This window comes from Cornus florida, unplaced genomic scaffold (genome assembly GCF_030987335.1).
Source record: "Cornus florida cultivar Cherokee Brave unplaced genomic scaffold, ASM3098733v1 CherokeeBrave_3.0.0_Hap2_Chr05, whole genome shotgun sequence".
NCBI lineage: Eukaryota > Viridiplantae > Streptophyta > Magnoliopsida > Cornales > Cornaceae > Cornus > Cornus florida.
The window spans coordinates 12,008,203-12,080,291 of record NW_026775575.1 but is presented as its reverse complement, the minus strand read 5'-3'; the positions used below and the strand labels follow the sequence as shown (position 1 = coordinate 12,080,291).

At 35.9% G+C, this 72,089-nt stretch overlaps 1 protein-coding gene across 5 annotated transcripts; it reads right to left on the bottom strand.

The window, feature by feature from the left end:
- Positions 1–17,690: 17,690 nt before the first annotated feature.
- LOC132306109 (uncharacterized) lies at positions 17,691–54,446 on the bottom strand. Of its 5 annotated transcripts, none has more exons than XM_059803346.1 (9): positions 54,230–54,446; positions 52,733–53,697; positions 31,839–31,957; positions 28,409–29,311; positions 28,037–28,325; positions 27,066–27,231; positions 26,754–26,859; positions 18,289–18,513; positions 17,691–18,193 (listed from the first exon to the last, which is right to left on the bottom strand). In XM_059803346.1, the coding sequence occupies exons 2-8, from the start codon at positions 53,540–53,542 to the stop codon at positions 18,393–18,395; spliced, it is 2,514 nt and encodes an 837-aa protein (XP_059659329.1). In that variant the 5' UTR covers positions 53,543–53,697; positions 54,230–54,446; the 3' UTR covers positions 17,691–18,193; positions 18,289–18,392. The 5 variants fall into 5 exon arrangements, with proteins under 5 accessions (XP_059659329.1, XP_059659330.1, XP_059659331.1 ...); XM_059803347.1 differs by having other exon boundaries at positions 17,691–18,168; XM_059803348.1 differs by having other exon boundaries at positions 18,392–18,513.
- Positions 54,447–72,089: the final 17,643 nt, after the last annotated feature.

Here is a 72,089-nt window from a genome sequence, read left to right as displayed (position 1 = left end):
CTTCAACCTTGCATTCTCAAAGTGTTGTTTCAAATTCTTGCTTTGAAAGGGCATGGAAGCCCAAAGGTTGTGATTGCATAGACAAAGGATCAAAAGTTTCTTATAGGCTTAATCCAACAAGTTCTTCAAAGAACCATTTGTTGGGTGGAGTTCAAAGCATCTGTCACCTCAACAAGGAGGGGATGCATTACAAGATCTTTGATCTGGGCTAAAAGAACCCAATGTCTTGCTAGAGACGTTAAAGACTAGCAAAAACATTTCGTAGGGTGTCAAAACCCTATTCCTCCCTCATTTCTATCTTAAATTTCATTTCTTGTGAAGTCTAGATACTTGTTTTTGGTTTTCATATGCATTGCAAGGAACTTTGGTGAGGATTGCATGAGCTTTCATGTCATTATTGAGCATTCTGAATAGTTCGATCGATCTCAAACCTGAGTTCGATCGATCGAACTCCATTCTGCATCCAACACTTAGAAAAATTTTCGACCTGCAGAAACCTACATCCAAATCACCTCTATGTCCCATCGTTCGAACTTATTCTTAGATCGATTAGGAGACCTTCGATTGATCAAACTTCAAAGTTCGATCGATCTCATGATTCAACACTTAGAAAAATTTTGAGCTTGTATCAACCTGCATATTTTTGCTCTGTGTCTCATCGATTGAAACATTCCAAGATTGATCTGAAGTTCTTCGATCGATCTAACTTCCAAGTTTGATCGATCTTCAAGTTCCAACACTTAGCCAAATTTTTGAACCATAAACCTGCATATTTTTGCCAAATTTTTGAACCATAAACCTGCATATTTTTGCCCTCTGTTTGATCGATCGAACTCTTGTTCCGATCGATCTCAGTTCTCCATTTCATTGTTTGACTTTGTTTTGACTTTTTCAATTTTCAAAAATCCAAAAATATTTTCATTTTTATTTTACTTTATTTTTTTTATTTCATTTCATTTTATTTTATTTCTCAAAAATATTTCAAAAATACAAAAAGATTTTGTTTTATTTTATTTATTTTTCAAAAAAAAAAAACAAAAACAAAAACAAAAATCCAAAAATAGTTTATTCTATTTTATTTTATTTTACAATTTTTAATTTTAATTCTAATTCTTAATTTTAGTTTTGCATTTTTCAAAAATTTCAAAAATCCAAAAATACTTTGAGGAGAGTTCATCAAAGTTCGATCGATCTCAGTTGAAGTTCGATCGATCGAAGTCTGTCGGGAATGTTTTTAAAATAGACCTGGAGGATCTCAAGATCGATCATTAGATCGATCCAACCCTCCAAACCCTTGCTTCCCTCATCGCCGCCACATCCACTCTCTATCTTCCTCATCTCTGGTGATATCTCCGGCGAGATCCAAGCTACACTCTCTCCCTCATCTCGGATTTCTCATCCAATCATCGCATCCACTTCTCTCCCTTCGATTTGAGGTAAAATCTGAGATCTCATTTATGATTTAAGCTTCGATATGATGATTACATGCTTTATATGTTACATTCGTGCTTTATACATGATTGAATCTCCATTTTTGAAGCTACAAAGCATTGAGTTTACATGTTTATATATATTTGTATATGCCTCGTATATATATATATATGTGTGTGTGTGTGTGTGTGTGTGTGTTTGATCTATTTTTGGGAGCATGGGCCATGATTGGGTGATGATATTTGTTGATATGTTGTGTTGATGGGCCCACGAACACGTTCGTGTGGGCCCCGTGCTTCCAAAGTTACAGATCTGTGACTGTTTATATTCATCGCACAGTTTGATCGATCGAACTTGTATCTCAGATCGATCTTAAGAGATCGATCGAACTCATGTCTCAGATCGATCGAAGTTGTGAGATCGATCTCACTTATTTTCAATCGATCCAACTTTTGTGATCGATCTCACTTCTTTTTCTGATCGATCAAATTTCACAGATCTCACACACACACTTCATTCTTCATATCTTATGTTCTTGTTATCTCATATATGCCCAATGCCTGTGATATTCCACATTGAATACATTTCATACTTATATTGCTTAGCATGCTTCACATCCTGCCACTTGCATAAATACATGTCATTTATGTTTTGTCTATCTTATCTGACATGCATGTTTCTATATTGTGCTTAAAATTTCTTAGTCTGGCACTAACTCCCATTGCAAGTTTTTCTTTTTCTTTTTGCAGGCCATGGTTAAGCCGTTGCCAGCAGGCAACACGGGCCTCAATGCCATATCAGACCACGGACAGAGGAGCCAGCAGATCCCTCTCATGCACAGCAGGAGCTAGCACAGGCTACCCCACCTCAGTCACCATCTCACGAGGCTGAGGCTGAGGCTGAGGCTGATCATATTCCATCCACCTCTGCAGGTCTACCTGCATTTACACCATCACCATCTCCACCACGTGCTGGATCTGAGCATTCACCCGTACCATCTCCACCACGCCAGCCAGATCAGGAGCGTGATATGCCCGTTCCTAGATATGCGCATATGGCGGTTGACCATGAGTCAGTGTTCGACACATCCTTTTTCTCCAGATCGGTGCTGACCCGGTACCACGATATCATTCAGAGGGGCCTGGCAGCTATTCTTGCCCCAGTCACAGAGCCAGTCTACCTGCGGCTGGTACAGTTGTTCTACTAGAACCTCCAACCATCCTCGTGTACCACAGCAGAGCTGGTTACTACTATAGATGGCCATCAGATCACTATCACAGTGGACTCGCTAGCCCGGTCTTGCCACTGCCCACACCGCTGTCCTCCAGAGCTTCAGGAGACATATCCGAGGCTATACAGGTTTTCTTATGCCGATATGGCAGTCTTTCTTACAGGTCACCATGCTGCTGGCGAGACCTTCGCCACCCGCACATTCCTTCCAGATGACCTATGGTTTTCAATTCCGTGCTCTTCCGGAACATCTATATAGCAGGGCACAAGATTCAGAGGAGGGGAGATTATTTGACAGCCCTCTACGCCTTCTACACAGGCCACTGGGTATCTATTCCCGCGCTCATCTAGAGCGTGATGAGGAAGCTATTTGATAAGTACATTAGCAAGGAGACGCCCGGACGGGCTAAGTCTTTCCCATTCAGCCACCTTATCACCCAGATTCTTATCTACCAGTGCTACCCTATTCATCCTTGGGAGCACCCCAAGAGAGGTTCCTGTCACTTTCTGAAGAAGGACTGGACTAAGACCTACAACGCCATTATTACTAGACTGCAGGACCACGCAGCAGTGGCTGCAGAGGAGATAAAGGCTAAGGAGGAGGCAGAGGCAGCAGCAGCAGATCCCGCAGCGGACGACGCACCAGTCGATCCAACTGCCGAGCATATAGATATTAATTTAGAGCGCCCTGCAGACAACACAAAGCAGTACTCTCCAACTGGGTCGCCTATTCACGAGCAGGAGCAGACTCAGGAGCTTTCTTCTGATTCATCTATACCTAAGGCTCCATATCTGACCCCCGGCTTTGGAGTACGCTTGCAGACTCTTGAGGATACTGTTGTTACCATACGCACTGATCTTACAGCCCACAGAGCTGATTTTGCTGCCTTCTGCACGGATGTCGCAACTATGTTCCAAGATCTATCTAGAGATATCCGCAGAGCCCAACCTGCCCGTCCTACCTCATCCTCCTGAGTTCTCAGTTCCTTCTATCTCATGATCCCTCTCTACTATTGATACTTTATTTTTGTCACTATACAGTACTATTATTTTTGCAGCTAGTCTGTTGGCTTTGATATTTCTGTTGTACCTTACTTTATCTGTTTTATATATATCTGTTTTTGTTATGGATATCATATATTATATTCTCATACCTGTATGTTTGACTCCATCAGGTGCATCACAATGACTTCAGTGAGAGAGTACTTCCCGATTTTTAGGACCACCCTTATATCTCTCTTCCTATTTTATTTCATTATCCCATTTACACTTGCATGTCCACTGTGCACTAATTATCTCATTTTGTTATCTGATGAGTTTATCCAAGTGCCAATTTCCAGGACCACAATTCATCCCAAGTTTGGGGGGGCTATGCCACCTACTTTGGATACTTCAGTCCCGATCATTCTTGCTTAGTTGCACTGGTATACTCTTTCCTTTGTTCTCTTGCACATTGAGGACATTGTGCCATTTAAGTTTAGGGGGAATGGTGCTTTGCAGCGTTAGCTTTAAATTTCAAAATTTGAGCATGACTTTTGTATTTGAGGGATATTTCTATAATTGGTCCATATCTGGCTATGATTTTGATCTTTTAAGGACTATATTGCTTAAAATTTAAAAATTGCTGGACTTGAGAGTCCAATACTCCTTGTATGCCTTATGGAAGCCATTTATGAGTAAATTTTTCAAAAGATTGATATTTTGCTTGCATTTGTGGTCCACATCATCTTGATTTTGTGATTGTTTTGAGATTCATTCTAGGATTCTACGCTAGCACAGGCACACACTAGCATTCATTTGTGGGGTACATGCTTTGTTGATTATTGAATTGGTCATATCCCAATTGAGCTAGTAGTGCATTGAAAGCTTTCATTCTTGATAAAGGTGGATAACAACCCCTTTTCACTAAGTAGCGGGGATTCTAGCCTCATCAAGCACTGAACTTCTCGCGTCGAATGGTGGAGGGCCCAAACTCTAGGTCAATAATTGAATACAAAAAAAAAAAAAAAGTTGCAAAAGCAATAAAAATAAAAATAAAATAAAAAGTAAGGACTTCTCCCAAAAGGTGAGAAGTGGGAAATGATTAGATGGTTGTTGTCTTGATTTGTAGCCTAGTTGATTTGAGCTTGTAAGTCTATAGGGGTATGTGAATGCCTATTGCCCTAAAGCCGTCTGGTTTGGGAGTCATTGACCTAACGCTCGACCTTCATGAATCGCTAGAAAGCTTAATAGATCAACACATTGCACCATGCTTCCATCTTTGATCCTAAAAAAAAATAATAAATAAATAAAAAAGAATAAGCGCGCCTAAAACAATAAAGCTTTAATAAAAGGTCTACTTTTTGTCTTGATGATCGGTACTAGATTTGTGTGCTAGTTTGAGGGTAAGGATATGATCATTTCTCTAGTTGGCTAAGATAGCAACACATTTGATACCGGTCCACTCAAAAAGGAATCTAGAGTTGTTTTGATTTGCATGATCATTTTCTTGATGTGTGGAAGACCATACTTGCTTGCTTGATGTTGAGATTTTGGGAGATTGCTTAAAAATGTTTGAAAAATTGCATACTTGAGGTAGTTTTCTCCCAATGCTTGTTTGAAATATTGGTGCCTCTTTTGAAAGAATGAGCTTAATGTTTGTGGGTATCATTTCTAGAAACCCTCACGAGACTTCACCCGTCCACTAGGGGTAACCTAGGGGTTTAAAAGGCTTGTCGCATATGCTAAGTGCAATCGTGTTCCCTACGAAAGTGGCGTTATCCATTTATTGTCTTCTAGATTCATACTTGTACTGTTCATTTCATTCCTTTACTTTCTAGTTCATTGCTAGGGACTAGCAATATTTAAGTTTGGGGGTGTGATAAGCGCTGAAACGTCCGTATTTAAACCCCTTAAGCTTAAGCATTCTAGTACCTTTATCTATATTACTCTACCATTTTAGATTGATTTCAAATTATTTCCATTTTCAGGCACTTATCCCAAAAATAAGCTAACTCAGCCAAATAAGACCTTAATTGAAGCAATTCTGGGATTAAACAAATAAAGGAGCAAAGTAGAGAAAGAAGGAAGCAAATGAAGCCAAAGGTGGGAAGTAGCAAAGTTCGATCGATCCAACTTCAAGGTTCGATCGATCGAACACTGATCGATCTCAGTATTTCAAGATAGATCCAAGCCTTGACCCAAAGCAGAAAGTCCAAAGTTTGATCGATCCAACACCACCTTTCGATCGATCGAACACTTTTGTCCTTATCCAAATGATTGATCCTATCTACAGTTGTACCACCCACTAACCACTTTTGTCCTTTTCCCAAAAATATCTCGGATTTGTCTTTTCCCAAAAAGCTCAACCAGTTAGATCGATCCAGCCTCAGTTCAATGGATCTCAGCAAGTTCGATCGATCCAAGTCCAAGGTTCGATCGATCGAACTTCCTCCAGTGCGAAAAAGTTAAAAAGCCAGCTTATTCAATCCGTCCTCTATCCAATCATTAGAGAATATTCTTTGCACGACCCTAGCTCATTCGGTGTGTCACTTGACCTACCTATAAAAGGAATATGATGCACTTTTTGAGAGGAAAAAGATTTTAGCATTTGGTAGATACAACTTTAGAGGCTATTCTTAGTGTAGAAGAAAAGAGGAGAAGGCTAGAGACACCATTGGAGTTCTTCATCAACAAGGAGCAGATTTCAACCATGGAGTTAGCCCTTGAGGGTTGGAGCAACATCACCATGAGTGGCTAGACATCCTCTTGGGGCTAGAGTTATCCCCAAGCGTGCTTTCTTTTATCTTAATCTTGTGTATTATTGAGGGATTAGTGTTGTAATTGATGTTTTGACACTTTAATTTATATAAATCTTGATTGTTCAATGATTTATGTGGTTAAATGCTTCCAATTGATCATTTCATTATATCCATATGTCTATGTATGTTAGAATAGATGCTCATGTGCTTGTCTCCAGATTTTGTGTTATTGAGGCATGTCTATGTGTATTGATGCTATAGATTTAGAGATTGTCAAAACATAGTGCTTAATAGAATGCTCTTGTGATTTTCTTGATGGTTCATACTTATTCCTTGATGGATTGTGCCTCTGCCCTAGTTTATTTTCATGCTAGTAGTGTAGATGTAGTGTAGTTGTAGTGTAATGTTAAATGGGAAGACAATCCATGCTTGTTATTTGATGATCCAAGCTTTTGAATGCAAGTAGCATATGTTTCTAACCTTGTGTTGTATTTGGATTGTGAGCTTAATGAAAGGATTAATGACTTGTTTTGATCTATTGTGCCTTTCACATGTTGTTTAGACAATATATGCTTCATTACTTAGATATATTGTGCCTTTCACATGATATTTAGACAATACATGTTTAACTAGTCATCCTTGCTTGTTGAATTAACCAAACACACACACACCAATATTGCAACACACCATTTTCCCTCATTAATCACTTGTCAATGGTATAGGAATGCATTGCTTGGTGGTGATCTCTAAACCGCAAGACTCTTCTCTCTCTTACTTACTCTTAATTGCATTCTTTTGTTATTACTTAATTCAATTTAGTTGCTCTCTAATCAACCAACCAACCAATTGTTTGATCACTCGACCTACTAGCCCTAATAGCGATTTCACAACCTTGTCCGACCCTCACAATCCCTTGGGACGATCCCTACTCACCCTTGCTATATTTATAGTGAAAGGTAGTAGTGGCTTTTATAAATATAAAACTCTTGGCCCTTGCCTTAAATTTCACACTCTCAAACTTGGTGGTGGTCCGACCTCCGTCCATCACTTGTTGCATATGCTAAATGCAATCGTGTTCCCTACGAAAGTGGCATTATCCATTTATTACTTTCTAGTTCATAGTTGTATAGTTGTTCATTTCAGTCCTTTACTTCATAGTTCATTGCTGGGGACTAGCAATATTTAAGTTTGGGGGTGTGATGAGTGCTGAAAAGTGTGCATTTAAACCCCTTAAGCTTAGGTATTTTAGAACCTTTATCTATCTTTTTTTCCCGTCTTAGACTAATTTCATGTTATTGCCCTTTTTAGGTACTTATCCCAAAAATAAGTTAATTCAGCCAAATAAGAGCTTAAAAGAAGCAATCTCAAGCTGAATGGAAGAAAGAAGCAAAGCGGAAGCAAAGTGTGGAAAAAGGGCAAGTTCGATCGATCTCAACATTCCTTCGATCGATCAGAGTAGCATCGATCTGGCCTCATCAAGATGGATTCAAGCAATTGTTCTTATCCAAAAGATCTCACCATCTTTGATCGATCCAACCTTTCTCAGATTGATCGAAATTATTCGATCTTATCCACACCTACCACCCCACCTACCACTCTTGTCTCTTTCCCAAAATATCTCAAAGATTTGTCTTTATTCAAAAAGACGCAGCCAAGGATGATCGATCTCTGTAGCATTCGATGGATCTCACCAATGTTCGATCGATCTCAACACAGCTCGATCAATTGAACCTCCTCAAGTCTGAAATAAAACTAATTCCAGCTCATTAAAAGTTGGCGCATGGTGCAATCATTACAAGGACTTTAGTGCACGAATCCAGACCATTGGGTGTGACACTTGAGCCTCCTATATAAGGATTTTGAGCTATTTTTACATATATCTTCATATTCATCATAACTTACATATCTCATATCTTGGAGAGGAGACTAAAGACTAGAAAGCTTTTACACATCTTTGGGAGTTCTTCCATTCTTCTAGGTTTTTCATCAAGAAGGAGGTCATTCCTACAATGGAGATAGCCCTTGAGGGTTGGATGACTACTTCAATGAATGGCTAAACATCTACTTGGGGCTAGAGTAGCCCCTAAGTTTGCTTCCTAAACTTAGTGCTTTGTATATTTTTGGGGATTTACTTGTAACAAATGTTTTGATCTTGGATTTATATATATATCTTGTGGTTTCTACTTGATGTGTATGGATTAATGTTTTCAATTGATTATCTATTTCTAACTATATGTCTGTGTATGCTAGAATGGATGATTCATGTGCTTTTCTCTAGATTTAATGGAATTTATGCATGTCTATGTGTATGGATGAAGTTAATCTAGTGATGATCAAAACATAGTGCTTAATTGAACACTCTTGTAATTTATTTGATGGTTCACACGTGTTTTTGATGTGTTGTGCCACACCATTAGCTTACTTAGTTTAATTTCCATGTCTTTAGTGTAGTTGTAGTATAGTTGCTTTAGATTCATAGATAGGTGGACAATCTATTCTTGTTCCTTGGTGTTCCATACTTATGAATGCAAAGGGTGTATGCTTCTAGATAGTTGTGTATGCATAAATTGTGATTTCATTAAATGGATTTTGGTCTCATTTGATAGGTTGTGCTTTCCATTTGAATTGGCTAGACAATCCATACTTATTTGCCATCCATGCTTAGTTTCAATTAATGACACACACACACACACAAGTTACAATTCAATTTCTCCATTGATATACAATTGCTAGTGTCTAGTGAAGTCAAGCTTAGTGGTGAGCTTTAGTACCCCAAGTCCTCTCTTCTATATCTTTTTCCCTACTTTCTAAATTGTTACCTTTTACTTGTTTTAATTTCAATTGCATTGTAGTTTAATCAACCAAACAAACCAACCTTTTGATCATTCGACCTACTAACCCTAAACATTGTTTCCATTGCAAACACTCCCACAATCCCTTGGAACGATCCCTACTCACCCTAGCTATATTTTTAGTTAGAGGTAGTAGTGGCTTTTATAAATTTAAAACTTGGCCACATTGCATACTCACATTCTTAGTACATTTTTAAACGTTGGTCACGGGCGACACCACCATTCCCTAAAGCCATGCATAAACCTTATATAGAGTTAAGAAAGTCCTAATCCCTCAGAAAATATGAAAAATTTCATGCATAGGACTAGGAAAGAAGTTGGGATCAAAAAGGAAGCATTCAGGAAGAAGGAAACTAAAAACCTGATACTGCCAGGACTACTTGAACCGGTTCAGAGGGGCTGAACCGGTTCGAGATGACCAGAGGATTTTTGAAATTCCTCTCTTTGATTCTTGAACTGGTTCAGCCCCCTTTAACCGGTTCAAGATGGCAGTCTTGAAAAATTCCCTACTCTGCTGAAGTTGAACCTGTTTAATAAATCTTGAACTAGTTCAAGATGGACAGAATGTAAAATCTTGTTTTAAACCTTTCAAAACCCTTCCTAAATGTTCTCACTACCTCTCAAAACTTCTTAGAGCATTGTTCTCATCATCTCGAAGTGTAGTATAACATGAACACTTAAACTTCTTCAAATCTGCATCCGATCTTTAATCTTCAAAATTTTGAACCGAAAAATTACAACTCGATCGGACTTATTTTGACAACGAAATTAGCTAATTACAAAAATATATATCTCACATGTGGTGCATCTACATGAATTCCTTGAACACCAATGAGGTGTTTCATTGTTCTTCATTTGTCTGCTAGTATGGCATTGTATCTACAACAACTATGAGAACGCAAAGATTATAGCCTATAAAATAAATGCTAGAACAAACTCCTTGTTGTTGTCGGACCTTCCATCTATAGTGTCTTCAAAATGGAGCCAAAAATTCACCAGAGAAAAGAGGAAAAATCAAGAAACTATCTTGGGCTTATCCGGTGTTTTCTTATGGTGATCCAGTTCAGTGTACTTCAAGCAAAGGTTGGGCATTGCCCAACCCCTTTTTACAAAAAAATTAAAAAAATGGGTTGGGCCTTTTTTTTATTAATTTTATAAACTGGGTTGGGCTGGGCTGCCTGTCCCCTTTTACTTTTTTGCCAAGTCAATTTAGACCTGGCACAGATCACAGAAATGTTCTAGTGATCACTGGAACAATACTGTTCTAATAATTGCTAGAACACTCTCTTTCGACGCAGGGTGATGCCCGGCATCCTGGTGATCGCTAGATATATTCTGGTGACAGCAGTCGCTATCCAGCACCATCCTGAAGGACTATTCTGATAAGAACATGATGAATGCTCAAATGTGACGCATTTTAGCACCTAAGTTAGGGTATTTTAGTCCATTCATCTATCTTTATTTTCCCGTTTTAGTACTTATTTGTGTTTTTGTCTATTTTAGGTCAATAAGGTTCAAACAGGCTAGAAATGGTCCATTACAGTCTTTTAGGAGTCAAGCAAAAGTTCCGAGAAGATTCCAGAAAAATCTGAAAAAAGGTAAAAAAATGTTAAATTTTTGGATGGATCGAGAATTTTTCGATTGATCAAAAATACGCTGGTAGCGAGTTGTTTTATTCCCGTGTGCCCGAATTCTACCTACCACATAGCTGCGGGATTAGATATTTTAAAGGCTTGTTTTCTGACTTTTTCCCTACTCCAAGACTTTGTATTTAAAGGGAATTGAACCATTTTGTAATATATCTTTTGTCTTCAATTTTATTTTAATTTTACATTGTAATAGCAATCTTCTCTCTCTAGAAAAGTTAGAGATTAGGGTTAGAAGAAAAGAGAAGAGTGGAGGCACTAAGAACATATCTCAAAATCTATACACACTCTCTCTCTAGAATTCAACAAAGAAGAAGAGGAAGAAGATGGAGCTATGTTTGGGGATTGCCCTTGAGAATTCCAAGATCACATCCATCTCCTCCATGATTGGCTAGATTTCTCCTTGGGGCTTGGATGAGCCCTAAGTTTGTAATCTAAACCTCTATCTCTTTCATACTTTTTGGGGAATAATATCTTGTAATTAGTATTTTAACATTGTGAATTTAATGAATCTTGGGTTCTCCTTTGATTTTTATGGATTAATTATTTCTATTGATTCTCTATGTGATTACATGTTGTCTTATGTGTGATTATTTGGAAATTGATCTCTACACTAATTTTTTCTACATTAATTGCATGTCTATGTGTGGTTGATTGAGATTTTAGTGATGGCTAGACATGGTTTTTATTAGATGAGTTTGATAATTAGTTTGATGGATTATGCTTATGCTTGATGGGTTGTTCTACAATTTAATTCTTGCTTGTAGGTAAGTAGACAATCTTTACTTGATTTGATATTCCATGGCTTATTATTGCAAATTCCATGATTCTCTAGATTGATGTGTGTTACAATTGTGACTAGTTTGATGGGTCATGCTTAAAATTGATGGGTTGTGCTACACTTAGCTTATTTGTCGGTTAGGTAGACAATTCATTATTGAATTTGATGGTCCATGCTTAATATTGCAATTGGTATTTGCATTTTATTCACAAGAAGGTTTTCCCCAAATTAGTTGAAAGTGTATAGTTTGGTGAACGAGCTTGGTGGCGATTCCAATGCACCCCAAGACCTCACTTCTCAACTCTTAAATTCCTATCTCAACTTAGTTTTATGTTACTTGCATTTTAATTAATTGTTTTCTAGAGTAATCAACCAACCCAACTCTCTCTCTTTTGCAATCAATTGATACATTAGAGTCAAAATTAAATTCCAACATGTATAATCTCTGTAGACGATCCCTACTCGCTATACTTCATTAGTTATAGTAGTGGTTTTATACTTTATTAGTTGTAGGAGTGGTTTTATAAATGTAAATTTGAGTTTTAAAGCCTTCCTAAACCACAATCAGATTTTGACCTTGTGAAACGACCTCTCGCATTACAAAATTCGTTTTCTAAACACATAGAAAGGTACATTTTCCTTTTTCTCCCACTTACCCATTCAGACTTCCTTGAACCTCCATGTTAGAATTGCATGTTGAATCTCAAAAAATCTAAGTCTCATCCATATCTTGCATCCATCCATAAACACATTCATGGCATAAAAATAATTGTACACATATCCTAAACATGTTTTCCATAATTATAGATCCATGAATGACGATAATAACGCTACACATAAATAAGAACTGCTCTAATCACAGGCGGATTAAAGGGGAGGCTTGTGTAGGCTTGAGCACCCCAAAAAAATAAATAAATAAATAAAAATTAGTATGGCGAAATTTAGCCCAATCTCAAAACAAAACAAATTATTAGTAGTATTAGCCCCCTAAATATTAGGCCATCCAAACAAACTCAAGATCTAAGTCACATTTTTAAAATAAAGGCGTAACCAAACATACCCAAGCCAAACAACCTCTAAACAAGTCCTAAAGCCTAACTACAGAGCCAGAGCACAAATCAGAGAGCTTCCTCCAATATATCTAAATTCCTAGTCTTCTACATGACCTAGACTCTCTCCCTCTAACCCTATTTCAGTATTTCCTCTAAAAATTTTCATCTTTCGATCCCCATTCTTCGTTAGCCTACCCCCCCCCCCCCCCCCCCCCCTAAAAAAAAAATGACAATTCCTGGATTCACCCTTGGCTCTAATACCATTGCTAGAAAACTATATTTAAAAAAATTTCTTTTATTAGAAGCATGAAAATATCCTGCGTTTGCAAGAAGAGACAACATCATATATTAGCTTTATAATGAATTATATATATATATATAAGGTTCTCAGAGCCTTATACCTCAAAGATTTGATAAATCTCAAAAACATCGATCTTTAATGATGGAGATGCAGAAACTCTAAACACTAAGCCCAATCCCTTCTTCTCCCAATTTCCCTTTTGAGTTTTCTGCTTTTTGGAATCAAACTTATGTCCCTACATGAAAACAAATTTGGCTCTGTTTAGGGAATGGATGAGAATTTTAGCAACCAGAGATAGCTCAGTGAGGAGAGAGTGTGTATCTTATATACGCCAATGCATATTGATTTATGTAGCCTAAAAATCAAATATAGTTTTATCAGATAGGCTCACATATCTATCCTTCTGAATTTTGAAATTCAAACAAAAATAAAAGAATGGATAACCAGGGCTAGGAATGAGGATCCATTAGGCCATTCCTTCTTGGCTCTAATGAGCTAACAATTAAACCGGTCAATCTCCATTGACCCAATTCAATTAGTTTATTAACTATTCTTAACTCCACTAAATAAGAATAGTTGAACTCCAATTAGAAACCGCTAATTCAATTTGCATAATGACCTCTCTATGTTTAATTAGTTATCGGATAAATAAATGTTATCAATCCGACTACTTAATTAATCCATTTATTTTGACTCCTTGATTATTTTCTATTTGATCACGTAAATCGATTAATTTGATAAAATAATGTATTTAATAAATATATATATATATAGGAACGAATTTTATCGAAAAACACACATAAGCCTCTGAATTTGCCTATGATTAAACTAATCAAGTCAAAATATATATAATAGTAGAAATGCAACTATTAAGAGTATATTTCCAAGTTATTAGTTAATAATTACTCAAAGTATCGGATATTAGATCCTAGGGCCTACCGAATAAATCAAAGCAATTATTAATTAATACAAGAATTTATACCTCTTTCATGCTTGAGAGTAATGACGATAAGGAACAATTGTTATGAATTATTGATAAAGAGTCAATCATTTATCACCGATAATAAACCATTTATGATAACGCAATTGCAGTAATTTATGTATTCCATACATGAACCAATTCATGTAAATATAAATCATATACGTTATAAAGTGGACAACCTCGATTCAACTTCCGAACCGACCAATACATAGAATTCACCAATTATATATATAAATATATATAGACAACGCATTTAAATAAATCATAAATAATATAAAATATAATAAATTTCAATTACAATTCCAAAAAGTCCAAAAACTACTATAGTTTGCCAAAAGATCCAATTCATCTCCTCTTGGTTCATTGTTTGGGGTGACACTCTAGCAGTGGACTCGATTATGGGGGGAGAAGATCATTTATTTTAAAGTTTTGCTAATACTTCCATAGGGAAAGGCCCCAAGTCTAGGTTCTATTACAGCCATTTTAACTCAAATTTAGGGCAAAAGTGGAACTAGAGAGTGCATAGTGAGCGTATGTCTTTCTTCTTCTTCTTTTTTTTTTAGGACATCTAGACAGGCATGAACAAGGAACCATTGATAAAACAACAGAACACTAGTAGCACCATAAAAACAATAGCCTTCCAAAACACGACTAACACCCAGCAAGGTTAACAAAAACCTAAGGCTTTAACAGGTGTCAGGAAGTCTAAATTGGCTAGCCCCCATGATAAAGGCCTTAGGAACCCACAACTCAACGAAAGGACCTAGTCACAAAAGAAACAACAATTATTGGCCCAACTAGAAGAGGATGGGCTATCCTTGAAAGAACTCGATGGATAAATTGAAAACCCGTCATTATATGCATGAGACATTAATACGCCGTGGCCGATATAGTCATGTCCATTCTGCATCCTCAACTACATAAGGAAAACATATTCCAGAAACGTATGAAAGATTCGTTGCATGGCAGCAATGCCATAAGCACCAAACCCAATGGTTGACTTTAACACCCTCGTTTGACACAAAATATTATAGCACAGATCTCGAGGTCGTCGAGTAGTCACCGGAGTCGAAAACAGAAAGTATAACCAGTATTCTGGCTAGTATCCTTCAGCGATATCATCAACAAACAACATCAAACCTATTTTGATAATGGCTAACCCCCAAAATCCTTGCAACACCATAAACCCTTTTTTGACCAGCGTGACAAAACTTTCCGACAATACCAAGCCATGACCCATAGTCGAAGGTGGCCGGAATACACGCATCGCTGACCATAGCAAAAGAATAGTTCATGACCGAAAGACATGCTATAGAGTCCCGAGCGATTCGCCAAAGCCCTAAATTTATTCCCAATTTTAATGGCTGAAACACTCGCAAATAGCACGACGGTATGATACTATGTCAAGGCCACATCAAGATCCAAATCAGATATATGAAAACACCACTAGAAAGCGAAATACCAGGCATTAAGCATGAATCCACTAGAGAAATAAAAACGACACCACCCAACCAGACCCCATAGGCCATGACTACCACTGGAACCACCGCGTTTACCATGAATTGATCAATGGAAATCCAAGACAACAACGCGACTAGAGAGAAACCAAAACAATACATAAAGAAAGTCATAAATAAAACAGAAATAAAGAAGACCATCACAATACTTAGATCAAAGGAGAAGATCGGCTTATAATGGCCATTTTGTTGGCCACCGGTCAGCACACTCGAACCAACACCCCGCCGGCAACATGAAACCATCCTAGCCAACCACCCACAGAGAAGACTGACTGAAGAATTTAGGGAAATCATCCAGCGTAACACAACATCATGGAAAAAACACCAACTCTGATGAATAGTGAAAGGAGCAGAACCTCTACAGGGAGAGGGGAGCGTGGATATATGAAATCCAACATGTTGGTGTTGCACAGGTTGCATATGTTTTTCATGTTCTTGGTATGACCATTGTAGGGTGGTAGTTAGACTGTTTGCTGTGAGTCGTACGCAGCAGAATATTTAGAAAGTTTTGATTATTTTAAAAACAGATTTTGTGTTTTTCTAACTTTCTTTATTTTAGTAATTAATAAATTAATATCATGCAGTATAAAATAAAGTAAAGTAAAGTTATAGATGACACCAGGATTTTAGCGAGGAAACCCCAATTAATAAAATACGTCAACTGTTTACGTGGAAAAAATCTCGTGTACTATGCAATTCAAAGTAAACCGATCAACTATGCTTGAAACAAAGTACACTGAACTTTGACTATAGCTCACACCCTACCGTTCTACCAAACACCAATTGCTGACAATCCTCTGGCTTTACGACTCCCCGTCCAATATCAACTTGACCTCAAGCTTATGCTTGATCTTTATAGAAGAGTAGCAGGCAGATTAGACAAAACTCCTCGAATGCTCCAACTCTTTCAAAGTATGATTGTTTTTACTTCTATTCTTCAACTTCTGGATTTGATGTAGAAATAGATCTGCTTTTGTCTTATCGATGTAGATACAACTGTATGATCACGATCAGGATTTGAACACCACAACTCTAAACTCACTATATGTTTATGTGTATATGTTCTAGAAAGACAAACAGAAAATTTTCTAAGATTTTTGAGAGAAAAATCTTCTTAAGGCTTTTTAAGAATAATGAACTGATAAAGCAAAAGCCGTTTATAAACCTATGTGTATGACAAGGTTTATATAGAGTTTAGAATGTCCTAGTCCCTCTGAAAATATGAAAAAATTCGTGCATAGGACTTGGTACAATTCTAGACCAACTAGAAAAGATATTAGGAAAAGGATACTGAAAACTGTATTGTGAACATGACTCCTTGAACCGGTTCAAAGGGGTTGAACCGGTTTAAGATTAGCAGTTGGATTTTCGAATCCAAACTTGAAGCCTTGAACCGGTTCAGAGGGGCTGAACCAGTTCAAGTTGGCCAAAACTAAAATTTTGGTTCATTCAGCCTAAAAACATTCTAGGGTAAGTTCTAAAAAATATGGAAAGTGTAGAATGTGTCATACCCTGTTCAGAATCCTTCCTAATGTGTTATTCTTATCTTTTTTCGAATGATCTCAATTGTAGTAACTTTGAACAACCTTTCCAATTCTGTAGTCACCGTCGATCTTGCTAACTTGCATTACAAGTAACTGGAATTACAACTCAACATGGACTTATTTTGTTTATGATAATTGCCAAATATAAAATAATATCTCACATTTGCTTCGCTGTTGCTACAAGCCTTTTTCTCTCTTTCGTTTTGTTTAGTAGGAATATGCTTTGTAATGTTGTTTTGCATTTATTCAGGGAATTTTTTTCATCCTTTTTATTTTCTTTACTCAGACTACTCATCAATGGTATGCTCCTTTAGAAGATTCTATTCTTTCCCGTTTTGGAGAAAAAATAAATAAAAAATTTGGTCTCATGGCCTCTCGAGCCTATGCATAAAAAATTCACATTTTCATTGCTTGGCCACTAAAGTCTAGAAAGCAATTCTTCAAAAACAACATAAATTATATTTCCAAACCCTCACTTCCAATCATTTTTGTAACAGGTTACTGGATCTAAAACTTTGGATTTATTTGATTTTTTTTTTTTTTTTTTTTGTTTGTTTGAGAAGGAGAGATCATACATATGGACTAGTAGGGGCTAAACTTCAAGAGAAGAGAACTGTCATAACAAAACCGCTTAATATTTAAAATTTTACAATTAAAGAAGCACAAATTTCACTGTTAAAGGTTGATGGGAAAATGACATAAATATCACTCAAATCTGATTCATTCAGTCAACTTCAGACTATAATATATAATTTAAAGTTTCCCACAAGAGAGAAGAACACCAAAGCAGAAGCGATTCCGGCAAAACTTTTACCCACAATACCAGTCAATTCAGGCTTCAGAGTTAAATAAATATCACAAAGACATACATACCCAGCAAACTACTATTTAATAACCACAGCAATTTGATGAGCAAGTTGAGCTGCTTGGAGGAACCATTCCCAGTGAGCCTAAAAGTGGTTAGAGAAAGCTCAACACTGTATAGTCAGTTAAATTTGATCTGGGATTTGCCTGGGATCAGAGACATTGGCCAGCACTGAAGAGAAGAAACTCAAGAAATTGGGAGAAGTCCACACAGCAATTTATTTGGTTCTGAACAACAAATCATGTATGCCATCTGTTATTCAAATCATACATTCAATATACATAGATGTAATGGCAAACTAAACTATATATAATATATATATATACAAACGCATATATAAAAATTACCTCGAGAGATTATGGGAGTAAGAACCAATGGAATTCTATATTTTGTTATTCGAACTTGTTTCAATTTTTTTTTTTTTTTTTTTTTTTTTTTTTTTTGCTCTACCTTATTGTTGAATAGAATAAGCTCGGATCACTTCAACTATAGGTGCCCGACACATTGGACACTTCCCTCTACCTTGGACCAGTTTATCTGCACATTTTGAGCATGTGCACATGTGCCCACATCTGTATCAAAAGAACAGAGAAAAAGGAATATAATGTAAGGTTCTATACAACAGCAGCTGCAGTGAATGTGGTTTAAACATGTACTTTGGGCAGAACCACATAAGGGGGAATGGTGGCATGCTACAATCCCCGCTAAAAAAAAAAAAAAATTCTACCAAATTCCTATTTTATGGAGTTATTTTTTATATAAAATAGGAAAAGAAAACTTGACCCTTTCCATTAAAGATCTATCTGTACATGGGAGTTATTTTTATGGAGTTATTTTTTATATAAAATAGGAAAAGAAAACTTGACCCTTTCCATTAAAGATATGCTAAAGTTCAGGTGACACCGCGAGAATTTCACAAAAGTTTGTAGATAAGTATGGTAGAGACAGGAAGAACACAAAGAAGATGGAAACAATTTTATGGACTCAAGTTCCCGTAAATTGTAATCTTTATCCTCTTTAATTCTTCTACATCTATGGTGATTTCTCTATCATCGTGGATGTAAACAAGGTTTCACCGAACCACAATAAATACTGTTCTTTGAGTGCTTGTTTATAAGTTCATTATTATTCGCAATTGGATCTTGATATGGGCACATGCCCGCACAGAAACTAGCTTCCAATTCCAAAAAAATAGAATTAAATTTTATTAACAATTGAATACTTAGATCTGCCATTCAAATAGGAATTTCATTCAAGAAATCTAATTATTACTGGACCTAATTGAAAGTTGGTGGAGGTTTAGTCTATTAAAGATACAACTTGGATTAATTTTAATAATTTTTTTTTACATACTCTAAATTATAATAGTAATTTATATGTTATAATTATGGAAAAAAAAAAAAAAAAATTTATATGTAAGGGGGAGCAGGAAAAGTGGAGGAAAGAAGTGTGAAATATGGCATAGGAAACACCATTGGTGATATGAACTCGAATTTGAAATGTATTAAGAAACTTCGACAAATGTATGAGGCACTCAAAAATTAAATATTAATTTCTGTATTTACATATTTTGAAAAGGGACCTGTTAGGCTAATAGGTAGGAATTATGTCGGCAAATTTGTATAACAAAGTTGTAGTCAGTAATTTTTTATTTTTTTATTTATAACTTAGTTTAGAAATTTTCAGAAATTAGAGTCAGTTGATTACCTCCAAAGTTGAATAAGAAAATCAAAATTTGTTAGAATATTATTATAGGAGCCTATACTTAAATTACTCCTTGACAGAATATTGTTACGAGACTTGTCGCCATATTTGTATTTGACTTTCTCTATAATTCCTTTATTATAAAATACTTGTATTTTCTATTCTCTAGCTACAAGTCTTTCTCTTTTCACCTATAAATAGAGGTGATCATTACAAAAAATCAAGAGAGTATAAAAAAGATATGTAGCCCTTTGGGATTTTGTGTGTCGTGGATGTAAGCCCTAGTGGCTCAACCACGTGTATTTCCTTATGTTCTTCATTTTCTATTTCTCTCTTCAATTTTGACAAAGGGTATTCCAATAATCCTTTAAAACGGTAATTCAACACAGTGATGCACTGACCAAAAATTAATATTCATGAATGTATAATTAGGGGTTCTATAACTTTCATGGTTTTAATCATATTAAAAAAGGGCAAACCCAGTGCACGAGGCTCCTACATTGCAGAGTCTGGGGAGGGTCAGACGTATGCAACCACCTTACCTCCGCATGGGGAGGTTGTTTCCGTGTTTTGAATTCGTGGCCTCCAAGTCATAATGGAGCAACCTTACTGTCCCACCAAGGATTGCCCTAAATCTTTCAAATCATGTATAGAATGAGTTTTTAAAAACTTCTTGTTTGAAATTTTGAACTGTAGTAGACTTTGATTGATAAAAGATGTGATCAAAGGCTTCTGGAGTATCATCGATCCAGAAGCAGTTTCCAAGTTGGTTTTGAACTTTACTTCCCCTATTCTCTCTATACTTCCATGTGATCAGATAGTTCAACACAACCATTCAATCTATCATCATAGATTGATCATAGATTGAAGCCTGGACGATTAGTGGCTGAGACTGAAATCACTAGAGGCTGGACGACTAGTGGCTGAGACCGAAATTACTAGAGAAGCAGATTCGTGAGGAGCAGATAGATGGTTTGAAGACATTCAGGATAAGAACTTCTTGATTGAAAATTTGAACTGTAGCAGACTTTAATTGATCAAAGAGGTGATCAAAGGCTTCTGGAGTATCATCTCAATTGATTGATAGATCAATCAAGCTTTTTGGAAAAGCAGTTTCCAAGTTGGTTTTGAACTTTACCTCCCCTATTTTCTCTATACTTCTATGTTGATTATATATATACATATGTGATATTAGGGCAAGAAAAAATAAATAAAGGGTTAAATGGTTTGACACCCCCTCAGGTTTGGATTTATTGCCCCATATTAAACCTCAGCTATTTTTGCTCTCACGCCCCCTATGAAAAGTAAGAAAACAGTGTTTTTACTATAATACCCTTACCTTTATTTAACTTTAAACTTGTGTAACAGATAAAATGTGAAATGACAATATTACCTTCTCAGTTCTCTCTCTCCCCTCTCCCTGAATTGCTATCCCTATTCACTGTATTTCTCTCTATCCAAAAAAAAAAATAGGTAGAGGACGAAGGGGCAATGGTGGTGGTCATGTTGGCACGCCGGAATACACAACTGTGATGTTGGTTGTGCGATGGATATGGTGGTGATGCCACCGGAATGTCGGAATCAATGGACCAGAGACCCAGTTTACAGTACCACTAACACAACATTGGTTGGATGAGAAGACAGGTTTTGATGAAGTTATGATGGAATTGTATCTCTGAAAAGCTTGCCAATAACTATGGTGACGCACACAACTGAGTTCAGTGGATCTGTGCTCGCTGCTGGGAAAGAGTTAACTCACTGACGACTCGGCACTGGTCGCAATGAAAAGATCTGGGTCTGGTGACATCCTCCTCAACTATGTAGAGAACAACTAGTCGGAGCACCGTCGTCGGCGATGAGACCGCCGATCCCTAACAAGATTTGCCACGTCATGAGGCAAGGGAAGAGGGAGGGCTATTTCTTAATTCCCCATATATATATGTCAATTTTTTGGGGGTAAACCAGCTCTTGTTTGGTTGCCGAGAAACGGAAGGAAAATAAAATGGAATTTTTTTTTTTTTTATTTGGAAAATAAAATGGATTTAAAAAAAAAAAAAAAAAAAATTCTATATCATGTTTTTTTTTTTGGCAAACTAACCTCTGTTTCATGTCTTTTATTTTATTTTTATTTTTTTTTTGGTAAATTCTATAGGAATGACTTTGCAGAAATAATGATGGCCATAGCTTCTATTTTTTTTTTTTTTTTACTCCTAGTGTTTGTGGTATGGTGGCGGTGGTTGGGGTAACCATGGTTTGTTTTCTGCTCTTCCAGTGGTACTGTGGTTGTGGTGGTGTTTGGGTTCACCATGGAAGAATTGTTAGGGTTATTTTGGTCCATTAAATTGACATTATATCTACATAAAACTATGGAGGGTAATTTAGGCATTATATTTTATCAATTTGAAAGAAAGGGGTGTCACAACAAGATAAACCAAACCTCATGAGGGTGTATTAGAAAATTGGCTGAGGTTTAATATGAGAGCAATAAGCAATAAACTGAAACCTCAAGGGGGTGTGAGAGCATTTAACCCATGAATAAATAAATAAACTGAACAGAGATATACCGAGAATAGGGAGAGAGAATATAAACTAGGGAATATATAACTACGAAATTTTTTGGATAAAAACTTCTTGTTTGAAAATTTGAACTGTAGCAGACTTTGATTGATCAAAGATGTGTTTGAAGGCTCCTGGAGTATCATTGATTGATTGATTGACAGATCAATCAAGCTTTTTGGAAAAGCAATTTCCAAGTTGGTTTTGAACTTTACCTCCCCTATTCTTTATTTTTCTTTTGCATTCATCATTCTAGTATTGGTGAATTCAACACAGCCATTCAATCTTATCATAGATTGAAGCCTGGACGACTAGTGGCTGAGACTAAAATCACTAGTAGCTGGACAACTAGTGGCTGAGACCGAAATTACTAGAAAAGCAGATTCGTGAGGACCAGATGTTGTTGACGAGCGGATAGATGGCTTGAAGACATTCAGGAGAAATAGGATGAAATGAAAGCATGGAGGCCTTCCATTTGCCCATGATTTAACCCCGTATCCAGAGGAATTGTCCAATCCTCTCCGTGTGCTTCATCATTCACTAAATGCCCAAGTTTGGTGTCATCTATATTAGCAAGTAACAAGGGAATTTTTTGGGTAAAGTCTGTTAACCTAGATTATACTCTCTTTCTCACGTAGTTGATTTTGGTTTGCCTGAAGCCTAGGTCCAGTAGTTTTTTTCCCTTAGGTTTCTTCCACCAAAAAATAAATCTCTGCCTTCCATTGCTTTATTTTTCATCTGGCTTATAATTACTATGTGTTAGGAAAAAAATTAAAAGATTGAAGAGAGAAATTAAGAAAGAAACAACACAAGGATATACGTGATTCGGCCACTACGGCCAACATCCTCGGCGCAGAAAGCCCAAAGGGCTACATCATTTTTATTATATTCTCTCTTAGTTTGTTTACAATGACCACCTCTATTTATAGGTGAAAGAATACAAGTGATAAAAAAAGAAAATACATTGATGGAGGATTCATAAAATCAATCCCATAAATCACTCATATCAATATTCTATCAAGGCTTGAATCATTCCTATAATCTCTCAACCTCAGAAGTTGGTACAAGTAGATTTTAACTCCAGTGTCCTACTTGAACAAAATACGAAGTTGTCGTGAGTCCGGTGAGTAGATCCGGATATCCAAGACGAATTTGAGACAAGTAGATCCGAGACGAGTTCTTCCTGAGTTCGGAAACGAGAGAGAAAGAGAGATATCATTGTGTCTAGGTAAGCCTACATTGTGGATATATATATGCATGGTGGGTAGTAGTGATCAGTTGAACAATATGTCTGATTCACTCAACGGATGGAAACTTTGACCCCTAATTCCAAAGCCTTCTTCTAATGCCAGTCCCAAAGAAACTACACAATCTGCAATATCAACCCCTTATATTGCAGTTGCAACTACAGAGCCAATCTTTTTGCATTAAATCTTCAACTATGTATATGTCATTTTCTCTCTCTTATTCTCCTATTTCAACTGAATTTCTTTCATATATTTTTTGTTCATCTTTTCTTTTCTTTTTTTCTCATATGTTTGTTGTTGCTATAGCTTCTACAACTAACTGTTCAAAGATATGATTACGCGTTGGCCAATTACAGTGTCAAAACAAGTCCGATCGAGTTGTAATTTTGAGTCTCGATGTCGGAAGTGGAAAAACAAAAGCAAGCATAATTCGATTCACTGAGAACATCATATAGAACCGGTATGTTGAGTGAGGACACGTTGCACCAGAGTTTGGCTTTAACTTCATGTACGTAAGGAAGGCCGATCAATTGTACTACAAAGGGGACAAAATGTTCGCGGAGCACGTGTTCTTTGAGCAACCCTTCTGGAAGGATTGAGCAGTAAGCCTGAAGTCTGCAGCAATTAGACGAAGAGTTGCAAGTATAAGCCTGAGACGACTGGAGTGGGTGTGAGATTTTTTTTTTTTTCTTAGTTGGTACTCACACACACATGCCTCCACTGAGGCTTGAACCTCTAACCTCCCTTTGAGAAGTAGGGGTCTGGTACCGCTAGGCCACTGGCGTATTGGTAGTGGGTGTGAGATTGAGTCACAGTCTCTTGTACTTGCTTCGAGATAGTGGATTCTTTAGCTCGAGACGGCTCCATGGTTTTTTCCCCGATTGGATTTCCACACTAAAAGCAAGCATACTTTGATTCATTGAGAACATCATATAGAACCGGTATGTTGAGTGAGGACGCGTTACACCAGAGTTTGGGTTCAACTTCATGTTCGTAAGGAAGGCCGATCAATTGTGTACTACAACAAAGGGGACAAATTGTTCGCAGAGCAGTCATGTTCTTCGAGCAACCGTTTTGCAAGGATTGAGGAGTAAGCTTGAAGTCTGCAGCAATTAGACGAAGAGTTGCAAGTATAAGCCTGAGATGAGTGGAGGGGTGTGAGATTGAGTCACAGTGTCTTGTACTTTGCTTCAAGATAGTGGATTCTTTAGCTCGAGACGGCTCCATAGTTTTTTCCCCGATTGGATTTCCACACTAAAATCATGGTGCATCTCTTACTTTATTGCACTTCATTTATTGCTTTGTGTGTTTGGTTTAATTTTAATTTGGAAAAAATTAAATTAATCTGAAAATTAGAAAAATGTGCGAGTTAAACTTTTTTACCCCCCCCCCCCCCCCCCTTCCCTTCTCTTTTCTAGGTTAATATTTTGAAAATAACTTTCACAACCATTCCGTATAGTGCACTGCACAAACTCGAATAAGTCTCTAAATTCCATGCCTTCAAATTTCTTTCTCGACTTCAATTCAAGTGCATTAAGTGCCAATTTACATATTTAATTTTAGGAAAAGTAACATTACACTTATGCCTTGCTCTTCTGTATCTCAAACTTGAAATAAGGGTCTCAATGAACTTAAAAACTGGACAATCGGCTATAAAAACTTCAGATTTTGACCTATAAAATTGTGCATGGAACATTTCTTCCAATTATTGCCAAGTATGGCTGGAACAGTTAAAGAGTTAAGAAAAAATATCATTTCTCAACCATGGTATGTTGTGGCCCGAATTTGGTGTAGGTCGCATCGCGACCAATCAAGGCCACACAAAGCTTTGGGGGTTCGGGGTGCTTAAGGTTTGGAGGGGAATGGATTGAGACATTGAAAATCACAGAGAGTGAGAGTGAGAGCTAGGGTTTGGGGGCTGAAACTTGTAATCTCCTATTTTTCGCATAGCGAAAACTTTTACCGGATCTCCACCGTGGATGTAGGCTTTGCCAAACCACACTAAATCTTTGTGTTCTTTGTAATTTGTTGTGTTTGTCGTAACAAACTGGTACCAGAGTATTCAATTCGAAGCAAGGATGGCGTCCAAGTTGTTGGAAATTGAGAAGTTCACTATTATGTAGGAGGAAGAGTTAGATCCAACCCTAAATCAATTTTCCTGCAGGCTGTTGGAATATAATCGGATTTGAATTTATATGGTCAAATCTGCACATTATCAGACCATTCAGAACCCTAGTTGAAATGTTATTCAATTCAATTTAAAAAATTATATATTTTTCACTTTTCGTTTTCTATCAGTAAGTAACTCGTGATTCCAACCGTATTTGAGCCGACTAAGATCTTATTATCATGCACCTATTGGTGTCCCATTAGGGACTTGAACTCTCAACCTTCCATTTTGAAAGAGGAAATTATCACTTGTGCTATGCCCTAGTGGTCACTCAAATCTGAATGAGAAATCCAATCACAGTTGGACGTGGCATTTGAAGGTAGACTAGATTTGATCCAATAAACATTCAAATTAGATTGATTAATTAAATTTTTTTATATTATGTATTATGATATTAATTGATATTTTAAAACCACAGTTGACAGAAAGGCAACTTGAAGTGCGAACAACAACAGGAATTGAAATGTGGAATGAAGTTCAAAATATAGGGGGAAACAAGAAACTGTTGATGCAATAAAATTGAATTTGAACGTATTAAGAAACTTTGACAAAACCAATATAAGACACTCAGATATTTGTATACAAATTCAATATTTATGTGAGTACAAATAATTTTAAAAGGTTAAAGAAAAGTCTTATATGTATGAGATTTCAGGGGCATAGAAAATTTATGAGATTTGTTTCTTTAGGTTTTCCCAATTTTCCTATTATTCTCGACAAGTTCCCTAAGAATTACCTCAGATTTTCAGACACATTGTTGAAACATTTGCAACCTGGTTTCTCAAAGTGTTACTTCAATAAAACAATTTCCTCACTCAAACCAAGTCTTGCAATTACACTCAAATCCCTAATTTTATATCTGCCTCAAATTAGAATCGGAGTAAATTTTTTGGATCCAAACTCAGCCGTTGGTATATAATTGAATTTGAATTCAGAGATCTGAACCGAATCAGACCCAATCAAAACCCTAGTTGAAATTTTGATGAATTCTAATTAATATATATATATATATATATATATATATATATCAATAAGAAATTCCACCTTCAAAGATAAATTTCAGGTTCCACCCTTGAAACATGCATGCTCTGTTCTATATCAATCGTGAAGTTGGGCAGGTTTTGTTGAATTTTACCTGTACAGTAAAGAATCTATATTGCTACCGCAACATATACAGCAAATCCCTTTTCTCACATGATCCCATTTGGATCCATCCATTAACAAATTGTCCGCAACCTCCTCTGCAATAGATAAAAGGCACCTTTAGAGGTCAACTCATGAATGGAGTGGTAAACCAATGCAACCACACTCAAGAGCAGAGCAGCAAAAGTTGCATACCCTAGTTCAAGAAACATTCCCTCAAACAAGAAACGAACATCCAGAAACAGGAAAACAAGAAAACAGGAAGAGAAGCAAATGAGTATTTGCATCAAGATTGTAAACAAACCTGCTGAACCTGCTGACCTATTCAGAGCTGCAGATACCTCTTGCCGTACGGAGCGCTGCAACTCAAGTTGCATATTCATGCAGGCTTCGAGCATCCTCTGCATGTTGTTCATTCGCTGCTGAAGCCTAGCCATATCAATTCTCAAATTGTTGATGATCTCCCACTCCTGCTCCATATCAGCAACAACGTTGTCTTAAGCTAAGAACAACAGAAATGGATATTCTAACAAGTGACATATCAGATGTTTTGAGCTAAAGCGGTAACCACCCAATCATACAGCGAAAGGCAAAAAAGATATAAATATCTAAATAGAGTTGTTCAAAAGAAACTTCGACCAAAGTATACATCAACTAGGTAGTTTCCCTTTTAGAAGTTCCATTAAATGTATAGCCCTGATCAAAATCTTGCAACACACAAAGAGAAGCATTTTACTGTCCGAAATTTCAACTATACACACATACATATGTTTCCAATTAAAGTAACATTCAAATGACGTATAAAAATAATAAATAAATAAGATAATTCCATGGTAGGTATTAGATGGAAAAAACAGAAAATTTAATGCATCAATGATCAAGTTTCAGTGTAAATAATCAGTTCCACCCAATCATACAGGGAAAGGCAAAAAAGGATATAAATGTCTAAATAGAGTTGTTCAAAAGAAACTTCGACCAAAGTATACATCAACTAGGTAGTTCTCCTTTAGAACTTCCATTGAATGTGTGGCCCTGATCAAAATCTTGCAACACGGAAAGAGAAGCATCTTATTGTCCGAAATTTCAACTACACGTACATACATATGTTTCCAATTAATGCAACATTCAAATGATATATAAAAATAATAAATAAATAAGATAATTCCATGGTAGGTATTAGATGAAAAAAACAGAAAATTTTAATTTAATGCAGCAATGATCAAGTTTCAGTGTAAATAATCAGTTCCAGTTTTCAACGAGGAAAGAAGAACGCACAATTCCTGAGCATGGATGCAAGTCATCACGTGGCCAATTAACATCCTGCAATTCCTGGTCCCAAAGTGGGGTCACTGGTGCTGAAGGGAGAACAAGTGGACTGTTGTCAACAGCATCTGAGTGACCCTCATTCTGATCTCCATCCTGCCCCTCCTGATCGTGCTCTAGGGTTGGAGAGGACAATGTTTCCCAGTCACTGGAAGCATGACCTTGCCTTTCCACATAGGACTGTATCAGTTGGTCTAGACTTTCACGAAAACCACTTTGAAGAAGATTAGAGACACTTCTCCTACAACAAAAGTGGAATTTCCCTTAAATTTTCATCATTTTTGAAAGGCATGCCAAAGGATCCTTAGTGATCAGATCACTTACCTGCTTGAAAGTTCTCTAAGTTCCAGACTGTATTCATTATCATCATCCAGGAAATAAAATGAAGTAGCCCTTCCAACTGAAGCAGTTCCGCCACCAGAAGGCCCTTCTGATGTGTTACCATTCTCATGCCACACTTCATGGGATTCTTGCAGATGACTGTGTTCTCCACCTTCGTTTTCTGATGTTACTTGATACCATTGATTAGCAGTAACTTCTCGCCAATTTTCTTCCATGCCTTCTCCAGTACTATTTCTCCATTCATTGAATTCGACATTGTCCAACTGTTGCCAGTCACTTTCCTCATTATCAGTACCTGATTCTTGCCACTCATCTATTTGAGCAGAAGTGTCCTGCCAAATCGTGTTCTCAACTGAGATGCCATGGTAAATATCAGTATGATTTGATGACCCATGGGCATCACTTTCCTCACTAAGCTCATACTGTTCCTGAAATACTTCAACAGCTTCTGATGGATGGAATTGCTCTTCACCTTCATTTCCTGAGGTTTCTAGTAACCATTCATCAGCAGTACTTCCCTGCCAACTTCGGCCCACATCTCCCAAATCATCTATCCTTTCACAGAGCTCAAAATTGGATGGCAGTTGTTCGTCTCCTTCGTCATTTTCTAGAACTTGTTCCTGCCAGTCTTCTTCAACTTGAGTAACAGATCCTTGCCAATTTAGATCTTCACCTATGCTGCCATCCAAGACATCTGCACACAACACATTGACGTTTCTTTCGCCATTACTAGGCTCAGCATGTTCAAGGTCATCACATGAACTGTTTGCTTTAATTTGTTCATTTCTGTAACCGTTAATGCCATTGTTGGATGAGGAATCGGACTGGATACTGCCAGCTGGACCATGAACAAAATTGTCTGATCCAGAGAGAAACCCTTCCCTGCTTTAAAAAATTGTTACAATCATGTGAAGAAGTCAACAGATAGATAATTTAATGTCACTGTAATTTAGGATGATTATATGCGCAACTACAGACAAAAATCCATTGCCAAAATGTCAAAATTACTTCATAGATCTAATATAACAACTCAATAACGAATACATCCAACACAGTGAAAGCATAAAAATCACAATAATCATATGCACAGAATAGCAATCATTGTTACTGCAGCTCATTCCTTATCAAATTCAATGAGAAATTGCCATTCTCCTGGCTCTGTTACAAATATTCAGTTCTTCAGCATAGATGGAAAAATAAAATGAGTCAGTAGCCCCACCAACTCTAATAACCTCTTCTGGATGTAAAAACTCATTTCTAGGTATTTCAGTCCTACCAATCTTGATCTCATCGCTACAACCAATAGAACTAGAAGTTAACAACCAATAAACTATGGTTCACCAAAACCTAGAAGGCATGATTGATGTAGTAAATAGTGTCTTGGAAAGTGTCTAGTCAAAGTTTAGAGTAGTAATAGTGGAATTGGAAAGTGAAGATGTTAAAGGAATATTGAAAATAGTAGTATTAAAGGATCTTCACTGAAATTTGGTTCGAAAATTTTATAAATCCAGTGTGATTCACAAAGTAGGTCAATGAGGGGTGATTTCAACACGCTTTGTGGGCGCAAAGTGAAGATGTTAAAGGAATATTAAAAATGGTAGTATTAAAGGATCTTCGCTGAAATTTGGTTCGAGAATTTTATAAATCCAGTGTGATTCACAAAGAAGGTCAATGAGGGGTGATTTCACCATGCTTTGTGGGCACAAAGCCTTGGTCACATTTATACTTGTGTTGTACAAGACAACTTATCGTTGTAATGTCACTTTATGCATTTTTTGTTTGCTTTGTTAAGGGTTTGCTCCCCTTTGAGCGCCTCTGTTAATACACATTTACTTATCCAAAAAAAAAAAAAAAATACTTGTGTTGTACAAGTAAAGGAAAATGGATTAACTCATTGCTTAGAGTTAAAGCAATGGATGTAGAATAAATATGCATGGGAAGATATGTATTAACACATAAATATGCATGTAAAATATAAATCCTAACATGTTAAATGATATGAATGCATGATCACAGACCCTACATTGGTTAATGCACAATTGGAAACAGAAAAAATACAATATAGAAGAAAGAGAGGAGAAATGCGTAAAAGGCCTGAATGAGATCAACATTCATTCACAACTCTAGAATTTATAGATAAAAAGAGCACATGCTCATATTACAAGAAAGAAAATTAAATCAAATCACAGCATTATGGCTAGACATATGCGTGAATAAAGTCAAACTCCATGATTTGTGGCTATCAAATCTCTGCTAATATGGTAAGTCATTCCATAAATCGTGGCTATCATATATGCTAACAGAAACCTTTTCTTTAACTGTCTTTCTGCTTTGATCAATAACCTACTTCAATAGATCGAACTCCCTTACGCTAGCATAACTAGGTTTTCTGATTCAAAAACAGTTCTATGCATTCTAAACCTAACATGTTAAATGATATGAATGCATGATCATGGACCATACATTGGTGAATGCACAATTTGAGAGTTGAATTTACCTTTATACACTAGTTGAAACTCTTGAAATCTCCGTTGCACCTTTGGATATAGGTAAACACAAACTGTGTGTATGGGTGTGGGTATGTGTGGGTGTGGTTGAACATTGTCAACTAAGCCCTATTGAGGGTTTAAGTCTCCATTAGGGTATATAGTATGGTTGTGGGTATGTGTGTATTGTCTGCCTGCCAAAACAAAATGGTTTCTTGTTATTGTGATTCTGGTTTCTACAGTTCAATGTCCTGTTAACGCATCTTTGCTATCAGATGCCAATCTCATGTATGTGTTTACGTTACATAACAGGTAGTACATATCAGGTTATAACATCTTAGTCAACAATTTGTAAAATGAGGTGTGGTTGAACATTGTCAACTAAGCCCTATTTAAGTCTCCGTTAGGGTAAATAGTATGGATGTGGGTATGTGTGTACGTCTACCTGCCAAAACAAAATGGTTTCTTGTTATTGTGATTCTGGTTTCTACAGTTCAATGTCCTGTAAACGCATCTTTGCTATCAGATGCCAATCTCATGTATACACTGTGTTTACGTTACATAACAGGTAGTACATATCAGGTTATAACATCTTAGTCAACAATTTGTAAAATGAACTACCGTGCACATAATAGTTTGTTTGTGCTCTTTTTAAAAGTCAATAAAATATCTTACTATTATCAATGACAGAACTAAACCCATATGTTGAAGAATACTGTAAAGCTATATAATTTGTGAAAGGTTATCTCGTAGTTGCCCTAAAATCTATTGAATTTACATGAAAAATAATTTTCAGATGAAAAAAATGATCAAATGCAAACCAAATACCTAGTAAAAAGAAAAAAGTACCAAGAAAAAAAAAAAAAAAATTACTTATGAAGAAAGAATATATACTTATCATAAATGTAGCTCAAAAAACTAAATACCTTAAATCAGATACAGTATGTCTTTGTCTCAGTAAACCCAATTCATTTGCCGCCATAGAAGTGGGTCTTTCGTCAAGGATCAATCTTTCCTTTCGCAAGAATCTACCCCTGAGTAATGACTGCAGAACAATAGCAATATCAACGCAGAGTAATGATACTTGGGCCTATTTCTTAGGGCTAATAGTCTGACCTATTTAATTCCTACCATCAGATGTCTTAAAGTTCCCCTACCAGAGAGCTGCTTTAATGCATCAGATGGTTATAAATGATTCGGTGAGACTATTGGTCATGACTATTCACTTTCAAAATCATTTTCCATCAATGCAGGATGAACTTTTCTATTCTTTATTGCAGAAACAAAAACTAGTTGAATAGCCACCAAGAGCATGGCTATTAATATTTAGTAAAAAAAAAAATATGACACCGGATGTATATTTCTGTTGAGAGGAAAAGGCCATGATAAAATGTTTTCAGCCATGACACTTAAAGTAATTATTTTCTAGATTATGAAATAACCCCATTACAATCAATTATCAATAAGCAAATGAAAATGCATTTTGTAGGTTATCAATAAACAAATAAAAAAGTATTTGTCAGCTTTTCTAGAGAGAGAGAGAGAGAGAGAGCAAAATGATAGCAAAATTGAGAAAGGGGGTCCAATTCCAACATGATCCCACAAAAATAAGCAACTATGACAATATCAATGTATCCAAGGGCACTGAAAGACTTCGCACACATGACGATTTTTTATTTATTTAACATTGTAGTTTGCATTCATCAAGCAAACATAATCTATATATATATCCAAGGATCAACCTATGCAGGCAAAGGAAACATGAAAGTCTTGCGCTACAAGACTTTCAAACATCCTTTTGCAGCAAGTCTTGTAGCATACTATTCAATGAGGCCTTGTCCTAATTGTTGTCTTGTCATTTGGATCACATAGATTGAAAGGGAGCTCACTGGGACACTTCCGAATCAAATAATTCCTACCTTTTTCAATCCATTTGGCATACATGATCAGATTGTTACGTCCATAGGACTAGGTTGACAAATTTCGTAGAACAAAACAAGTAGAATGTAATTTTTGTTTTACTTTTAGTTAGTTTGACTTACAATAGTTCAGATTTAAGTGAGAATTACCTCCGGGATTAAGACAAACTTCAACAAAGATTTAATTTGTCAAATTCATCAATGAAAGGGTAAAAAGGTAAAATTCACACTTCGGTGCAACATCTACAATTAGGTTCATGCATTGCACATTCATGGTTCATGATTTCAAAGTTTTTATAAACTTATTTTGAATCCAAAAATATGATTTTATAATGCATGATTTTTAAATCAAAGATAAAGTTTTTTTAAAGTGCTGAAAACCTTCAGAATGAGTGCATTGGAGTGTTCACGATAGATCGTGAAATGTGGAGATCGATCTCTATATACTGATTTTAGTTCTGAGCATTCTGGAGTAATGGCGATTAATGAAATTGCCAGTGTTGATTATCACAACATCCATCGTGGGAACTCCAGTAAGCAAAGTTTTGCTTACGATTGAATAATGATCGATCGTAGGTGTTAATCGACCGTAATTAAGTGACGTTTGATTGTGGCTAGCAAACTTAGAGTTCTAACAGAATTTAACTACTTGAGTTTTGAGCTAATTTACATACTCCTAGGAATTGTCTAAAAATACTAATGTTCTAAAAAAACTCTAGAGAGACATACAGAAAAAAGAGAGAATAGAACTTATATCATTTATTCATATTTTTTGAGAGCTCTTATTCTTTTATTTGTTTTTACACAAGATAAAAAACCTCATGTTCATTATATAATTTATATTTTGCTGAGTGTTTTTCTTGCAAGTAAAAGTGCACCAGATTTTTTTTTTTAACATTCATCATACAACGCAATCTACTAGATTCTCATTTGGACAGGTAATCTACTAGTGGCTGAAGATCAATCAGTAAGAGGCAGGTTCGAGTGTATTGAACGCTGTTGACAGATCAATTGATGACCTGATCTTCGAGTGTACTGAAGATTTATTGTTAGGTGTGTCTAGAGATAAATTAAGAGTTCAAGTGTATTGATCGTACATCTCTTTCTCTATAGTAGATTAATTTGCCGCACTATGTCCCGTGGTATTTTAACCCTAATTTGGGGTTTTTCCACCAACAGACCTGTGACCTAACGGTACAAGGCTCCTACTTCCCAAAGGGAGGTAAGGGGTTTGAACCTCAATGGAGGTAGTGGGTGTGGGTCCCAGCTAGGAAAAAAAAAATTGGGGTTTTTCCATGTTACATCTGGTGTGCACTTTTCTATTAATGTATTATTGTTTTTCAGTGTTTATTGTGTCTTTTCAGTGTTTATTGATTGCTTTTTCAGTGTTTATTTATTCATTGTGCATCTCTTTCTCTATAGTGGATTAATTTGCTCACTAAGTTTCGTGGTTTTCTAACCCTGCTTTGGGGTTTTTCCATGTTACATCTGGTGTGCACTCCTATTGCTGTATTATTACGTTTACTGTATTTATTGATATATGCACGCATATCTTTATTTGTCTAAAAAACAATATTACCAGATTAACGGTCAATTCTAATTGAATTTTAAATTGCTAAAAAGTTCCATAAGACCTATTCACCGCTCCTCCTCTAGATCTAGGTGATCAGAACGATCCTTGCACATTGTACTTTCGATAGTTATTGTACTGTCTGAGTCAAATCCCATCACATATGACATTAGGTGGGCCAAGAATAAATTGGTACTCGTGCTTTTTTTCATGAAAATCTTGTCTTTTTAATGAAGTGTCTCTATTTCATGGTAATGGCTTGTTAACTTCAATAAAATGAAAAAATAAAATATTATGATGGTTCTGCACTTGAACCTTGCCTAACTAAGAACCAATCCAACCCCAAATTGCTAGATCAATTTATTTATGTGATGTTGTGGCTCGATTTTGTTTCGGCCTGTTGCATGTGAATTGTAACTTTCTATGACCTTTTTTTCGCATGCGGGTTGTGGGCCATGTTTAGAACTCTCTTGTAACCCAGTATATAAGGGCGTTTAGGGCTTGGAGTGGCTAACGAGAGAATGTTGAAAATCATAGGAAAGAGAGTGCGAGTGATAGTGAGAGCTAGGAAAGAGAGTGCGATTGAAAATCACAGGATTTTCGCATAGTGAAATCTTCGCTAGATTTTCACCATGGACATAGGCTCAACTTGTGTCGATCCACGTAAATCTTTGCATTCTTTGTGTGTGGCGTGTTCACTTTTCTGTCGTGATTATTGTCTTGTTCTTGGTTTGTTGCGTTTGTCCTAACAATCTCTATAGACAAAAATACACCTCAACTAGGTTTGATGATGGTAGACTCTAGCCAGCTGAAATATAGGTTGAACTGACCATGTTGAAGTCATTTCAATAATGTTGAAAGTTTCCAACTTTTGCAGCAGCTATGAAGTGAATTACGAAAGTGTATTTTTATTAAATGTAGTATAATGGGAAGAAAAAAGCAAAGTCATTTGGATAACATTGGGTTACTTTCCCACTATGACAAAAAAAAAATATATTCACTCCATAGCACCAATCTAGGTTTGTAAAGTGAACCAAACTATTCAAGCTTGTTTCTAGTTCGGCGTAGAAAATTTTGTCAGGCTCACTTGAAATTGTACTTTAGAGGTATTCAATCTTATGTTGTGTGAACTGTAACTTTTTATGACCCGTTTTTCGCATGCGGGTTTGTGGACCCTATTTAGAACTCTCTTTTAGCCCCGTATATAAGGGCGCTTAGGGTGGGTAACGAGAGAACATTGAAAATCACAAGAAAGAGAGTGAGATTGAGAGTGAGAGCTAGGGTTAGGAGACTGAAACTTGTAATCTCCTGATTTTTGCATGGTGAAATTTTCACTAGTCGAACCACGTAAATCTTTACATTCTTTGTATGTGGCGTGTTTACTTTTTTGTCGTGATTCTTGTTTTGTTCTTCGTTTGTTGCATTTGTCCTAACAATTTCTATAGACAAAAATACACCTCAACTACGTTTGATGATAGCAGGCTTCAACTAGATATAATCTAATTGGTTGTATTTCTAGGCTAAAGAAAAGATGAAAATATACCAAAAGATTTATGTTCTCATTCACTTCTTTAAGTTAAGTCTTCTTCTGTATCATTAGTAATAAAAGTTGGTTGTATTTGAAAATTTGGTATTATCTACCAACAAGAGATTGAACACGAAACTACTTTCTTTTTTACTTAATAGGAACTTACATTTCTTATTCAATGAAGTGCCTACTAAAGAACTTTGCTAGATATATTCAATAAACCAAGCTATTCAAGCTTATTTCTAGTTCGGCATAGAAAAGTTTGCCAAGCTCAATTGAAATTGTACTTTAGAGCTGTTCAATCCAATGTTGAAGCTTTAACTAGATATATTTTAATTGGTTGTTTTTCTAGGCTAAAGAAAAGATGAAAATATAAGAAAAGAAGAAGTTTTGGGTTTTAGCGTCTTCAAACCGAGAGCCGAGAGCTATATTTATATACAAGAATAGGGTGCAAAGAAAGGAAACAAATTAAAGAAAAACAGAAAATATGCCAAAATCTACATGATCCCATGATTATAGGGATCTTATCTATAAACCAAGCTATTCAAGCTTATTTCTAATTCGGCATAGAAAAAGTTTGCCAACCTCACTTGAAATTGTACTTTAGGGCTGTTCAATCCAATGTTGAAGCTTCAACTAGATATATTTAATTAGTTGTTTTTCTAGGCTAAAGAAAAGATGAAAATATAACAAAAGAAGAAGTTTTGGTTTTTAGCATCTTAGCCAAGAGCTATATTTATATACAAGAATAGGGTACAAAGAAAGGAAACCAAATCAAAGAAAAAATAGGAAATATGCCAAAATCTACGTGATGATCCCATGATTATGGGGATCTTATCTACGTGATCCCATGATTAGGGGGATCTTATCTACGTGATCCCATGATAATAGGGATTTTATATAAAATATCTAATAAAAGGCTGAAAACAGCTAATAAAAATAATAATAATAATAATACAAATATTTCAACACTACCCCTCAAGCTGGAGTGAAGATATTAATCAAGCCCAGCTTGGTAATCGAGTAATGAAGTAAAGATGGACCAACGAATTTGGTAAACACATCTGCCGACTGATTAGAGGACCGAACAAAGCACGGCTTGATAATCCCCGAACGAACCTTCTCTCTGATAAAATGAATGTCCACCTTTATATGTTTAATCCTCTCGTGAAGAACATAATCTGAAGCAAGCATGATGGCTAACTTATTATCACAAAACAAGTGTGAAGACTATTTTTCACTTAGCCCTAGTTCCTCTAAGAAAGATCGAAGCCAGAGAATCTCACAAGTACCCTGGGCCATGGCACGATACTCAGCCTCTGTTGGAGATCTCGAAACTATAGGTTGCTTCTTACTTTTCCAGGATATAAGATGATCTCTATAGAAAGTACACAAGCCAGATGTGGAACGTCTGTCAGTCTTGGACCAAGCATAGTCTATATTACTGAAATAAGATAACTCAACCTACTAGAAGAATAAAATAATCTAAGTCCAGGACAGGACTTAAGATATCGAAGAATATGATATACCGCATCCATATAAGATGTATGAGGAGCATGCATAAACTGACTCACAACACTAACAGCAAAAGCCAAATCAGGACGGGTGTTGGTAAGATAAATCAATCTTCTTACCAAGCACTGATACTGTGAGGGATCAGAAAGGAGACTCCAGACTCAGCCGAGATCTTCATATTAGGATCAATAGGAGTGGAAGCAGGTTTACACCCAAGCATACCCGTGTCTCGAAGAAGATCCAAGACATACTTCCTCTGCGATAAAGAGATACCCTGCTTAGATCTAGCAATCTCAATTCCCAAGAAATATCTAAGTTGCCCAAGGTCTTTCACATCAAAAGCTTTAGCCAATTGAAGCTTTACTTGAGCAATCCCAAGGATGTCATTGACATCAACCAGTGGAGGAACAGTGGATAAAGCATATATGGTTAGAATGGCATCTAACAAACTCCATAGATAGAATTTAACGTAGCGGAAACAATAAAGAACAGGGTTAAACCCTTGAACTCACAAAGAACACACTCACAAAAGAGAAATTGAAATTATATTGATAATGGTGATGTCTGTAGACTTACATCTCTTGCCGTTATATAGGTAAGTCAAAATATAAAAAAAAAAAAAAAAGAAAGTATGCGTGAAATAATATTAAAGGGGAAATTTGAGATTTGATGGAGTAGAATCCTCCTTAAATCTTGCAATGGAGAATAATATCTTCTATTGCTGGCAACTACACCAAATCTCCTTTTGACTTTTCCTTATTTATTTATTTATTTCCTTCTATTCTCCTTACCTTTTCAGCCTCCCTATTTTGCGATGATTCTTTTGACTTTTCCTTATTTATTTATTTCCATCTATTCTCCTTACCTTTTCAGCCTCCCTGATTTGCGATGATTCTTTTGACTTTTCCTTATTTATTTATTTCCTTCTATTCTCCTTACCTTTTCAGCCTCCTTGATTTAGGATGATCCTGTATATTCAGATAATCGTGAGCGAGCTGTTCTACATCAGTCTCCCCTGCGTAAAAAGAACTCATCCCGAGTTACCCGAATCTGGCGGATAATATTCATGTATGTCAGCCCCATTGAAGGTAGAAGAAATGGCCATGTCAGTAGGTAAATCAATCACATAGGCGTTGTTGATTTTCTTTAGAATCTGGTACGGACCATATTCCTTGGCTTGTTGTATGTTCCCACTGGAAACCTCTCTTTTCTTAGATACACCATAACCAGGTCCCCCCTTCTTCAAATACTCTTTTCCTTTGTCTCTTGTCAACTGTTGCCTTGTATTTGGCGTAAGTTTCCTCTAGATGTTTCTTAACACTCTCCTGAATGGTCTTAATGTGCTCAGCCATTTTCTCTGCAACAACACTCTTCACCGGTAACTTCGGTGATACCAAATCCAAAGCAACTTTTGGAGGACAACAATACACAACTGCAAACGGGGATTTGCCAGTGGACTTGTTAACCATGCAATTGTAAGCAAATTCTACCTGGGCAAGAGCAAGATCCCACTGTTTTGGTTTCTTTCCTGAAATACAACGAATTAGATTTCCAAGAGTCCTATTCACCACCTCTATTTGGCCATGCAATTGTAAGCAAATTCTGCCTGGGCAAGAGCGAGATCCCATTGTTTTGGTTTCTTTCCTAAAATACAGCGAATTAGATTTCCAAGAGTCATATTCACCACCTCTGTTTGGCCATCAGTCTGGGGGTAACTGGTGCTACTGAAATTAAGAGAGGTATCGAATCTCTTCCATAAAGTCCGCCAAAAGTGAGATAAAAACATGGTGTCACGATCTGAGGTAATGAACTGTGGCACCCCATCTAAACGAACCACCTCCTTAAAGAATAAATTGGCCATTTGGACTACATCGTTCGTCTTCTTGCATGCAATAAAATGGAACATCTTGGAGAATCGATCGACCACCACAAAAACAGAGTCTGCTCCTCGCTGCGTCCTTGGCAACCCTAGAACAAATTCCACGGATAAATCCTCCCATGGAGCATCTGGAATAGGCAGCGGTGTTTAAAGACCAGTATTCTGAGATTGGCCTTTATTAGTTTGGCAGATTGAGCACCGCCGCACATGGTTCTCCACGTCACGCTTGAGTTGTGGCCAATAATACCGTTCTTCTACCAACTCTCGCGTCTTATCACGCCCCAAATGTCCTCCTAATCCTCCTCCATGCAATTCACGAACCACTTGCTCCCGTAAAGAGCTCCATGGAATACACAACTAATTGCCATTAAAGAGAAATCCTTCTTGCATGTGCAACCCTTTAAAAGATTGGCTCGTTTTATATGCTGCCCAAGCTTGGCCAAAATCTTCGTCAACCTCATATAACTCCTTCAGGCATTCGAACCCTGTGATTTCAGCCCTCATAGTTACTAAGAAAGCTGCTCTCCCACTTAGTGCATCTGCAACTTTGTTCTGTTGGCCTGACTTGTGTTTTAGCGAGAAGGTGAATCGTTGGATATAAGCCGCCCATCGTGCATGCATCCAATTGACACTGTTTTGATTGTTAATGGATTTCAGTGCTTGGTGATCTGTAAACAGCACGAACTCTAACTGGATAAGATAATGCTCCCGTGTATGCAAAGCTTGCACCACCGCATAGAATTCCAACTCATAGGTAGTCCACTTCTTGCGTGCTTCACTCAGCTTCTCACTGTAAAACGCTACTGGCCTTCCTTCTTGTGATAGAACTGCTCCGATTCCTACTATTGAGGCATCACAATCTACCTGAAATAGCATCTCAAAATCTGGAAGGACTAAGATTGGGGCTGTTGACATTTTTTCCTTGATTAAGGCAAAACTTATCTCAGATTCCCCTCCCCATTGGAATTTTCCTTTCTTCATGTATTCTGTGATGGGAGCCATAATACTACTGAAGTTCTTGATGAACCTTCGGTAGAATGTGGCTAAGCCATGGAAACTGCGTACTTCTCCCACATTCTTCGGCATAGGCAACTCCCGAATGGCCCTCACCTTCTCCTCATCTACCCGAATGCCATCACTACAAACCACATAGCCGAGGAATACTAGGCTTGGGGGTCACAAAGCTACACTTCTTCAGATTAATGAACAGTTTATTCTTCTACAAAGCTGTTAATACCTCTCTCTCGTGCAAAAGGTGTTCTGCCTCTGTTTGACTATAAACCAAAATATCGTTAAAATAAACAACTACAAATCGACCAATAAATGGTTTGAGTACCTGATTCATCAACTGCATGAAAGTACTTGGCGCGTTGGATAATCCGAATGGCATGACTAACCACTCATACAGTCCTTTTTTTGTTTTGAACGCCGTTTTCCACTCATCCCCAGGGTGGATTCTGATTTGATGGTATCTCTTAAGGTCCACTTTGGTGAAGACTTTCGATCCCACCAACATATCCAGCATATCATCCAACCGTGGAATGGGAAATCTGTACTTGACAGTGATTCTGTTAATTGCGCGACTATCAACGCACATTCTCCAGCTGCCATCTTTCTTCGGTACTAGTAAGGCCGGAACAGCACATATCCAGCATATCATCCAACCGTGGAATGGGAAATCTGTACTTGACAGTGATTCTGTTAATTGCGCGACTATCAACGCACATTCTCCAGCTGCCATCTTTCTTCGGTACTAGCAAGGCCGGAACAGCACATAGGCTCATGCTCTCCTGAATCAACCCTTTCCTTAGTAATTCTTCCACTTGCTCTTGTAAGATCTGACTCTCGTTGGGACTCATTCGATAATGTGGTAGATTTGGCAGGCTCGGCCCGGGCACCAAGTCAATGTGGTGCTGAATGTCCCTCATGGGAGGGAGGCCATCAGGTAAGTCTTCCAGCACCAACTCACTAAACTCCTGCAATAATGGCCGCACTATTGCTAGTACTATAAAAGGAGGTTGTTTAACTACTTCCCCTTGCACATAATAGCAAAGATTTCAGGGGCAGTTGTTACTTCGCCCGTAAATTCCTCACTGTTGATCAACATAACTGAATTTCCTTTGGGAAATTCGGCTTCTTTCATCGGACCCAAAACAATCTTCTGACCATTCTTATATAGAATATACGCGTTGTCTCTACAACGATGAGTGGCATCAACATCAAATTGCCATGGTCTGCCCAATATCATATGGCATGCATCCATGTCGGCATCACAATGCACCTCCTCTGCATATGTTTTCCCAATTAAGAATGGAACGGTGCAGGTTTCAGTTACTCGCGTTTCTAAGCCTTTCTTGATCCATCCAATTCTGTATGCATGGATATGTTTCTCTATTTTAAGCCCCAATTTTCGAACCATTGTTAAGGAAACAATGTTCTCACTACTGCCGCTATCAATAATGTCACATACCTTATGGTTAACAGTGCAACGTGTACAGGACACATTATGACGCTGCGGGTGCTCCTCCTTCTTTGGCGTGAACATCAACCTCCTCACAACTAAAGAGTGGGACAACAACTCGCCATTGTCTCCTTCAGTCATCTCTTCTTCTTCAAAGGTAAGGAACTCACCTTCCTCACCCTCACCTTCCTAATGCTCGACCAGATTTACTGTCGATCACTTGGGCCAATTGTTGGATTTATGGCTAAGTTCTCCACATCGAAAACACTTGCCCATACTTGGGTGTGCATAGGGATTTTCTCTCGCAGCTAGGGCTCCCCTCCCAGCAGGTCCTATGGGTGCTACGGGTTTGGCCTTTGTTGGACCATCTCCAATGCCTCGCCATGTCATTGGAATAGGGGCTACCGTGGTTTGTTTACCCATGTCATTGGAATAGGGGCTACCGTGGTTTGTTTACCCATGTCATGTGTAGGACGTTGGATATTATATGAACCACGAGACCGATTCTTTGACTTCTCCAGTAACAATTCTGCTCTCTCTGCCGCCGTGACAATCTCAAACAGTTTGAATAACGGTTGCAGCGCCACTTTCTCTTTAATATCCCATCGTAACCTGCCTTTGAAACGGGCCACCATGCTAAATTCGGGTTCCACCAGGTTGTTACGGGATGACAACCGATAAAATTCTTCAGCATATTCAAAAATCGTTCTACTTCCCTGCGTGCAGGACTGATATTTCTGATAAAGAACCTATTCGTAATCAGGGGGTAAATCGAGCTTTCATCAACTTCTTCATCTTAACCCACGTACGTAGCGGATCCTTACCCTCACGTGCACGGGTAGTTTACACTTGATCCCACCATGCTGATGCGCCGTCTTTCAACTTATAGGCCACGAGTTTGACTTGCTTCTCCTCCTGGGTTTTCATATAGTCAAAGAAACATTCAACTTCACTAATCCAGTCCAAGAATTCTTCAATACGAAGATGACCTTGAAAGGTGGGTAGGTCAATCTTCATACGAAAATCCCTGGAATCATCAATTTCCCATCGACCTCGATTATCTCCAAACACCTGTACGGCTCGGTGGTTACCAAAACTGACATTTTCCTCATAGGCTGATTGCCTATTCGGTGGGGTTGGGTTGCAATTACCAGCAGGACATCCATGATCACCATAGTTGGGCAGCCTGTTGTTCTCGCGGTTAAGTTCTACCATTGTCAATCTCGCCAATATTTGACGCATAGTTTCATGCATATCAAGCAAGGTTCGATTAACGTTGGTCTGGAACTCAGTAAACTTAGCCCTCAAAAGAGCTACTCCATCACGATCACCGTCGCTAGAGGCGTTGCTTCCATCTCATGAACCGACAATCAAAAACAAAGGCGAATCTTGGATTCGGAACCTTGCTCTAATACCAACTAACGTAGCAGAAACGATAAAGAACGGGGTTAAACCCTTGAACTCACAAAGAACACACTCACAAGAGAGAAATTGAAATTATATTGATAATGATGATGTCTGTAGACTTACATCTCTTGCCTTTATATAGGCAAATCAAAAATAAAATAAAAAAAGAAAGTATGCGTGAAATAATATTAAAGGGGAAATTTGAGATTTGATGGAGTAGAATCCTCCTTAAATCTTGCAATGGAGAATAATATCTACTATTGCTGGCAACTACACCAAATCTCCTTTTGACTTTTCCTTATTTATTTATTTATTTCCTTATATTCTCCTTACCTTTTCAGCCTCCCTGATTTGCGATGATTCTTTTGACTTTTCCTTATTTATTTATTTCCTTCTACTCTCCTTACCTTTTCAGACTCCCTAATTTGGGATGATCCTGTATGTTTAGATAATCGCGAGCGAGCTGTTCTACATCAGAATTACATCACTGAAACGGCAGAACCAAGTTCTGGAAGATTGTTTTAACCCATACAAAGACTTTTGCAATCGACAAACCTTTCCAACATACTCCCCTCAGCCCAAAAACTAGGCAGAGGATCCATATAAATAGTCTCAAGAAGATCACCGTAAAGGAAAATATTCTTCACATCAAGCTGATGAAGAGGCCAATTGTGAGAGGCAGCCAGGGAGACAAGCAAATGAACTGAGGTCAAGAGCGAAGGTATCATTAAAGTCTTTACCAGGAATCTGAGTAAACCCTTTAGCCACCAAACGGGCCTTATACCGATTAATAGAGCCATCGGCCAGATATTTAACATTGAATACCCATTTGCAACCAATAGTCTTTTCACCAGAAGGGAGAGATACAAGCTCCAATATTTCATTTTGCTGCAAAGCATCCATTTCTACCACCATAGCAGACATCCAATTGGGATTTCGGAGAGCCTCAGAGACATTTCTGGTGGAAATGGAATCAAATTTGCCTAGAAAGGCTTGATAAGACCTTGAAAGACCATCATAAGAGATATACTGCGAAATAGGATGATCAGTACTACAAGTGAATCCAAATCGAGCAGGGGGGTTTGCAGTACCGAGTGGGATACCGAGACTCAGGAACAGGATCAGGGAAATGTAAAGGAGAGAGAGGAGATGTACCTGAACCTATATCTGAGGAGGATGAAGGCAGTGGAGGTGGGGCACAATGGCGGCGAGAATAGACCTGCAAAAGGGGTGAGGAAACCACAAGAGAAGACTCTTCTTGAAAAATAATAAGAGGAAGAGCAAGAGGAGAAACCTCTTGATCGGAAGTAGAATTTTCCTCCAAGATAGTGTTAGAACCATAAAAAGGGGTATGCTCATGAAAGGTGACATCAAGAGAGTGAAGGCAGTGGAGGTAGGGCACAATGGCGGCGAGAATAGACCTGCAAAGGGGGTGAGGAAACCACAAGAGAAGACTCTTCTTGAAAAATAATAAGAGGACGAGCAAGAGGAGAAACCTCTTGATCAGAAGCAGAATTTTCCTCCAAGATAGTGTTAGAACCATAAAAAGGGGTATGCTCATGAAAGGTGACATCAAGAGAGTGATACATATGTTTGTGTACATGATCATAACACCGGTAACCTTTTTGATATTGAAGAGTATCCTAAAAAGATACATTTAATAGCCTTGCCATCAAGTTTAGTACGAGAAGGTTTACGATTCTGAACAAAACATGTACATCCAAACACTCGAGGCATGATGTAAAAAAGAGTATTATCAGGCTGAAGCACTTGTAAGGGGGCCTTACCATTTAATACTCTGCTAGGGGTACGATTAATGAGAAAAGTAGCTGTAAGAACCGCCATGTGCCAGTATCACTTTGGCACATTTATACCACTTAAAAGACATCGAACAACTGACATTGGTTGACGATTTTTACGCTCTGCCACACCATTGTGTTCAGAGGTACAATTTAATACTATACTAGGGGTACGATTAATGAGAAAAGTAGCTGTAAGAACCGCCATGTGCCGGTATGACTTTAGCACTTTCATACCACTTAAAAGACTTTAGCACATTCATACCACTTAAAAAGACATCGAACAACTGACATTAGTTGGCAGTTTTTATGCTCTGCCACACCATTCTGTTCAGGGGTATATGGACAAGTAAGTTGATAAAGAATACCCTATTGGTTAAGTTGAGACCAAAACTCATTGGAAACATATTCACGACCATTGTCAGACCTAATATTCCTAACAACAGTTTTATATTGAGTTTTGATCATTTGGAGGAATTGAGTGAACAAGGGAAAAACTTCAGATTTCTTTTTAAGTAAATATACCTATGTGCAGCGGGAATAATCATCAATGAATATGACATAATAACGATGCCCCGAAAAAGCAGTAATAGGAGAATGACCCCACACATCAGAATGTATGAGATCAAACATACTAGGTGGACGATGCATATGAGAAATAGAACTAGTTCTAGTATGTTTAGAATGCTCACAAATCTCACATTGAAACTTATTATCCCCTTACAAGCCGTTATTAATGAAGGGAAAAGCAGACATAAATATTGAAAGTTTACATGCCCAAGGCGAGCATGCCATAAATTTAAAGTCTGAAAAGAAAAGTCATAAGATGTAGAAACTGAAAGAACAGAGGCTTAGGCTTGAAGCAAGTGGAGGAGGTGTTGGTGGAGGATCCCTAAAGTAGTAGAGACCATCGTGCTCATATCCCCTGCCAAAAATCCTCTTCGAACGCAAGTCCTATAAAACATAGTAATGAGGAAAGAAAATCACTGCACAGTTTAATGATTTGGCAAGTTTGCTAACAGATAGAAGATTAAATGCAAAGTTAGGAACATGAAGAACAGATGGCAAAATAATATTAGGGGATAGATGAACATCTCCTTTACTAGGAATAATGGTGGTTGACCCATCGGCTAAACTAACAGCCTGATTAACATGGGTAACGAGAGTAGAAAATAATGACAACTCACCAGTCATGTGATCATTGGCTCCGAAATCCAGAACCCAAGTAAGTCTTCCTATTTTAACATGAAAAGCAGAAGGAGTACCTGTAACTATAGTAGCCATGGGAATAGAAGAACCAACCCTGGTAGATAAAGCTCTAAACTGCTCCTGAAGCTGACCAATCTAGGACTGTAACTGATTAAAGTCCTGAAAAGATGGTCTAGGAGGAGTTGAAGCAGGAGGGACAATAATCTGTGGAGTAGTATACCCACCAATAGTACCGGCTACTGTGGCAGTGTGGCCACCACTAGAAGGACGATTGCAAGAAAATTTCTACTTCCGCTTGGGATAAAACTTAAAGCAATGATCATTTACATGATCCGTGGCTCCACAATGTTGACAAATAACCTTTCCCTCTGAAAGTCTAGAATTAGCAGCAAGAGCCATCTAATCACTTGGAGTCCCTGGTAAACCTACTCGCTGAGAGATCTGACGTCTATGCTTCTCATGGTCAACACTAGCGAAGGCAAAATATAAATCAGGCATAGGAGAGGTGTTTATGATCTGAGTTCTAAGAGCATCATACTTAGATCATAAACCCATCAAAAACTGGTAGGTATGCTGGCGGTCCAGTCTCTTAACCAAAAGACAAGAGTTGCAGCTTCTCCAGAAAAATCGGAGAGAGTTTCATACTGTGTTTAATTCTTCCCACCTAGACTGGAGGTACCCAAATTACTCTGATACTGACAGCTTGAGTGTCTCCTGAGATGCATGAGCAATCTCCAGATAGAGTTCAAAGATACGAGCGTCATTGTGGGAATAGGCATACATCTTGTTAAGGGCTTGCCACAGACGAAAAACGGAAGTGTGAAACGTGAACATGTTATAGATATGCTCCTCCATTGAGTTGAAGATCCAACCCAGAATGGTGCACCTGTCCATGTCCCATGCAATATATTTAGTATCCGTCTTTTTCGGTTCCTTGACTAGACCCAAAAGCCAACCAATTTTCCCTTTCCCTCCAATATAGAGTTGAAGAGAACAAGACCAAGATACGAAGTTGCGCCCATTCAAGAGCACACTAGTAACCTACTATGCCGGAGTATGATGCGTCAAAGATAGAGTATGATGGACCGAGGATAAAGTGTCCTTTTGGCCACTAGAATCAATCATAGTACCAAAATAAAGCTGGTCCACACGTCAAAGCAGGAGGAAAGAGAAAAAAACAAGGCCGGAAAAATCGGCACTTTCCTCCAAATATGCTGCCGAACAGACACCGGCAGCCCATAAAGAAAAAAAAAAAACAGCAGAAAGACCCTTAGGTCATAAAAAACCTAAGGGAATTTTCCTAAAAAAGGAGTAAAAAACAGAGGGTTACCCGAGGGAGAGAGAAGGTGATGGCGTTGGGGAGGAAGATGGGGAGGCGAAGGTTTTTGTTTTGCTCTGATACCAAAAAGAAGTAGTTTTGGGTTTTAGCGTCTTCAAACCGAGAGCCAAGAACTATATTTATATACAAGAATAGGGCACAAAGAAAGAAAACCAAATCAAAGAAAAATGGGAAATACGCCAAAATCTACGTGATCTCATGATTATGGGGATCTTATCTATATAATCCCATGTTTACGGAGATCTTATCTACGTGGTCCCATGATAATAGGGATCTTACATAAAACACCTAATAAAAGGCTGAAAACAGCTAATAAAAATAAAAATAATAATAATACAGATAGTTCAACAATAACAAAAGATTTTTGCTCTCGTTCACTTCTTTTAGTTAAGTCTTCTTTTATAACATTAGTAAAAAGAGTTTGCTTTGAAAATTTTGTATTCTCTGCCAACAAGAGATTGAACAAAAAGACCACCTTTTTTTTTTACCTAACATGAACTTACATTTCTTATTCAAAGAAGTGCCTACTAAAGTACTTTGCTAGATATATTCAATAAAGCAAGCTAGGCCTGAAAGCTAAAAAAATAAATATGAAAAAACAAAGAAGAAAGAAATGTTTTTTTATAGCAGACCACGAATTATTAAATAGGCCTTAACTTTAAACATTGTAACGGAAGCCTGGGACTATTATCTTAAAGAAATATAGAATACGCATTAAACATAAACTAACAAATGTCCAATCTTACATGTAAACTAACAAATGTTCAATACCCCAAAGGGTTGGCCTAGTTGGAAAAGACTTTGGCCCTGGTGCCTTATGAATCATCATGTCTTAGGATCGATTCCTACTAGGTGCAAACAATACCTTGGACGGGCGTGTGTGAGTCCCAACTAGGAAAAAAAAATGCTCAATCTTACATGTAGTTTATCTAATTTATTGTACGATTCTACCTAAAAACTGTAAAAATAAGTATGCAACAATGCCACTAGACTATAACTTATCATAAACAAAAAAATCATTTTAACTATGACCAATTCTGATGGTTCCATGGGGATATATACAAATATCCCATATTACACATCTTACATTGAATTTATTTAATTTATTATAGCATTCTAGTTAACCAGCCCAAGTTAATTCTACATCGATCCCATAAAGTTTATCTAATTTATTGTACGATTCTACCTAAAAACTGTAAAAATAAGTATGCAACAATCCCACTAGACTATAACTTATCAAAAACAAAAAAAACCATTTTAACTATGATCAATTCTGATGGTTCCATGGGGATATATACAAATATCCCATATTACACATCTTACATTGAATTTATTTAATTTATTATGGCATTCTAGTTAACCAGCCCAAGTTAATTATACATCGATCCCATAAAACTATCACTTGACACAAGCAAAACCATTTCACGAACCTATCCTGATGGATCCAAAAGTATATTGTGAGGACCAAGTTTATTTTTTTCCTTTTTACCGTTTTCGTTTTGCGTGCCTTGTTTATTTTTATGTGTGGGGATCCGTTCCATGGGGTTCTAGGATTCCTTTTAGCCATTTCTTCGAGTCTTAGACTCTTAGAAAAGCCATTAGTGTCATTGTAGTCGCTTCGGGTTAGTGGGCCCGAGAAGTCCCCGCGTGGGCCGGGGTTGAGTTTCATGTTCAAGAATTTCTTTGACATCATTTACATTCTTTATTATTTCATGGTGGCACTTAGTTTATTTTCACGTGGCTTATAATTGTTTGTACATGTGTTTTACTAGTGAGGCGACATAGTAGTCATTTAGTGAATGTAGCGGAGAGTGGGACCCAATCCCCACTATCACTTGATTATCATATATATAAGGAGTGGGGGGGACAAAGGGATCATTCTTCCTTTGTTTTGCTGCCAGCCGATACCTCTTCCCCCTCAATTCTTCTTCTTCTTTTCTCCTTCCTCCATAGATCCACAAAATTGAGCTCACATTTCACCGTCATCCTTTGGGAATTTGGATGTGTTCTAGTTGACAAACTTGAACATCACCTCAAGGGCTGCATTCCGATGGTTTTAAAATCCAATTTGGTGCACTTTCACATTTGGGGAATTTGGGTTTTTCATCCATATTGAGGTAGGGGTGTCTAACTAATGAGTTCCTTTAACTATGCAAGTGATTGTGTGTTTTTCCCTTGTTTTAGCATGCTATTGTAAGTAGGGGTGTCTAACTAATGCGTTCCTTTGACTATGCAAGTGATTGTGTGTGTTTCCCTTGTTTTAGCGTGCTATTGTAATTATATCTTGTGTGTTGGAGAATATTATTATAAGAACCCTTAAATTACTCCTTGACTCGGATCTTCGGGTTAACTCGTCTTAGAATCTCGAATTCATATTTAGTTTCAAGTTGGACACTTGAGTTAAAATCTCAGTATACCAACTTAAGAGGGGGTGTTGGAGAATATTATTATAGGAACCCTTAAATTACTCATTGACAGAATATCAATATGAGAATATCATATGAGTGATTTGCTTATGATAGAATATTGACTGGAGTGATATATGGGATTGATGTTAAGAATCCTCTATCAATGTATTTTCAATATTTATCACTTGTATTCTTTACCTATAAATAGAGGTGATCATTGTATACAAAGAATAAGAGAGAATATAACAAAAGTGACATAGCCCCTTTGGGCTTTGTGTGTTGTGTTCTTCATTTTTAATTTCTCTCTTCAACTTTTTTACATCTTTCAACATTGTGCAAATTGCTAAAGTGTATGTAATCTTGGCTTTACATGATGTAACTTGATGAATCGCCTCTTCTTTTGGTTTCACTTGAGCTATAGCATGTTCTAGTAAGTTAATTTAGTGCAAATTGTGTACTAGCATGCTTATATGTTGCTACTTTTAGCTTAGATTATCTATTGCCTTACTAATTGATGAAGTGTATGTTTGCTACTTTAAGCTTAGATTATCTACCTTACTAATTGATGAAGTGTATTGACTGGAGTGATATATGGGATTGATGTTAAGAATCCTCTATCAATGTATTTTCAATATTTATCACTTGTATTCTTTTACCTATAAATAGAGGTGATCATTGTATACAAAGAATAAGAGAGAATATAACAAAAGTGACGTAGCCCCTTTGGGCTTTGTGTGTTGTGTTCTTCATTTTTAATTTCTCTCTTCAACTTTTTTATAGCTTTCAACATTGTGCAAATTGCTAAAGTGTATGTAATCTTGGCTTTACATGATGTAACTTGATGAATCGCCTCTTCTTTTGGTTTCACTTGAGCTATAGCATGTTCTAGTAAGTTAATTTAGTGCAAATTGTGTACTAGCATGCTTATATGTTGCTACTTTTAGCTTAGATTATCTATTGCCTTACTAATTGATGAAGTGTATGTTTGCTACTTTAAGCTTAGATTATCTACCTTACTAATTGATGAAGTGTATTTTCTTAAAGTCTAAATTGACTTATAGCATGCTAAATCGTAGTTATGTCCAAGCTGCCAAATGAGTGATTGATAGCCTAAACTTGATTGATGTTGAGTTAATTGACAAATTAGTAAATTACCACTCCTTGGAACTTTAATTGAATTATAGAAGGTGTACTTGCAGCATGTGAGAAACTTAACCTACTCTATATGTATATATTAGTTCATGGAAATAACTATATTGGGATTCCTAGCCTATCCTTAAACATGTGTTGATTGATTTGGGCTTACATGTTCAATAGCATGCCACATGTTTATTAGAATGTCTAGTTGGAGATTAATCTTGCTATTTGTCAAGCATGAATTATCAATGTATCTTAGATGAAAAAAATATCACCAGAAAGGACTAAGATGTTGAATTGCCTTCATCATTGCATCTTGCATTTCATAGGGTGTGTGTGTGTGGAATGCAACTGTGAGTATTGAATTTCCAAAGTTTGTGGCATTAATTTTCCCAAGTTTGTGGAAAATGTTTCCAAAAAGGGATTGATTGTGTGGAAATAGGGTTGAAAATCCCAAAACTTAGCCAAGCGGGTGTCGTGGGCTAGTAACCCGCGAAGTGAGGGTAGGGATATGGAGAGGTACCCCATATTCGGTTGTGAACCAATCCATGTGTTTGAGTTGGTTTTTTGGACTACATGAGTGGGTTATATGAGAGTCCATGTGTGTGAGAACCATAATGCATAGCTTTGCATTTGATATGTGATGGAAATGATGTTTCTCATGTTAGCCTCCCCTAACTCATGTTGTGTTACATATGAACTTAGCTTGGTAGTATTACTAGAAACTTAATGATGCATGTTTTAAGTGCAAGCATGATTCTCTATTTCTTGTTTAAACTATGTGCTATGTGAGCATGACTTATGTGGCTTTAGGAATTGTTAGTAAGTCACTTCCTGCTGAGCAATGTAAGCTCACTTGTTGACTATTTCAGGTGAAGGACATGTGGAGGGAGAGATTCCTTGATCTCAACCAAGAGGTTGCATATGTGGAGCTTGGGATTTTTTTTTATCATGCTAGCTGCTACTTTCTTGGTGGACTTGATTGTATAGGAGTTGCAGCATGTATTCTGATGCCATGCATATAAAATCTTGGGTTCCATGTTCACATAATGACACTTGTATATATTTTTTGAGTTATGGCATGTAACTTATGTATCCAAGGCCTTGTAGGCCAACCATCTTTTGTATGTCTCAGTTTTATGTCCTTAGCATGGTATATGATGTTTGAAGGAAGTTTTGAACTAGGTATGGACATTTGAATGAACTCCCCCTAGGTCCTCCACAGCTCTAAGTATCAAAACAGGTCAAATGGAGTAACTAAATGATTATTATGCAGATAAATGACCATTTTACCCCCGGTTTGTCAATAGTGTTCGGGGGGAGGAGCCCAGTTTGATTCCATTTCCCATTCACAATTCAGGTCCTATGGATTTGGGTCACGACAGATATCAACTTAAAAATATTTCATACCCACGTTACACTAATACCATTCGTAGATTTAACATCTATATAGATAGTAAGACCATCTGAATGGAAAAGTGACACTAGTGCACCAGATCTGAAGTAGTTGAAATATAAGGGTCTGCTTCTGTTGTTATTGACAGATACAAAAGGGACAGATATAATAAGACTACATACAGTATCAGAGCCAAAAAAGGAGAGAGCTGAGAAATATAAAAAGAACAAATATACTTTGAGAAACAACTAACCTGGATGCGATTGCGGTGAGCAAAATCAGAGACAGGTCGATGCACCAGCAAAGCCTGAAGTTCTCTTTGCCTTTCCCTCTCAGCCCTCACAAGCAAATCAAGAAGAGCCTGTCTGCCGCATAATCTGCGAATAGCCCTCCGTGCACCAACTTCACAATGGTTACCAATCAAACCATTGTGAATTTGTTCAGTTTGAGAACCAATTTCAGCAGAGTGTTCTTCTATGTGGGCACCACAAATGCCTCTCTGTTGGCTAGTCATTTGAACCCATTCCCTTATGATTCGCACCCTTCCGCGCTCATTTTCACCAAGGCATTGTTCCCTTGAACAGTTGTTCATATGGGAAACATTAGATCCTTGGCCCCTTTCTCCACTGTTCATCCATTCCTGAAAAATATGTCTCACCCTCTCCCTTTCAACTTCCCCAATTTCAGTAGAATGGTCTGAGCTAAAACTCATAGTGTCTCCACGTTCAGTCTGAGAATTTATCTGGCCTCGAGTCCATGTTCCACACTCGTTCTCAACCTCACTGGCAACCTCCAAGCTATCCTCATTATCACTCCGTTGCCCCCCTCCTTCTGATAAATATCGGTCAATCCTCTGCTGCTGCAATCTGTCTCCAACTCTCACTTGAGGATAACGAGTCACCACCACGTGTTCACCCTCAAGCTCCCGCCACATTTGCAGGAGAGAGGATGCCCGGGTGCTTGGCCTATCTTGGTTATTCCTATGCCTTGATAATGGAGACGGAGATTCCATAAGAAAAGAAGAATCAAGAACAGAAACATTGTGTAAACGAGCAACAGCCATTTGAGGCACTAACAATTCCAATATCCCCAACCAGGGTAGGTAATCTATCTCCTGGCTAAAATATCAAACATCCCATCTGCAAAGGACTCATCATCCCAGGTCCCCTCATTGCTAAATTGGAATGGGATACTCATCACAAGCACCTCTGCTTCCTTCTGTTGCATCAATTGGAAAATTTGGTCAGATTTCTCTCTCTAATCCTTGAGCTTAAAGTCAAAATAGTAGTAACTCTTTAACTACTAAATATTTTTCTAATTTGTCCCAACAAGAAGTTATCTACGTATCTTCATTCTTCCATGCCCAATAAATAAAAAATAAGTAAAAAATAAATAAAAAGAGAGTAAACTTCATAATTAGGAAACCACAAAAGTTTGAAGCATCAACAAATCCAAATTCTTGCAGCAAAACCATGAAAATGTCGTAAATCTGTATTTTATTTATGAAAATTAGTGCTAGAATGTTGCTCATTCGAATAAGAGCAAAGATTCAACAGCCATTTCAAAACTCTATTTCTCTACCTATTTAACCCAAAAAAAGAAAACAACACACTAGATCGAAATCAAACCTCATCCAACTCTTGAAAAGCAGATCAAAATTAATGACTAAATTATAAATTATTCACAAGCAGCTGGAACAGAAAAGAAAACAAAATGAAAAATAAAGAGAAAATGATTCTCAAAAACGTACCTACGGGGAGAGAGCTCCACTCTTTCCTTTTTCAAAGTTGAAGAATTAAAAGTTAAACGGAAATGTTAGAGAGAGAGGTGAGAGAGAAACAGGGAAGGAGAAGAAGAAGCGGCTATTTACGAAAGAAAGAATAAATGAAATGAGAGAAAATTCGTCACTCACTAACTCCACGTATTGAATTTTGATGGATGGACTCTCTCGATCTCTCTCTCACTCCTCCCCATAAATGTTGCCGTAAGTCCAACGTCTATTTTCTTGAGAGAACCCACCAGAAGGCGCCGCGTGGCATCTGTCCTCCTCTTCCGCCCAATTTACGAAACCGTTCCCCAGTCTTAAATTCAACGGTAAGTTCTGTAGCAAAGGCGGAACGGCATCGTACCCGCATCTTTCAACTTTGGTAGGTGATGATTTAAAAACTTACTTTATTTAATTTTTTTTTTTTTTTGTGAAACAAATTGGATACTTCACGTCAATAATTTAAAATTTAATTTAAGGATTAAAATCGTTATCATAATATTTCAATACTATTAAAAAAATATTATATAATTTCCTATATTAACAAATAATCTTAGCAAAAGTGGTCATTTTATCTTGAAGTCCTGATTTTATTTTATAATTGTTCATATAATTTTCTGTACTAAAAAAACCTCTTAAAACTCCATTGTTTTTTAAAAATTTCATCATATCATCCTCAATTTATTTGTTTGCGGTTAAACTAACGGAACAATAGCACGTGTGCCAACTTTTAAAATATTATATGACCAAAATGTTCTTCTAACCACTTAATGCCAACTCCAAGTCGTCTTTTCCACATACACCTCTTCCATTGACATCAAGTCTTGGCTCTGCAACCTTCATCCAAAGCCCCAAATTACCCTAACTTGTTTAGACGGTATATGCCATTATTCAACTAACAACAACAACTTAAGTTTCATAGGTATTCCTATTACTACAAATATCAGCCATAGATTACCAGCTCTAATATCTTTCATTTGTAGTGGACCCCAAGAAGGGCATAACTATCATGTTAAAATAACTTATTCACTTTTTTAATTATTAAATCACCGAGGTCAATTTTATCATTTCACATGTTAGTTGATAGCTGTGCCACATATTGAGGGTAAAATGACCATTTTTGTTAATTCTGAGGGTTATTGGTTAGTAGTATAGGGAGTTATGTGATCAAGTTGGATAATATAGGGGGTTTTTATGATTTTAATCCTTAATAAATTTTAAAGTTGAACGAGTTATTTTAAAAGGGCATTTTGGTCATATAATATTTTAAGAGTTGGCATATGACAGACACTTTCTAGTGTCTTGTTACTTTTTAACTGCAAACGAATGGAATGGGGAGTGATGTGATGAATTACAAGGTAATGAAGTTATTTTAATTATGATTTTTCTCTTATTTTAATTGTTTTAAATACTCGGCAAACACCGGTTGACACTTTACCAACCATTCCACACACTTAGGCCGATACATTTTAGACATTTCTAATAGTCTTATATAACAAACACATTCAACTTTTTTCTATAAGAAAATTTGAAACTATATTAATGAGCATTTGTTGAAATGGTATGACATCTTTCTTCCCAAAGGAAAAGAAAAAGTTGAGTGTTCCCGTCTTAATATTTCTATATATATATATATATGGCATTACACATGATTATGTTGATGGCCTAAATTTGAAGTGTTGAAATATCCATTTTGTATCATGTCTTGTGTCTCTTTAGATTGTTATATATACTAATATTTGCATGCCTTGAATTTGAAGCGACAATGGAAGTGCAAGAATATGGAGATCCAATAAGAAGAAATAAATCGATCACAAACAAAAAAACATAGGTTCAATCAAACTCGACCTATGTCACGAATGAGAAGATATTCATTATGATTATGTAGAGATATTATAACATTAGAGATTTTTAACACCGGAGCAATGTACAAAATCTTGCCCCAAAGTTCTTCTCTAAGTATTCCATGAGACTCTCTCTCATTATCTGTGTTCCTACCAACCCATAAAATACATCTACCCATCAACTCCCTTGCATCGGTCTACAACCTATAAACTACCTATACCCATAAACTCCCTCCTAAGGTTGCCCTCCACTATAGAATTAGGGCTACCACTCTCCATTATAGAATTAGGATTACATCTAACTCAATCTCACAAGTCTGAATAGTATAGGTATTTATTTATAGAGTCTCAAACGTAATTCCTTGTTGGATAAGAGTTACAATTTCTTTCTTTTTTATTTATTAATTTTTATTTTTTTAGCAAAACTCAAGGTACTCTTGAAGAGACTCCAACCTTCTTTGAAGGAGAAGGGATATCACTGCATCATGGTCTTAATATTAACAACTTTTATTCTATGTTTGGTTAGAGGGATGGATTGAGGAGGGATGGATTGAGAGGGGATAAAAGAAGGTTTTTATGTTTGGTTGAATAGAAGGGAAAAGAGGGAGGAAGCATGGAGGGATGCTTCGTCCCTCCTTCCTTTGTAATTTTCTATCTGCCCAAAATTGAGGGGAAGAGGAGAGAGAAAACAAGATAATAACCAACAAGTTTTTTAATTTTCATTTTTAACCTTCTTGTTGCATAATTTGGAATGGATTTTTTTTTAAATTTTATATAATGAGGGTATATTAGTAAATGTCATATAAAAACTCTCTCTCTCTTTCTTCCAAACAAAAAAATAATAATGTCACCACATCCATCATTTCTTCCAAACAAAAAAATAATAATGTCACCACATCCATCATTTCTGTTACGTACCCATTTTATCCAACCAAACAAAAAGTGAAAGAGACACATCTTCTTCCCAGAAATGCCTCGTGCATCCCATCTATTGTCATTTCCATCCATTTTTCTATCCTCTAACCAAACGAAGCATTAGACTCGAACTCTTTTTGAGCGGAGATGAGATTTACAAATGTGTTGATAACTTAACCATACAGTTGTCTTTCACTTAATTTTATTAATTAATTAATAAAAAAGTCGTCCACTCCTAATGGAGTAAGGAGTGTAAGAAAATCTTTAGGGATAATATCAGGGTGTGACAATACTTTTTAAGAGTACAATTAAGTCCTTTCTTTTTTCTTTTTCTTTTTTTAAGAAAATGTAAGTGCACAAAAGTGGAGTATCATCATCATCATCATCATCATATATATATATATATATATAGATTTTAGAGTATCATCATCTTTCCTCTTTAGAATTTACAATATATTATGAAAACTTCAAAAAGTATACTATATATAATTTTTCGTTATTTAACAAAGGTCGAAAGTTGAGGTTGAATATATCAAGCGGTACATGTAAAATAACTTATCGAAAATTAATGAGTAAGTTATGTTGAGTATTAATATATTTTTTTTCAAAAATATTTTACGACAATCAAATACCAGAAGAAAAAAAAATATTAAAAAACATTTTACATCAAAATAAACAGAGCTTGAAGTATTCAGTTCATACATTCAAATGCCTTTTAAGTGTTCATTCATGCATTCAAATGCAATACAATTTTTTTCAAAATTTTAGTATATATATATATATTGTTAGGCCTATAGTGGGGGTGTTGGGCAAAATTTTAGTATATATATATATTGTTAGGCCTATAGTGGGGGTGTTGGGCCACATATGAAGTTATTCTTGAGAGTCATTTTCTTTTTCTTTTTTTTATTTTTATTTTTTTTTCATATTATTCTCCTTGAGAGTCTAATTAAGACTATTTTCCTAACAAGTAGGTGTTTTTTTTTTTTTTTTTTTTAAATTTTATTTTATATATTTTTTTATGCTACCTAACAAGTAGTTGGACCTCAAGAAATGCATGAATGAATTTGTTGCCCTGGATTAATCACCAACTAACCCCTTCAGCTAATTAACGAGTTTGGAATTTTGTTTGTATCTATATATATGTATATTAAGTCTTCGTTGCTTGTCACGAAAACTCCTGCCATTTGAGACTTAAATTTTACTATATTTTTACCCTAGCTAAAAAACTCGCGCGTTATTATTATTAATTTTTTTGTCGTAACATGACTTGAACTATCAAGTGAATTACAGAGCCTTTTGTGTGCTGTTCGTGATATTGCGCGGAGGAGGGGGTGGGGGAGGGAGATTTTTTAATAATTTCAGGAAAAAAAGATAGGGGGCAATTGTCCTCCCTCTTTAGGAATGAACATCAAAGTGCTTTTTATTCCGTTAAATGGAAGAGAAGTGAATAAATTTAGGAGAAAAAGAAAATAAAATTATAAATTATTTTTTTCATTATGTCTAATAATATCTATAAAATTGTAATTTATAAACAATATTATTGTAATTTAAAATTTGTGTAATTTAAGTTAGCATTTAATTTAAAATTTCTATAATAGTTTACTTTTCTTCCATCATCTCTTCCGCTCATTTTTGGAGTGATGAAAAGGATAACACTATCTTATTATCATTTCTTTCTTTTTATCATATGTACAAATAAATATAAATTTGTTCATTCCTTCCTATTTACTTTCCACAGGTCTTCCTTCATTCTTACCAAACAAAGCATTAAAAAAAAACATCGGCCAAGTGCAATCCCTCCATCACACACATGATGCACATGATGAAAAAATTCTTAAAGAGTGACTAAAAAATTAGAGTCATGCTATTTACCCCGACAAATAAAAACCTACTATTTCTCTGGGTCCATGTGGCTACTTATGTATCAAAAATAATGAGCCCATTTTAAAATATAAAAAACCTACTATTTCTTTGGGTATGTGGCTACTTATGTGTCAAAAATAATGAGCCCATTTTAAAATATAAGGTAATTAATTATTTGGAAAGTTATAGTCCCTTTTTTAGGTTTCATCCTAATCTAGTATCTTTGTTGACTATTAAAGTTTCAATTACATGTGTATCAAATTATACATTACATTGCTCTTGAGATATTTCAGATTGCATGTCTTACATATAATTAGATTGTGTATCCCTTGTTATATATAAAAGATTGTATCTTGGATGATTAATTATCCATCTATTACTTTGATAGACTTTGTTAGTTGTTATAATGATCAAAACTAATGATCTATATGACTCCCAGAAACGAAAACAATGAGAGAAGCTTAAAAATAAAAAATTTGAAAGTATTGAAAAATTATAAAAACATTGTAGTTTTTGTTCTAGATTGTGTATAAATAAAACTCTTATTTTTGAGTACTATGAAACCTGGTATGAAATCCCAAAAAAAAAAAAATTGATACAACTATATATGAAAAATTGAAAAAGATAAGGAAGAAAAAATGGACGTATTTTATGAAAATAAACAAGAGTAGTAATCATGCTTATTTAAGTTGGAATTTTAGAATAACTGCGTCATATTTTTATCACTGTCGATTTTAAATCGGGGATATTAAAGTCGTCAATAATATTATTTTCCACAAAAAAAATATTGACAATTTTAACTAAGTAAGTTTATGAAGCCCTTTTAAAAAATAATAATAATAAATAATAAATAAAAATTAAGAAAGGGCTTCATAAGCTTACCTAGTTAAAATTTATATATTCTTAGCAGATCAAATGATCAACAAATTTGAAACAAAATAATCCAAGAAAGTATGTGCCAAAAGAAATTAATAAGCATCATTTAACACGCAAGCCCCCCACCACCCCAAAATAAATTAAAAAAATTACTATAAAAAAAAAAATCAAAAAAAAAAAAAAAAATGGAGAAGAAGAAGAAATAAGCATGTAGTAGTTTACAACGTGGTAAGCACGTTCACTACCATACCTAATTGAAAAATCCCTTTTCAGTAGATAGACGAAACAGTAAATATATATATATATAGTAGATAGATGAAACAGTAAATATATATATATATATATACACACACACACATATATGATTAACCTCTATGTGACTTGTAAGCAAACGCAATGCACATTATCAAATCTCTATTCATTACCAAAGGCTGCAAGGCAATTGAAAATTAAACAATCGAACATATATATATAAGCGCCGACTTCATATAAATTTCCTGAATGAATAAGAGGTTTTTTATTTATTTATTTTATTTATTTTATTTTTAAAAGTTATATAAATTTCCTGAATTAATAATGGTATTTTTTAAAAGTTGATTTACAAGACAAATTGGGAAAAACACCCCTAATGTGTAAATTTTGGACAAATATCACCCTTAAGATTTTTTTAAGTATACAAGTGCATTAAGTTTGAAAAAATGATTCAAAAAAAAAACAGACTTATAAAATTCTAAAAATATTATTTTCTCTTTCAATAATGTCCTTATATATAAAAAGAAAAAAAAGGATACTTTAGTCATTTTATATTTAATTATTTGTTTACCCTTTTTTATTCAGTTATAGAAAAACATTTTAATCTTTTCAGTATTTAAATTTTTCTTCATAAAAAATGAAAATATTAAATTTTTTTAAAACGAATAAAAGATTGTACATGCTAAATTTTTTTTTTTTAAAATGAAAATATACATGCTAAAAAATGTTTTTCCGCTGGCGTCAATTTACACTAATAAGTGAGGAAGGCCAAACTATAATTATATTTTCATTGTTGCAAAAAGGGTTAACACACACACACACACACACACACACACACATAAGTGTCACATGTCGTCCTTATTGCATGCTAGTACATGGGCCTCATTTATGAGGTACAGGCTAAGACGTGTGTTAACATAAAGACAATCACATAATGATATTATAGAAAAGAAATAGTCCTCCATGTGTTAGGTTACATGTCTTTCAATTGCTCTTTCTTGATGAACATTAATTGCTCTCTTGGGTTTCCCTTTTCAGCTGAGCTCCATCTCCTAGCTAGGAGCCAAAGTTGCTCGGTTCACAAGGGGGTCTAGCAGAAGGTAAATTGCTGGCCTAAAGTGGTGACATTTCTCATTCAATTCACATCTTTGATTGGCTTTTGAGGCCCCAAATGTACTTATTTTCAATGTGACTTGTAGCATCTGAAAATATCTTACTCTTTTTTGTGAAGATATTTTTGGATAATTGAATCAAAATGTCTTTAAAAAAAAAATTTAAATTAATAAAAATATTTTTATTGCTATAGATATTTTGCAAAGGGGGTGTAGCCCCATTGTTGGTAGTTTGGTACAACTCAGTGAATTCAATAATTTGAACTTGTTTTGGCGTCACATGTGTAGAGGATTATCATTCTATTTTATGCCACGGTGGAGGATGTAAATCATTTTACGATCTTTTCACAAATAGGATGTGTGGATGACCTCATTTCATATGAAGTAATCATAATTTATAGTCACAATGTAACAGATTCGGTCAAATATTGATGTAAATTAGTTAAATCGGGCGATTCATAAGAGTGTGTAACGGTATCGGACTTTTAAACAAAATTACGAATTGAAAGATACGTCGCGTATCGATCGATATGACAAATCATGATCTCAACCATTTTCTTTTCATTGACGGTGTACCTACTTTTCCCTCTTTGTTTTTAGCCGAGGCATAACTAAATTGTTTGGATATGCATTTGTTCCCAACCAAATAAAAGTCCCCCATTAAAGATTTCATATTACATGAATACAGAATGTATAACAATGGGTCCTACCAATATTAAATCATAAAACTTTTAGCACCTAGCACCAATCACATGAGTGGATGATAAGGTAATTTAGATTAAGGTATCTCAACTACTTCAGAAAAGGTGGTTAAGCGGATAAGCAGTTTGTGGAGGGAAAAACTTCCCACCAATCAAAACAAGTCATCTGTATTAGTGGAAAACTAGTGGGGAGGTGACACGTGGATTGATCCAAGAAATAGAAGGTGAGTGCATCACATCTGAAGCTTCATTCCAATAAGAAGAAGGGCTAAGGCCCAATATCAGTTTTTTCAGTCCAAGCCCAGTAGCGAGATTGCCGGTACAACACAACAAAGGAAACCACAAACTTGAAAATCAAGTCAATCTTATAAGGTAATAGAGAGCATGCTAGGAATTTAGCAATTCTAATATTGTAATTGGCAAATTTTGTAGTACAAAACCTACTCTTGTAATTTAATGATTACTAGATGGCTACGTTTGGTGTGCAAGAATGAAATCGTATGCAACTTGGAATGGAATGGAATGGAATAAGTATTACCATTCTAATGTTTGGTGTGACACGGTGAATCGTTATGGAATTAAATGATTATTACCATTCTATTGTTTGGTTGATTATCATTAAATTTGGAATGGAATGATTTTTCTCAAAAATGCCTTTTTCATTGGCTTACATTACTTTTTAATTTTGACGATGAATTATTGAATATTATAATATGCCCAGCACTGCCATTGAAAAAAATAAAGAAAAATCTTAAAATAAAAAAAAATATTATTTTTAATGAGATATTAATCTTAATAAACGACTGCAAAAGGAAAAATATCTAAATTCCCAAAAGACGAAAGCATAAAACCGTAGCCACCATGATTGAATACTTAACTTAAAAAGCTGATGTAAAGGATAAAAAATAAAAAATATATATATTTTTAATGATATATCAATCTCAATAATATATATATATATATATATATATATATATATATATATATATATAAATTATTTGAAGTAAAAAAAAAACAAGAGAACGACCTAGTCTCTTACCCAATCTATACTTGTTGGGTAAGTCTTTCTTTTTTGCATGCCATAGTACAGTGTTTTTTTCCACAATCAACGAGGACTTTAAATTGAAATGAAATATTAAAGTTGAATCGTGACAAAACAAAACAGCTATGTAAGGATATAATCATGTAACAGATCAACTGAAAAGTCAAAAATAAAATATAGGCCAATAATCATATAATCATGTAACAGATCAACTGAAAAGTCAAAAATAAAATATAGGCCAATAATCATGTAACAAATCACACAAACGTTTCAACACAAAGATACAAAAAAATAAATAAAAATAATAATAAAAAAATAAAAATAAAAAAGTAATATACTTAGAAGATAAAGATATTAATACATACTTATAAAAAAATATAATAATAATAAAAAAATAAAAAATAAAAAGATAAAGAGATTAATACCTGCAATTTGGTTGAAGGTCCTGTAACTTTTTATCAATGGCAGTTCTGGGTATATTTAGAAGAGAGGGAAGGTGAAAAAGTACACCTTTACTACGTCTAATAAAAAACGTCGAGAAATGTGAAAAATAAAATGTGAAAGATTTTTGGTTTATGCGAAATATTTTTGCCTTATTGGAATGTGATGAAGGGTTTATTGGGAATATTACAAAAAACTTTAATCTTACTATGGAATGGAATGGCTATTCCATAGGTTCAGTAATGGAATGGATTTTCATTCTATTGGAATGGTCATTCCATTCCATTCCTGCACACCAAACAAATGAATGATTGGAATGGGCATTCCATTCCATTCCATTCTTGCACACCAAACGTAGCATATATGATTAGTGAGTGAGATAGAAATAGAATATATTAGATGATTTGAGTGTGAATATAAAGTTGCTAGAAGAAAGCTAGATCAAAAGGGCAATTTGGTCCAAGATCTTCTACAAAGAGCAAATCAGTAAAAGATCTACTATAAAGGACAATTCAGTCAAAGTTATTCTTCAAGGGCAAAATGGTCCAAAGAATTACTTCAAGGGTAGAATGGTTAGAGTTCTACCTCAAAAGGCAAAACAGTCCAAGAACCATCAAAAAGGCAAAATGGTCCAGAGTTCTACCTCGAGGGGCAGAATAGTCCGAAGATCAACTTCAAGGGTAATGATGTAAATTCTCAAGTATGAGTTTCAAATGTAAGAATCACACTTGAATTTCATATATCACCATTTAGTTTCATGCATACATGTTTTTCATGATCACACGCTATTAGGTGCATGATAATTCCTATGGTATTATATTATATATGTATTTTATACTAGGTTCATGCATATATAACTTGTCATGATCATATGCTTTGAGGTACATGGCAATTCCTATGTAAATATATATTTTGGAAAAATAAATTTCGTGATAAAAATATATATTATATTTAGATTAAGTTTCCTAAACTTTCGATAAAATATATACGTGATATATATTTACATAGATATTTTCCTTAAAATATATAGAAGGTGAATATTACTTAAAGCACAATGATGATTACAATATGAAGCAAATATACTGTGTATAAGGTTTACAAGAAAAACCCTCTCAATAGGAAAAAAAATCCTTGGTTTTTGGCCTCAGCCAATAAATGCTTTACTAATTGTATGCAAGTAGTTACATACTTAGCTATCTCACATTCTGCACACACCCTTGTACAAGTTGAAACACTAGTTTTCACAGTCTCTACACACACAATAGCTCAACAATGTGTTCAACAACACTCTCCCTGTCCTAAACAACCCTACTTGGAACCTGCAAGCTCTCATAACTTACCAAATACAATAAAATGTATAAACAATAACAATACTCAAGTATACATAAAAGATAAGAGTGTTGTGCAGCTCAAAGTAACAAACAACTCCCTCTAGAACTTATTATGCAATAGTTAAGGTTTGAGGGGTAAAAATGAAAATTCAACTTCAACAATAAATGAAGAACTAGGGTTCTGTTAGGCCAAACATAGAGATGACCACAGTTTTATTCAAAATTCAACTTCAACAGCCTTGAATCAACTATATAAACTTGCTACCATGTAGATCAATCATAGTATAGCAAGATATAACCACAGTGTATACCAGTAAAAGTACTCAAAACAAAGGTCTAAGATATGAAAATCATTTGCAGCCATATACATCTTAAGAATAAGTACTCAGCAAATGTAAATAGCCAAAATATACCTGCCTCAACCTTGACTTAGTACCATAATAAGCTTAAACCATAAGTGAACCCCTAATCCAGCCTCTACACCAGAAATCTGATAACAATTAAACCTCAGGCTTCAACACAACATTGTGATCATTACAAGCATTTTTCTAACTGGATTTTCGGCTTAATCATCTACTATAATCTTAGGAAGAATGAACAATATTTAGCTTTCGAGTCTAACATAATGCAGGTTCACTTTAGGGTTTCTAAAAGAGGCTTAAAGCAATTACAATGCTATAACAGTGTATATATACACTTAGAAATTCAATTCAAGTCCTACTCCAATGAGGAAATAGAATTGGCACCTGCAGCCAGGGCAGGGAATATTTTAACATTCCCTCACTTGAAAGGACCACTGTACCCTTGCCAATTCAGCCATTTTGTCTTCTAATGCACCAGAAGTTCACTTTCTCAATGATTTGTGCTTGGAATGTGAGGGGCTTAAACAAGCCTAGAAGACAAAAAGAAGTTCGAAACTGGATTAAAGATCAGAATTCTCAATTTGTCTGTTTGGTTGAAATTAGGGTTAGGAGTATTAAGTTTGATGTTGTTTTCAGGAAAATCAAGAATAATTGAATTTGGTTACACAATTACAATTCTCATGAACTGGGCAGAATATGGGTGGGTTGGAACCCTCTCTTGTTGATGTACTAGATGAGAAAGCTCAACGTATGTTGCTAAATGTTAGTTTTCTGTAAACTGGAGATGTGGTCTTTTGCTCACCTATTTATGCAACAAATCTAGTTGTTGAGAAGCTCAAATTATCGGAGCAATTAGGTCAATACTCTATAATGGTTAATGGATCTTGGATTTGTATGGGAGATTGGAATGCAATCAGATTTCATGCTGATAAAAGGAGGGGACACAGAGCACCTCAGAGGACATTGGATGATTTTAATGAATGTCTTCAATAATATGCTGGTTTATTAGAACTTCTTTCTACCAATGGGGAGTGGTTTTAGTGTAATAGACAAGGTTTCTCTAAAAGAATATTTACAAAACTAGATAGAGTTTTCATAAATGATGCATAGTTGGAGGCCTTCCCAGGTACAAAAATGATTTATTCTATAGAAAGATGTTCAGACTACTTTGGGGTATCTATTCAGATTACAAAACAATTTGCTTGTGGCCCAAAGCCCTTTAAAATGCTTAAAGTATGGTGTTTACAGGAAAGCATACACCCTCTGATTAAGCATGGGAGGTGAGTGTAACTGGGAGCCCTATACATCAGTTACTTAAAAAACTCAAGAATGTGAATCATAAGATTAAGGACTGGAATAAAAATTGCTTTGGCTATGTGGGAGAGAGAGTGATACAGATAAGACAACAACTTGATTAGTGCCAATTAAATTTGCTCAGTAATCCTAATGAAAAACTATATGATTTGAAGCAGAAGGCAAGGGAAGATTATCAGGCTGCTGTAACAGATCAATAAGTTTTGTTTACTAAAAAATCAAGGGTGATTTGGTTGAGTGAAAATGATAGCTGTTCAACATACTTCCACTAGAATATGAAACAACATAGGAACTTTAATGCTATTATTGTGCTGGAAAAGGATTCTGGACATTTTACTGCTAATCTTGAGACAATTAGAGATTGATTTGTCGCATACTACCAAGAGATATTCCACAAGAGCTCGATGACTATTACTTCTGTTTTTGAACCCAGGAGAAAACTCGACTTTGAGGATGTTTGTGATACCCCCTGATTTCGGAGACGTAGGTTGATCAAGTCCACACTAAAAAAACTAGGGGATATCAAAACAATTAAAGTATTTAAATAATTACAGATTACAAAGTGAAATAAAAGAATAAATAATATGCTGAAGAAAACTAATAAATAATAAATCTATTAATAACTCTTCAAAACTTACAATTCGGGAATCCCGTAACTCAAGGACTCCTTAACCAAAATCCACTATCCAGAAATTTATAAATAAATACTAAAGTCAAATGGAGTAATAATATCCTGCTTTGAAAAAAACAGAAAGAGTAGATAAGTCCCCAAGCTACGGATCCTCAACCTTGAGACTTGAACCTCTAATAACCTGAAAGATGAAAATAAAATACGTTAAACCCACGAGCAAGCTCCCTCTACTAAGCCTCTGAAAACCAATAAATAAAATATTTCTAACCAAAACAAATCCTAATAAAATTTTACCTTTAACATACGGTGATACACACATATATAAATAATTATATATAATATAACACTTATATCCATTAATATTCATTAATTTTTAAAACCATTAAACAATGATTAAATCATAATCATACCTAAACTAATCCAAATTTTATTATCTTCTAAGGAGAAGTTCATTAAACCTTAATTCCATCCAAAATAATTATTTAACCATTTAAACAATAAATCATACTTTAAGGAATATTTTCTTTAATCCATAACCCAATAACCATTAATGAATGATTTTATTTATTTAAATCATATAGTAAGGATATACGCTTTGGCAATTCATCGATGCCTTCACCAATATTATTTTATTAATATAATTAAATAAATAAATAATCTTTAAATACTAAATTATTCTAATATAAGAACATTTATCACCTCCAACTTATACATACAATAACCATAGATGAAATTTTAATATCTAATACACATAGCAATCTATTTTTGCTTTGGCAAGTCAATCATGCCACTATAAATATATTTATTTATACATTGTCAATTCAACCATGCCTCCACAAGTATGTTTATTTATACTAATAATTAGCAATTCATCCATACTTCCTATGTATGTAATTTATTCATACAATTAATAAGACAATATATTTAAGCCTTTGACAACTCATCCATGCCTATAATTCAATCATGTATCAAAATTTTAAAATTAACAATAACCTAAATCATACATAGACATTTCATGCATATCATAAGTATATAATTAATTTAAACAACCAGCCTATTATGATTTCATCAACACCACCACATATAAAGCATGACTACCACATAACACAACTTATTAGTTGATTTAAAACTTAATTATTAATTTCATGTACCATATACTAAATTTAACCATTACCCCTGTTAATCCAAGGTAACATAATCCCTTTTATGCAAATTAATTCATACTTGCGTCACAAAAGGCTACTAAAATATCGTAGTAAACCTCTACGGCTCTCAAAATACTAAAAATATCTCTTCTAGTGGTTGGTTTCAACATTAAAAGGCTTGAAATCAATTTTAGAACATCATCGGACTGCACAGGAACTTCTCGGGACTCCAAACGCCTCCTCACGCGCCTAACACCCCCTCACGCGCTGAGACGACCTTGGATTTTTCAACGCAGTGTGTCACCTATGATGACCCAAAACAGGTCTAAGATGCGGAAGTAGAAGAAGAAAAATGGCCTCAAGAGACGTACGTTATCCCTAAAACATCAAGATGACTCTCCGTTGACCCACGAAACTCAAAAGAGCCAAGCAAATGAAGCAAGAATGCCTAACTCAAAAGGAAATGAACCAAGGGTAACGTGGTTATTTCACACTGAAATGGGTGCTGCCATGTACACCATTGGAAAGACAACGAAAAATGAACAAAGTTAGACTCAAGAATCACTTGATTCTGAGTCCGAACGGAAAAGATATGAATGAAAGCAAAATGACTTTCTCCGTTCAAGGATTACTATGACCTAATCTCACTAGAACTAGAATAACTCCCACTATAGGTGGAGTTTTGATGAATGGTTAGCACCATTGGAAAGCTAACTTCATGCCCTTGAAGTTAGGCTCAAGAATGAGCTGATTTGGATCTGAAATGAAAGAGTTATGACCTTCTGAAGTCAATGCAACAAAGCTGACCAAGAAAACTGGAAGGAGAAGGTCCCTGGGAGAATCGGTCGACCGAATGTAACCATCAGCTGGTCGAAACTTAATCGTCGGTCGGCCGAACCCCAATCATCAGCAGGCTGAAACAAGGTTTTTCCTAAAAAGCCTACTGGAATGGAGTCTCAGGCATGTGTCAGCCGACCGATGGAGTTCCATCAGCCGACCGACGCCTCTGCTGTTGCTATGGAAAGCTGCTGCAATGGTGAAAATGGTGCTAGGTTCATCTCTATGGTTCTACATGCATCCTACATGATCCAAACAAGTTTCAAAACACTTTATAGGCCCGTTCAAACATCTAAAACAAGCCAAAACAAGGAGGAGCTCAAATGACACTCACGGATGAATTTTTCATAAAAATTCAATAAAATCGCCCAAAAATAAGTCAAAAGTTGAAACTCAAGAGTTTTGTACAATGTGGACATGCACGCAAACGTAAAAAGACATTTATGACGCGTCTCAATGGTCCGCGGCCTCAAAATGTCAAGAATGCAAAATATGACCTCACAATGGCCAAAAATACCTAAAAACACTATAAATGAAACCAAATGCAAAACCTAGAATGAAATGGTGCTTGGCCCTTGGCCACACCTCAAAAATGATCATAGAAACCCTATGAAAGAAACAGAATGGAATTCCCACGCCCGATGCAAAAGTTATGACATAATAACTCATAAATTTTCAATACTTCCATAACGAACTTTGTAAACGAAAGTGTATAGAATACAAGATACATGTCATTGGCCTCCGGCCTCATCATATACATGTTAAATACAATGGAAAGAGTGTACTTAGTTACACTTTACATATATTAAATCAAAGAATACAAGTTTTGATACGTAAGACTATGAAATGATATTTTATGCTAATATTTGCATGAAATGGAAACCTAAAAGCTACAAGTCATCCACGAAGCGATGAGCATCACTAACCAAGTCTTCATACCTGAAATACGCCCCAGCAACTTTGGGGTGAGCAACATAAAGCTACTTGTAGGAAATGAGCATGCATCGACCTAGCGTTTTACAATTTTTATCACCTTAAGGTGAAACATATTAAAGGGCTCATGCCACTTAACGTCTATGTCGTAGTGAGACCCAGGGAGCATCCTAAGCTACCTTAGATCATAAGCAACAAGAATCATGATATTTGAACACACATGAAACGAATCAAGATTTGGATAATTCAAAGAACACGACACGAAGGATGCTTGAATACAAGTTAACAAGAATTACATTATCAATGCAATTAATACGATTGGAGCATTCCAATTAACATGACAAGAAGTAATGCATGGAATCAAGGACATGACATAATATCTATGCAATAAACAAGATTAGATCATTCTAATTAACACGACAAGATTTATACGTGAGATTAAGAATAAGGCATAATATCTATGCAATTCAACATGATTGGAGCATTCCAATTAACATGATAAGAATATTACATGACGTCAAGAACAAGGCATGATAGCTATGCGGTTAAACAAGATTAGATCATTCCAATTAATACGACGAGATTTATACTTGAGATCAAAGACAAGGCATAATATCTATGCAACGAAACAAGATTGGAGCATTTCACAATATACAACAAGTTTAAATCTTCAAGGAATAGCAACTTAAAATTTAAAGAGTAAAATCAACCAATGTGGAAACTCGGATATCGTCCGGATTAAAACCGTACTCTTGAGATCACTTTAGGGCTACTAACCCATGGGTACCTTTCCCTTAGTGCGCACTATAGTTGTAGGAGGACAATCCCCCGTACTAGAACCAAGTCCTAGCCATGTCAACTCTTGATTGATATCCCAAGTCCCAAAATCAACAAGTTGTGCAAGTCAAGATTGTATCAAAATACAAGAAATGCATTAACCACGTTTCATGCACAACCAAGATTTTGGAACACACAAGTCATGCCCTAAGTTCATCAACTATCATGGCATGTGAAATGTCAAGAAATCATTATGTGCAACTATATAGACAACAACCAAGATATATAGCACATGGAGTTCATTGAAGTAAATATACCACAAGTATAAGATACATGATTCAATCACTTTCTAAGTAACACATGTGTAATTAAATCATTCCAAGACAAATGTACATGTGCATTAAGTACATTAATGAAACCTAGATACAAGGGCTCACGATGCTTGATAAAAAGGTACAAGTTCATAAAGTACAAGTGTAATTCACAAGTTTAACAAGAATATTAAGGCATGATTAACTCGATGGAAGCATACAAAGGAATTTAATCTACTTAAGGATCAAATTATCAAGATTTCATGGTGAGTTAAAATGTTCTACGAACAAGTTATTTCTAGGATCATGTCAATGCCAAGTTCAATGTCAAGTTATAAGTCCATTACATACAAGATGCGACCATGTGAATTAAATTCCATATAAAGGAATTAATTAAATATAAGTTTCAAAACTTATCCGATTATTCTTGATTTGATACACATGAAGGAACTTGTCAAGGAAAGCATGAATACAAGGTTAGAAACTTAATCTAGCTCATGGAACCATTAAATGGAATTTAATTAATTCATTTAATTAAAATCTCTAGATTTTAAAAGTCATCCAAATGACCTCAAATTAATGTATGTTATACAACATGTCAAGACTTCTTTTGAAACCATGATACAAATGAATTCTAAGCAAGATACTACCATGAGTATTAAACTTTAATACTAGAAAAATAAAAATTGAAATGTTTCAAAACCTAATCAAATATTCTAGATTTAATGTATGTAAAACTACATAGCATGCACATCATGAATATCAAGTCGGAATTCCAATGGAGTGAATAGTACACTCGGAATAAATTAATTAATCAATTAATTAATTATTCTGTAAATTTTTAAAACGTCACCGTTTACTCTCAAATTCACTTATATTGAGGAGTGTATTAAGGCTTAATATAATATGCTAAAAAATATTGATTTCAAGCTAGTTAAGGCCACATGATTTAATTATTTACTCAAGATAAATAATAATTAAAATCTTTATTACTTGTCCAAATGCTCTAAATTTAAATATGTCAATGATCATGCCAAGGGGTAATTTACTATCATGCTACATACTTAAACAAAGTCATGAGCAACCGGAAAAATTAAATCTTATACGAAGAAATAATTAAATAAAATTTCTAGATTTGATATCCAAGCATGTAAT

Coding starts and splice junctions, on each gene's coding strand:
- LOC132306109 (XM_059803346.1), bottom strand. CDS start 53,542: ATGGCTGTTGCTCGTTTACACAATGTTTCTGTTCTTGATTCTTCTTTT. Junction 29,312..31,838: donor CATACTGTATCTGATTTAAG/GTATTTAGTTTT, acceptor AATTTTTTAAAG/CAGGGAAGGGTTTCTCTCTG. Junction 27,232..28,036: donor TGCATCCATGCTCAGGAATT/GTGCGTTCTTCT, acceptor GATATGGAGCAG/GAGTGGGAGATCATCAACAA.